The following is a 71,620-nucleotide window of genomic DNA, read 5'->3' as shown; positions in this document are numbered from 1 at the left end:
TGGACGTGAACGATGAATGATCCGTGTTTGTGTTTTAATTAAGAAGACAAATATTGTAAGTGTAATTATAAAATCTTACTCTAGGGTCGACAACAGACGAGCACTTAGAGAGCGCATACCTCTGCCAACACTTTCATGTTCGCACATTTTTTCCATTTACTTTTTTGTTGTTGTGGAGAAATCCTAGGGTTATTGTTACCATCATCTGTAAATAACAAAGGAGGCGAAGAAGAGAGTGCAGTCAGTGTAGAATAAGGAGCAATAGAGTAACTTTGGTTTGTCCATCCATCCATCCATCCATCCATCCATCCATCCATCCATCCATCCATCCATCCATCCATCCATCCATCCATCCATCCATCCATCCATCCATCACAGGAAGTAAGAGGTCAAAAATAAAACCAAAATAAAAGTTAAAACGTAACAAATTCAACTGTTTCCATGAAGACAAAGAACCATCTTTAGACTGGTGGAGGACCAGAGAGGAGCTGTGAGAACGAAGACATGTAAATCTCTGAATCGTGTCAGAGAGAAACGCCTCAGTGAAGAATGTAAATAATGCACGTCCTCTTTGTGCTTCACCTAGAGCTGAGGACCATCTCGACAATGTCTCAGTGCCGATAGAAAACATTTATCTCCAGAAGTCCTCGTGTCTGGTCTTGAACTTGAGAGTCTCGTGGTCTCTTGACCGTGCTGGATGTGAACGTGTCCCTGATTTAGGTGTGAAACACAAAGCTAGTCCGGTCCAGATGGATGTGTTCGGACACGCTGACCTCCTCTCACTCTCACTCTGCTCTCTTGTCCTTTACGGTCGTTTTTCATCCTCCTTTTTCTGTCCTGAGCCTGATTGTGTTGAGGTGTTGTTCACAAGTGCTATTTTTAGCGCGGTGTCTCCGGCCCGATCCTTACAGTGTGTGCACGGAGCCAGTATCTGCTGTCAGTGTGTGTTAGTCCAGCGAGCCCGTGTGTAATGACACACACACACACACACAAACAAAACACACACACAACACAATGTTGTTGTAAAGTCATGTGTAGACCGACACTGTGGACCAGACACAAACCTCCTCCATTAACATGCTCTTTATTGATCCTTCCTCTCCGAAGATGGAGGGACCGGCGGAGGAAGAGTGAATCATGCTTCCTATTGTGGTTTTGCAAACGTGTGTCTTGGACCGTTAGGCCTGGAGGGGGCGCTGGAGGAAAGGTCACGCTGCCATTTATGGAGATTCACGTCAAAATGTTAAACCTCAGATGTGGGTCGACGAAGCACTGAGAGCAACTAGACTTCTTCTCAAAAACAGTGTAATGCCGAGGAAGTAACTGATGCTCAGTCATCCATTCATTCATCTGTTCTGTGTGTCTATCCGCACATCCAGACCTTCATTCATCTGTTCATCTATTCCTCTTTTTTCTGCTGTTACAACCATAACTACATTCATCCGTCTATACAAGCATTACATCTCTTTATAATCCATCGAACCTCCTCTTGTTTGTCGGTTCACATCAATCTACATTGATATCCATCCATCCATCCCTCTGTCTGTCCGTCCGTCTGTCCAAGTGTTTGGCATCCATCCATCCACCACTACATCCTTCCATCTATCCAATTTTTGTCATCCATCCATCTAGCTTTCCATCCATCTATCTATCCATACATCCATCAATTGTTTTTCATCCATTCAATGATTGTTTATCATCCATCCATCCATCCATCCATCCATCCATCCATCCATCCATCCATCCATCCATCCATCCATCCATCCATCCATCCATCCATCCATCCATCCATCCATCCATCCATCCATCCATCCATCCATCCATCCATCCATCCATCCATCCATCCATCCATCCATCCATCCATCCATCCATCCATCCATCCATCCATCCATCCATCCATCCATCCAGTCATTCATTCAATCATCACTCCATCCATCAATCAAACCATTCATTGATTCTTTATTATCCATCATAAATTGTTTACCATCCATCCATCCATCCATCAATTGTTTTTCATCCATCTATCATCGATTGTTTATCATCCATCCATCCATCCATCCATCCATCCATCCATCCATCCATCCATCCATCCATCCATCCATCCATCCATCCATCCATCCATCCATCCATCCATCCATCCATCCATCCATCCATCCATCCATCCATCCATCCATCCATCCATCCATCCATCCATCCATTCATCCATCCATCCATCCATCCATCCATCCATCCATCCATCCATCCATCCATCCATCCATCCATCCATCCATCCATCCATCCATCCATCCATCCATCCATCCATCCATCCATCCAACCATCCAGTACATGCATGCATTAATTTATAAATTAATTTATAAATTAATTCATGAATCTATCTGAAAATGTGTTGTCTGTTAATAAATAAATCCACAAATCAATTAGTTTGTGAAGTAATCACTCTTTCAACCATTCTTTGTTAACTCTGACCATCTATACGTCTATCATTCAATCCATCTGTTTGGTCGTCACGTTATCTGAGAAACACACACCTGCAGTGTTCTCAGGTGACTAAGCAGTTGTCGGGTTTGTACTTTACACCTCGTAACTCAAGAGTCAGAGCTTCCCTTTCATCCATCATTTAACGGCTCGTTTTAGGAAGCTTTGTTGAGTATCAATCATTAAGCTGTTGTCTGGACGCCAGAGGCCAGCTGACCGTCCGGTCCGACACAGGAAGGAGCTTCGTTTTGGATTTCTGACCAGCAGAGGAAGAGTTCCAAGACGACACTCTGCAACACTTTACAGGCCTGGGTAAGGCTTTTAAACACTGGTTTAGAAAAGAAAAACATTTCCTTTTTAATAAACAGAAGCTCATATTTTGAACTGATTACATTTTTTTGGAAGGTCAAAGGTCATACTTTAAAGGTGTCTTGATTCTGGGCCTGAAATTAAAATGAGGGTCATACAGGCCGAAGAACATCAAAGTAAATGACTTGGGTTTTTTTTAATCTATTTTATTTTATTTTTTGGTTTGTTATCTTAGAAAATACATAAAAATGTTTGCTATTTAAAAATGTCGGACCTTCAAGTTGAATCAAAAATAATTAGGTCAATCTTCTAGGGAGGTAATGGAATTTCAAAATGGTGGATCAGAGATGCAGAATAGAAGCTCTTTATCTTAAATGGAAGTATAAATGATGTGGTCACCTCTGTCTCTGAGTCCATCAGAACCTTCAGAGTTCTCAGCTCATGAACAACATACTTTTGGCATCTGTTAAATCCGATAAACAATCTCGATGAAGGAGAGACTCAAACATCTTCTGACCATCTTCCTCTGTCCGTCCACGGCTGCACACTTAAGACAGGACAGATGTTAATATTTCATAGCCAAATATGAGACATGGTGGTAACTGGACACCGTTCCGAAGAGCTCTTTCCAGCACGTTGCCCACTGAGCAGGACTCAACGTTGATCTTCTTCAAAGGTCCGATCGTTACGTGCATAATTGCACAGCACTTCAAAACAAAGGAGGGCGTCTTTGCAATTACTTTAGCTTTTCTCTGAGGTCATAATCTAGATCACAACCGGAACCGAAGGCCCCAGTGGTCCCTGAAGGTCACGCCTGTGATGCAGAGAAACTGGAGCCGCTACATATCATATGTAAGATACGTCGACAGTAGAGAACCCTGTCTTAGAGGTTGTTCTTGTGTTCACGTCCAAATCGTTAGTGTTGTGAAGAATTAGGAATAATAATTATGGTTTAAAGCTGCACTAGGTAACATTTTGAAGTTATCATTGTCACATAACAGTCGTGACTCATGTACTAGAACTTAGTACTTAGTCTGGATGAGTCTGTGTGTGTCACGTGTCAACCAAACTGATTAACAGCAGTGGGTCAGAGACAGTGTTTTTATATAAAGTACTGAGAGACTTTTTCAAATGACCAGGGAGATGAGACAAGAAATTGAACTTCTTTTGTAAACAAATGTACACGCAGAAAACTTGCTACAGAGATACAGTGATGAGGAGATTTTGCAATACCGCATATACACACTTCTCACACTTGGGGGTGCCAGAAACAATATTTTCAATCTTAAGTATTGGAGCTTTAACAACAACAACGTCACATAGAAAAGCACTCAAAGAGTGGAGACCTCTGCCAAGACCTCACCCAGCAGATTGACCTACTTAAAAAAAAATTAAACTTGAATTTCGACAGGAAGACCTGAATCCAGCAGCCAATTAAGTGCCAGTCATGTGACTCACGTATCACAGAGCACGATTTGTCGTGAACAAATATTATAGGAAGAGTCCAGACACCTTCATTTCCACCTTCAAGTTTGAGACCAGAATGAATAAAAAGGGCTTTTAATACCATGATAAGGACATTTTAAAATTCATCCTCCTCCTCCATGGTTTTGTTCTACCTGTCACCTTCAGCCGCTCTCCTTCTGTCCCCCCCCCCCCCACCCCCGGTACCTCCTCCCTCCCTTTGACCCTTTTGTCCTCTGTATCACCGCTCCATGAAAATGAAATCATCTTCTTTAATCTGCGTTCTATTTTGGAGTTTGCGTCGCATTCGCGTCGGACCGAGTCATCACTTGTGACGGGAAGCTTTCAATAAGAAGCAGACGGGAGGTGCTGCTCTGCTCTCCTGCTCACGCTGCGCCTCCATATGGCGGCGAGGGCTCTGCGTCAGCTCACGGGAGTGGAACACAAAGACGGGATACTCTGTCACTTGCGTGGCCGGACGCTCGCCCCGGCTCGTAGGGGAGAATAAATGGTTCAGGTACGGAGCCGGGCGCCTCAGTGGAAAATGAAACCTGAGCAGACAGGCCGGCGATTAGCCATGTCTGTGTTTCTGCATCAGAGAGATGGAGCGTGTGGGTGGGTGAGTGGGTGGGTGAGTGGGTGTAAGCAGCTCGCGCCAGCAGTGCACCAACACTCTTTCCTCTTTTCCAAGGTCACCCATTTTTTTTTAGGGTTTTTTTCTTTTCTTTTTTTCTCTGGATTCCTCTTTATTTCAGCCGAAGTATGAGCAAGGAACAGACAAGAACGTGACACATACACAGAAAGACTGGGTTATGTTTTGATGTGGATCATAGGTCTGACACAGAATATACATATATTTTATATATATATATATATATATATATATATACAGACTTGAACAACAGACAGACTCAGCGCCTCTTACTCTAAATTATTAACCTGCTAGGATAAAGATGGTGACGATACATCCGTCTGTCCGTCCATACATACGACAGTTTGTTATTTCATCCATCTTTAGACATAGAGAACAGCCTTTAAGCCCAGATTAGTTACTGTTTTTTTTTTTACTAGTAATTGATTTTACTAATGTACTCTTTTCATTAGTGTAAATCAGTTTCTATTAACCCTTGTGTTATCTCAGGTTTCCTTGACCCTGAACTAACACAAGGGTTACCTCCCAGTATTTATTTTATTTGTTTATTTATTTATTTTTATTTGAACTTTATTTGATCAGGCTTTTCCTTGATTTTCTGGAACTCCTGTTGTGTTATCAGTTTTATCTTGCCCTTTAAAGTATATACTTGATTGAATATTGTTTTGATTGTTTAAGCGCTTTGTGACCCTGGTCTGGAAAAGCGCTATACAAATAAAAATGACTTACTTACTTACTTACTTTCTAGTATGTGTGAAAGAATAATCGACCTAATATAATTATTGTTACTAATTATGTTTTTTATACGTACAACAACAATAATTTGATGACAATAGATTTTATTATTAATAATAAACATTATTATCAGCGTCACAGCAACAGGCGCCTTGCTGAGAGTGTATTCTCTTCCAGTGTTTGCGTGGGTTTACTCCAGTCACTCCGGTTTCCTCCCACAAAGCCATTCTTCTCTCTGTAAGTCAACGTCAACGCAGAACCTTCTCTATCACTCCATCGTGACATGGCCTTCTGAAAAACCTTCTCACTCCTCGGATGGTTGGCTCGTCTCTCCAGCTCTTGTGTTTGCTGTGTTGTGCCCCCTGGTTGCGCTCCTGCCTCCACCCACACTAACCTGACTCGCTCTCTGCCCCCAGCTGCTCCTCAGTCTCTGCACAAACACTCCACTTACTGTAGGCTGCAGAGCTCTCCAGCGTCGCTCCGATACACTCTATAAAAAGATCTCTATAAAAATATTACAGAGGAAAATTGTGTCAGAAACATCAACGTTCAGAGCCGGAGGAGAAGAAAAAACAATCAAACGCGGATCCTTCACTGATGTCCGTGCGGAGAAAGTGTGGCTGCGAGGTGTGAGAACCACCTTCGTGAGGTTCAGGGGGTTTGAAATACGTTCCAGACATTCCTTATACAAACATATCATGATTTAAACTTTAAATATAATGGTTTCCTTAAACTTTGAGTTTGAGTCACAATATTTCTTCAAAAATACTGCAATAATTGTATTATTATTAACATTTTTGCGTGTGGTTCTTGTCTTGTGTTGATAAAGTTTAAATAAAGTTTTTTTTAAATGACCAAAATGTCTGCGAAAATTTTTTCTGATGTACATTTTATTTCTTCTTTAGGATTAATTCAACGTGTTCAGTTTTGTTCAGTTTTTTATTCATTCACTTAGGTTTTCATTTACCTTTTATAAAACCCAAAACCTCGAATAACAACATTCTAAAGAGTTTATTTCAAAACCAGTTAGTAAGTCAAACGAGAGAGATTGAGGAAAATTTGTATTCTTTGACAGAAGACTTAGATATTCTGAAGGCTTGAATTGGGCTCTAAAATTTTAAGTAAGTACTTAATTACTCAAGTGTGAAGGGCTGCTGTTGACTGTAGACTGTTTAATAAATGTCCATTCTGTTGGTTTTAGGTTTGCTGGTTTAAAAAAGTTTACTCTTTCACAAAAACATAAATCATGTGATTAAAAATAGACTAAATATTTCAGGATTGATTTATTAAGCTCTGTATTACTTCTATGAATCCTCGTACTTTTTATCTCCGTTTCATATTCCATTTTATTTTGCGTGATGTTTGTTGTTCCACAATAAGTCCTGGTGAGTGCGGCCGTGTCGCTGTCGTCCGGCTCCATCAATACAGCTTTGTGCTCCTGATCTACGACCGCCCAGAGTGTCCTGATCGATCAGCTCATTGACTAGTCGTCCCATTCAGCTCAACGTTATCATGATGAAAGTGCAGTTTGGCCTTTGATGCAGTCAGCTGATGCTTCCTTATTTACTCCGGACCTTGAGACTGATGGCCGAGCGACGCCCCGCTGACAGGTAATGCATTATTGTCGCGGCCCGACTCAGCTGTGAGCTCCCCTCGGGCTTTCCAAGTGACCGCATCCTGGCACGGCCTGTCCATAACATTTGACCTCACATTTGAACTCGCTGAGCCCCACATTATTTTTATCTCTGGTCTTTGGACGGACTCTTAAAATTTCACAACGCCTGTCATCGTACGTCAGGAAGGAAGGTTGAAGAGAGGAACTCATGGTCATGATATATTGGGGTAGGAACTGTGGTGGGACATTTCATTTAATTGGGGGCCACAGGCTGCTGTGAGGGGCCTTCAAGCACAAATACAGAAGTGATACAATCAAGCCAAAATTATGATTTAATTGTTTTTGATATCACTTCAATATATACAAATAAAATAAAAGCAACTTTTTTCAAGACATTTATTATGTTCAATTTTATTTTTGTGGTTTTTGAAAAATAACAAAAATGACAAAAGTCCGTAAAACAAAAAACCCATATAGACCCATATATTTAGAGACTAGTATGAACAATAGAAATGAACAAGTTTCTACATGATCTTTGACATCATGAGGGCCACATAAATAAAGTCACTTTGTCCGGTCTGGTTAAAAAGATGATGTAACAGTGAACAGATGAAATAGATTGAAACAAATACCAGCAGAGAAAAAGGAATTATGTTCAAGTTTCATGTGTATATACTACTGGTTTCTATCTCCTTAAATGAATACAAACCTATTTGTTTCAAAAGGAGAAGTTATTTTTGTCAGCGCAAACACCCTTATGTCCGTAAATTAAAGCTCAATTTAGACAAATAAGTAAGTTACCAGGCCAATTTCGATTCTTAAAAAAGCAGTTTTTTTCATACCAGCTGTTCTTAGTAGTTCTGAGAAACATTTAGTTTATCCAGAGGCAACTGTTCCAGCAAAATAATCTTTATGGTTTCAATGATCATTAATTGGAGATCATTGATTTAGCGTTGGAATGCTAATGTTGCAGTGGTTATAGATTTTGAAGGGGTTTTAAATAAAAGTGCAGACACTGCAATTTGTTAAACCTGATCCCCGATAGATGATGACCGATGACATCATCGCCTGTCACTCCAAAACTCTTCACTTCTGACAACATCAGGCCTCAGAGCAGTGCAACAGACGTTTGAGCTTCTATATTATCAATATTTTATGTGTTCGCCATTGAGGGAGAATTTCTTATTATTACATCTGTATGCAGCGACATGCCTTTAATTTTTTTGTTGTTTTGCAAAACCATAACAGTGCCACTCACTGGCCTGGCATATGTACTGCATCACTTTCCCTCATTTTATCTCTATCTTATGGATTTGTTTTTAATTTAACTGCAGGGTAAGGGTTGGAAAATAAATGTTTTTTTCTGTGTGTGTTTCTATGTATAGCTAATGACACCTGTTTACCAGTGTTTGAATTATAATATTATATAAACCATTTATATTTGAAATGCTAAAGAGTATCAAATTTCTTTTAATGAGATTATTGTAGGGCCATTATTTGGGATAGAAATTATTGGTTTAGCAGATCCTTTCGCTGTCAGTGCTTATCTAGTTAATTCTGTATGGACTGTTCAATAGGTATTTTTAATTTAAGGGGGGTAACAATTAATGAATGAATGGATATATTATATTTTATATTCAACATGATCCAGATTAAAAAAAAGTGAAACAATTGGTACCCCACTGAGTTGAGTATTATTACCAGAATAAGGAGGTTCAAAGGTACAGAATGTGGTACCGGAAGCATCGCATTGATCTGCTCTTCATTGATGATGAAACACCAAGACGCTTCCGTCGCTGCGGTGAACCTGGTGACGCTAGTATTTTCCCAGCATTTACATGTTCTGCACGTCAGCTATGTTCCAGCCCTGAACCCCCCTCCCATGTGCGAGCGAGCCTTCCCCCCACTTCTCGCCGGCTCTCCCATGACGTGACTCTATTATTAGCTCACTGAAGTCGGGCCCCGGCAGCCCCCAGGGGCCGAGCGTTAGTCTTGAAGGGCACTGCATGAATCGTCCGCTCCCTTTTCCGTGAGTGTGCTGCGGGGCTTTAAAATAGCTGTGCAGGAGATCTGGGCTGTTATATAAGTAAGCTGTGTGTTTATGAATGAGGAGCGTTCAATGATGCTACTGCAGGCACGTGTGAACTACATGCACGTTTGCTCCGCACAGGCACCTGTGCTGCAGGGTCGGACGGCAACATGAGATAATGTCATGAATGCTTCTCTACCGTTCCTGGCTTTCATTATTATAACCATGTTGAAAGAACTCTCATTCATAAAGGACTAGTCATGCTTATCATTATTTTCTTCAATGAGTTTCATTAGATCGACAAAACCTGTTTCCACCTACATTCCTTCACTCTCTCTCTCAGTGTGTCTCTGTATTAAAGTATTTATTTGATCATTAACCTGTCACGTATCTATGTTTGAAGAATGATCTCAAGAGCAGGATCCAAGTAGGGTTCGAGAGCCACATATTTATTAGGCCCCCATGCGATTGAAACTTACAAAATTGATGAAAGTACACATGTTTCTAATGACTAGTTTGAGTCTAGATATAATGAGTGAGAGGAGATTGTTCTTCTTTTCATTTATCTTGTTAGGTATTATTCATAAATCTAGGATACACATTTTTTTTAATGTTATACTGCATATAATGTTTAATTAAATACATACTAAGCTTTTCCAGAAAATATTATAGTGTAATTACACTTTTTTATCTCCTTAATTACCATAAATGATTTTGAATGAAATTTAATTTCAACTCTTCGCTCACTAGACTATGACGTCTGTGTTCTCTATGTGTCCATGACGTTTCTCATTTTTCTTTTGAGATTATTTCCATTAGAAAAGAAAGAGAAAGACCATCATCATCGCATCCAATTTCAGCTTTGCTTTACCAGATGTCCAGATGGGTTCTGGGACAGAATCTCGATGTGTGTGTCGAGATGATTGGGACACACTCCAATAATGAGGATCTTCTCTTTTAATGTTATTTTTATTGATTTATTTTATTAAAGAAAAGAAGTCAAACAAAATGGATATTTAATAAAGGAAAAAGCAAGTGCACAGTACAGAGTAAACCTTTGCTGAAATACTTTATGGTGGTAAAGAATATGACATAATAAGGCCTGCTTGAACAAAATAATAAGCTGAGTTTAACTTGGAGATCACATTTAAGCTTATTATTTACTATTGTTGTTGGTTGGTCAAAAAGAAGTAAGAGAAAGATAAATATTTATTTTCCAAACCTTGTATGGTTCATTAAATTAACATCGATAACCAAACATCCTTACAGACAAAAAATAAATTAGATTCTACTATGTTGCCGATTAAAATGGTTATAGTATTTAAGAGGTTAATAACGAAGCATGTCTTCATATATTATACATTACAATAGTGTATCTTACTGTTATCGCTAATGGTCTAAACTTAACTCTGGTCAAGATTATTCTAGGAGTTTGTTATATCTAGATAGAAACACAACTAATTGGATGAGAATGATTGTTAAACTCAGTTTTTGATGCTTGAAGCTGAAGAGAAAGAAAGCTGCTATGAACAATAAAAAAAGAGAATTAAAGACATGAAACTGGTGATACAAGGACCATCTGCAGCTCAACACAGCGTCCATGTGAGGCTCTTGTAACTTCAGCTCTGCTGGTTTCCATGCAAAGGTACATGGAGGCTGGACGGAGGCGACGAGAGCGACATAGGAGAGCCGGAGTGGGGGAGGCTGGAGAGGAGGATGAAGTGCCCCATGGAAAAGAGGAAGGCTTAATGAGTGTTGCCCCCGATGCGGGCACGAGGCTGGAGCTGACAGAGCTGTGTGTTGCCACGGGGAGAAGCATCAGCGGCCTGTGTGAATCAGAGGCATCCCTCCTCCTCCTGTTCCTCCTCCACTCTGCTGCTGCTGCTGCTGCTGCTGCTGGCATGACCAACAGGACGGACATCACCACACACACCAACAGCTTTACAGACTCTTAACGGCTATAAAGGCCAAAATTACTGCTCAACCTGTTCATCTGAGAGGCTGGAACACGACGTCGTCTGTTGCTTTGAGAGTCGTGAGCGAGTCATTCCCGGGTGTTGTCTGACGGACCGAGGTAAACAACTGCTGTACGGTGTATATTTTACACCGTACTGCTGGACCACATCGATGTCTTCTAGTTACATCTCGTCCTGTTGATATTATTTATTACATAATTAGTATGTGTTCATAACATTAACAAGAATTTAACTGCTGTTGTCGATTTGTTTTTTTTAGATCAATTTAATCATTAAAATAAATAATTTTAGAAAACAAACTAATCAAATGTTAAAAAAACATACTTTTTTTTCTGCCCAATCAGAAATGTGGTAGCGAGAGGGTGGAGCTTATTCCAGCTACCCAGGGACACCTTGAGTAAAGTAAAGACATGTTCACTGACACTTGATGTATCCTGGTCATAATTATCTGGTTATTTATTGAATTAAATAAGAAAACAGGAGCGTCCTTACAGTATGAAACACCAAAACACTAGAGATACCAACAATTACATTAAATACAAAACCTTAGATGACATAAGAGAGAAAAAAGCGAACCGTTGTCCAGAGACATTACAGAACAGAGAAACAGAGCAGAGTCCATTAAGACGTAATAATGGCTTCACTCCTACTCCAGCCAGCTGTAATCACGCCCTGCTTTGTTTATACAAAGAGTCCTTTGGAGGTGGAGACTTCCTGGATTGATGACGCGCGGTGACAAACCTCGCTGTTTGACCAATCACAACCGAGTGGTCATGGTAATTGTAAACAAGATATAATCTCCACAAAAACAAAGTGTTGTCAGTGGGCGGGGCTTCATTTTCTAATGTCAATATTTCAATGAAAATAGAGTTTTGTTCAAACAGACACATGCAGTACAATAGAGTCCAACATCTATTTAACACACACTCAAATAACATCTGAAATTTCTAAACTTGGACATCAAATGATAAGAGGCCTAAGATTATTAAGATGATGGGTTAAAGGGGCCTGCGAGCCACAAGTTTTAGGGCCCTGGTTTACCTTTTGTTAATGAATTTGCAAATAGGTCTGGTCAACTATTAACTAAAATCCACACCATATTGAAGGAACTGAGGTAAGTCAAATGGTTGTTTACATACATACATATCTAAGATGTTGACCCAAAGGCCTGAAAACAAATGTGTTTGTGGTATCCCTTATGTTGTTTCCAGAAATACGTATATTGTGATGGTGGTAAAATTTATCTCATTTTTAAAACACAATTTTTAATCTATAGGCAACACAAGGGATATGAAAAACACCTTTGTGTTGGGCCTTCGGGTCATCTTGACCCAGAGACAACCTAAAGGGTCAAAGTCAATATTAAAGGGCATCAACAGAGCAAATGCTACACAAACGTTCCTCCTGCAGGATTAAAACTTTCTCACATTGACCTTTTGAACTCTCTGAGTTCAGACTGGCTTTACTTTGGTCACATCTGTCAGTGTGATAACTCAACAAATAAAGCTGATTGTATCGTCACTTTCCTCTCAATCACTTCCTCCTGAATGTGTGGAGTTTACGATCAACCAGGTTACTGGTTACTGTCGGTGACTAACAAGTTTCCACTCTAATACTCCGGCGTCCACAGCACATGAAGAATGTAATCCACGTCACACCACTCACTGCTCCTCAGCCAAGAAACCCAGCCAGGGCTCAACAGCCACACACACCGGGAGCAGCCGATTGGTCGACGGCAGATGGACCTCCACGCTCCCCGAAAGTTCAAGTGCGCATTAAACTTGGCGACGGCAGGAGGACGTGAGACGCGGCTCTGTCTTCCGTCTTCAGTTTCAGCGTCGCCACCGCAGCTGAAACCGGACCCCCGGCCGGGTCACAGCGACGGAGGTCCGCTTTTGTGCGGGCGCGAGGATCATCTGACACGTTATAAAATGCACCGCGATGAAGTCATCTGAGGTGCGTCCGTGTGAATATGTGTTCCGCTCGGCGGCGCCTCGGGCCCAGTGACAAGTTTGTTGCAACCAATTGGTTAAACAAAGTGCGTCCGAGCTGCTTTTGATAGTTAGTGTTCGTGACTTTTCTCTCATGAATCCGACCTCTCACTTCCTGGAAGAATTTACCCTTTAAAGATCCAACGACGCCAACATTATCACCTCTCGCTCTGAGATTTCAAATCACAGCTTCAGACCACCTGAGGAGAAGAACTCAGAGTCACTAGTCGATCTAGTTACCGACACTCCGGTTCCAGAGTGTATTGTCTAGAGAACCAGGATCTTAAATGTCCATAATTCATGTGAATACATTCAAAAATTGATGCAGATAGAATTGAAATGAAAAATTTACAAAGCAAATTAAGAAAACAACAAACAGTGTCTTTTGTGTAATGAGGTTGAGTTTGTGTTGAAGACAATTTTGCAACACAAACCAAAGACATGCTATATGCTAAAATTAGCATTTCTATTACTTCCAATCAATAGTATTGTTTGTGTTGTCACTTTGATGTGACTTTAACCCTTGTTTTGTCTGAAGGTGACCCGAAGGCCCGGAAACAAATGTATTTGTGGGATCCCTTGTGTTGCCAAAGGTTGACCTCTTCCACCACCTGTTTTCAGGCCTTCAGGTCACCTTGACCCTGAGACGACAAAAGGGTTAATTGTATTGATTTATTGATTCTATATATTTACTACTGTCCCCTGGTAAACATTTTTATTATCTTCATAGGACATAAAAGGTAACATAGAGTGTTTTTAAAGCATCGCTTTTTTATTTTGTTTCTTGAGACAAGCAATTAAAACCAACAAATAATAAACAATCAAAACTAAATAATATTAAAGATGATGACAGTATTTTTTATGATCCGTAATGTATGTAATGTTTCATCCAAGAGTAAAATATCCTGATTAATTAAATAAATATAAAAATAAGTAAAATTAAATTTACATCACATTAGTTTCAGTGAAATTGTTTATTTTGTTATATGTTATCTTCTATCATTTTCACAGTCATAAGGATGAACTCAGACAAAAGCAAACAAATCCTCATCAAATAATTAAAGGGCAATGTAGACAAAATCGTATGAAAAAAAAAGTAAATCTTTAATTCCTCCTATTCGGCCTATACTTGATCCTACAAATTTATACAAATACATCAAGACAAGAAAGGTGATTGTGATGAAACAAATTAGAGATGTACTGAAGTGTTAATCCTGATCCAGGACCAGGTCAGTCAAGGCATGCAAGGTTACACTGGAGCATCCAGCAGCAGTAAAGCTACACATGACCCCTGAGTGACTCCTGTAGAAACGTATACTTGTTCTGATTGGTTCTGTGACCCCCCTGACCCCCTCCCGACCTCCCACTTTATTGTCTTCTACCCTTCTTACACCTATCCCAGCTGCTCGGGGTGAGAGGTGTGGAACTCCCTGAACAACGACCCTTCAGTCTGCAGCTAATTTTAGATCAGCCGTTAACGTCTTTGGGCTATGGGTCCATGGGAGGAAACCAGAGTTTCAAAATAATTCAAGATGGATTAGAACAGATGACCTTCTTCCAGCACCACTTTTTCACTGTGAAGCCAGATGTTTGTTTTGTTTATTTAATTTTTAGTTTTTAGTCTCATGTTAGTTGAAGAGAACCTTCAATTTAACAATGTTGATGTAATAAAAACTGGAGCAATAACACTAACCCGCAAATGATGACACTCTCTAAAGAACTACAAGGTTACTCATTTAATTTCTTACACCCTTTCATCCACTTATGTGGTCACCCTGCAGAAGGACCTCCACATAAATCCACGTGGATTATAATCTGGCCACACATGGACATTTGTCATGTGGGCCGAGGAAGACGCAGATTGCCCGGACATGCACGGCTGAACACAAGGCCCTTTTTTTTAACATGTTCTAATTTCCACCTCGGGGCTGAACGTGTGGAAGCTTACACGCCGCACAGGACGCGGATATGTGCATATGCTCGACTGTGTCTCCGTGAGCGCCGGCAGGATTATGAATGAAGAGCCTCGTCCTCGCCCGGGACGTGTTGTTTTTGTTACTGGTGGCATGTTCTTTTCAACTAAATTTAGTTTTGAGGAATTCATGGCGGAGGGACATTTGTTCGCACTGGTCTGGACCAGCTGTCAGAGAGTTAGTTACAGTTGGTCACTGTAACTACAAATATAGTTCAGTCGTGACCTTCACTTGACACTGGGGGACAAATACACTCTTTCTCGCTCTCTCGCTCTCTCTCTCTCTCTTTTTCCTGGAGCCACAGAGTCCACTCCGAGAGCACCTTTGCACAGGTGACACTTCAGGAACGTCTTCACTAAACCGTCGGGAATGAGACACAAGAGACAATATAATGTCGATCATATTTGAAACAATTAAACACAAACTAAAAGCCACACGACACATCTGACAGTTATTAACGCAATATTATATAATAATTATTATGTTTGTTGACTTTATCTTAACAATTCTTACCACAATAGTTTTAACTTTAAATAACAAAAAAAATAATGTTACATTCCATAAATAAACATATAAAATAATTTAAAAAGATTTAATTAAAATAGTAGAGGAAGAAGAAATGTAATTTATAATAAAACAACTCTTACATTATTATTAAATGGGAAAAATGTCAATTAAAAAAATGTATTTTAATTTTAAATCAAATACATCTTCTTGAATGGTTGTCAATATAGATTAAATTAAATAAAGTATGTGGGCGAACACATAAAATCAACACTTTAAATAAACAACAAGAAAATAAGTTAACACAGTACAGATGAAGTAATTTGAGGAATACAAACTTGTGTTTATAATAATAATAACATGGTAATCAACAGTGGAAAACATGTTTTAACAGGAAAACAAGAATAAAACGATGTTAAAAAATCAAGCATTAATATTGATGAGTATGTTTGACTTGGATTCAACTAATTCAAATGTAACAGCAAATAAATCAATCTATTTTTCAATTAATAACACTAATGCAAAACATAGGTTTCTCTCCCTGAAGCGAAAATATACATTTCATTCTATTTGATTTTATCTTATATTCATAATTTGTATGTTTTTTTTCTCATTAAAAAAAGTTGAACAGCAAAGCTTAAACAGTGTTTGTATCATGACATGTATTAACTTGGAAACCTTTGTCTGAATCCCCTGATCCTTCAGCATGTTTTAATAATAGAGAGGTTTATTTGAGGTTTAAATATAATTCACCTGATGACTGATGAAGATGCATCCCAGCGAGTTGAACTGGGACTGAGTCCAGTTCGTTGCCTCTCTCCTGCTGTCTCCAATCTGTTCCACCGGACCTTCAGTTCCCATGCACTCCACAGAGGAACATGAATTATTCATATCGTTGCTACCCTGTTCTTTGAAACTTGTACAGCCGCTGCAATGTTCATCCTTTCGGAGCGTGTGCAGAAGCTGCTGCTTGATAAGGTTTTATATGAATTCCATCATGAATGTTAAGGTGCTGCTGCAGATCAAACCTCTCTTCACATCCCAGCGTTAAAAAAAACTGGTTGTTAAAAACCGTCACTGAGCATTAAAGCTGTACGTGCTGATCTAGTGCTGATATAAAAGCAGGATTTGCTTAAACCCTCTTCCTCTCAAGTTCACGTTGACTTTACCTGGGATTTTTAAGAGGCGATGGGAATTCTCAGCAGCTCAGCGGTTATCTCAGTGACGTCAAGAGTCGAAGGATGTCAACTTAAATTTAGACTTTTAAGAAGGTAAACCTCAAACAAAGACGCGCCTTGAGTTACACAACATCCAAACTGTGAATCGATTAATCCCAGGTGCTGTCCGTGGTGCTGAAATCTCAGAGAACATCCATTCATTCAAGTCTTCCTGTTCATCATGAATCAAATAATAATAGTGATAATGTAGAATATTGAGTCATTGTACGAGATCTTTAGCTTCAGTTCCATTTCATGAGCTCCTGAAAATGTCTAAATGTATTATAAGGGATCAAACATCTTATTTTAAGTGTTGTGATGAACGTCTCCACGTCTGAAAAGTAAACTAAACATAAATATTCATTCAAAAGCTGAATTATCACTAACATAATTATTTAAGTTTTATCCTCTACGCCAGTGTTGGTCAAATACATGTCCTGAGGGGCCACATTACTGTCACTGGCATTGGGGGCCGTCAAGTAAAGAGTCAATTCTATGTTGAGGGGCAAATGGAACCACTGGATTCGCAAACAAAAATGCACAAAATGTCAACAAAACCAAAAATATATATAATTGGAAATCGTTGTTTTAACAAAGTTGGTTTTATAACATCACTCTGACCTCTAGGGGTCTTAGCAGAAGCAGCATGTGGCCCCCAGGTCGCCCTGGTCCATTTGATGCTATAGTATTTGTTTTGAATAAAAATCAATTGTAAATGTACAAAAATCATGGTATATGTCCGTCCTAAAGTTGTATGTACAACCAAGACAATGCCTACTTGTTCTGGCTACTGTAAAGACTAGTAATGGTCGGAAGAAGCTTCATGAAGCAGTGTCATTATGGTCAGAGTCCACCAGATGGCGGTCTCTGCACTATTTACCTTTGTTTTGAAAAACTCTAATGAAACATCACATCATTTTTAATGGCGCCACCTACTGACCTCTAAACAACATGCCACTGTTTCATGAAGCTTCATCATCACATCACTACTAAAGACACTGTTTCTTTAATGAAAACTTTTCATTTATTTTCTTTGTAGTTTCATTTCAAAGTGAAAACAGCTCTGAAGACTGACCCATGACACACTTTTGTGACATGTTAGCATTGTTTGTCCAGTTTGTTTTTGCTTTTCATTACATTATTTTGTAACATTATGATAGTAATAATAATGAATGTAAAATTTGAGCAATCAATGTTTTTGTTAACGTTTGTTAACTTTTTTCAAAAGTGAGGAGGAAGAATCGTGGTTCACGAGGTTCTGATCATGTCGAGGTCAGAGAAACTCCTGCTGAGATGAAACAGATTTTATTGTCCGAGTATCAAACTGATGACTTTGTTTGTTGACAAACAGAGAGCTGGAGGAGGTCACATGAGGGAAGGGAGTCTTGACCTCTTGGCTCACGCTGCTGCCCCTGCGATCCCACAGATGCTGAAGACAGATGGATGGATCTATAGTTATTGCTTCACGTGTGACAGTGGACATGACACAGAGCCTCATCTCCTAATGACTTTTTTCTCCGGGCGAACAGAGGTCATAAGAAATATTCAGCCAATCAACTAAAGCACTTTGAGCAGGTGATGAATGTCCGGTCAATACTTTTCATTTAATATCATTCACTTGGAGAAAAAAAAACAAAAACGCGACGACACTCGTCAAAAAATGGTAACGCCGAGAGTTTCGCTGCGTTCTTCCTGTTACCATGGCAACACTGGGATATTGACACCAACAGCCGGGAGGTTGCAGGAGCAGCTTCTGGTGAAATAACTGTGGATCCACAATTAAAAAGCAGCAGCAGGTCAAACTGTTGAAGGGCTGCGGAGAGGTCACTCTCAGCCGAGGTGCGTTCAAACGCTGCTTGTTGTGTTTGCAGGTCCGTGTTTTACAGTCTGTCTGCATTGCGTCGAATCCCCCCCTCCTCACCCGCTCTCTCCCTCCCTCGCTCGCTCGCTCACTCCCTCTCTCCGCTAACCCCTCCCTCCTTCACTCACTTCTTTTTTCCCCTCTCCATGAAATCCTGCAATATGTTTTCCAATTAGACATATCTGCGCGTGTGACGTCTTGACTTTCTTTTTCTTTTTTTTTATATTCGTCATGATCGTTCCGCAGCGCAGCGCTACGACTCTTTTTTGCTGATGCTGCAGACTTCCTCCAGCTCCTCTGCACCAGACACAGATTGATCCTGGATTTTTCTTCTTCTTCTTCTTCTTCTTCTTCTTCTTCTTCTTCTTCTCCTCCACTGCTTCACTTGGGCTCCCAGTATGTTCTCAGCCAAGTGTCCGGCAGGTCGGGTCCTCGGGGCTGGTGCGTCCTCCCGCCGCCTCCTGATCGGATCCGCACTGCAAACCAACACCAAAAGGATACGGATGTTGAGCAAGACAACATTAGTCTATTAATATTTCAGAGCTTTTTTCTGCAAAGCGAGATCAGTATTAAAGCTGAGTTGTGGAAAAAAACTGAGGACATTCCTTCCATCCGCCCAGCACAGGTAACCATTTTAACTTTCAGATGATTCTGGGATGTGTGAGAGTGCGCAGAAGCTGCAAACTTGATGTATGCGGTAAAAAAAAAAAAAAAAAGAAAAAAAAAAACAGCAGCAGAGAGTCCACTGCATGATGATTCTTTTCTTCCTCCTGACAGAATCTCTGGTGGTTTTATAGGTGGCGGATGGAGCTGAGCTGAGAGGAAGATGTTCGGCTCGAAGATGATGATGGAGCAGGAGGTTCGGCCTCAGTAGGAGACTCATCTGCTGCACCTCGTCCTGCACCAATTTCCTCTTCCTGTCCGTCCACCCGCCAGGAAGGATGACGGTGGTGTCCACCGACAACATGGATGAGACCTCCACCCTGCCGGGTCACCTGCAGGACCTGTACCCGCCGGACGACGACCACGACGACCACGACTGCTGCGAGCGGGTGGTCATCAACATCTCCGGGCTGCGCTTCGAGACGCAGCTGAAGACCCTCGCCCAGTTCCCTGAGACCCTTCTCGGGAACCCCAAGAAGAGGATGCGTTACTTTGACCCTTTACGCAACGAGTATTTCTTTGACCGCAACCGACCCAGTTTCGACGCCATTTTGTACTACTATCAGTCGGGGGGCCGGCTGAGGAGGCCGGTCAACGTGCCACTGGATATGTTCTCGGAGGAGATCAAGTTCTATGAGCTGGGAGCGGAGGCCATGGAGAAATTCAGGGAGGACGAGGGGTTCATCCGGGAGGAGGAGCGGCCTCTGCCGGAGAAGGAGTTCCAGAGACAGATCTGGCTCCTCTTTGAACACCCCGAGAGCTCCGGTCCGGCTCGGGGGATCGCTATCGTCTCCGTGATGGTCATTCTTATTTCAATAGTCATCTTCTGTTTGGAGACTCTACCGGAGCTGAAGGAGGACCCCAGCGACCGCATAAGAGTGGTGGGCAACACCACGGTGTATTATAAATCCAACTTTCTTACGGACCCTTTCTTCGTGGTGGAGACACTCTGCATCATCTGGTTTTCCTTTGAGTTGATTGTTCGGTTCTTCGCCTGCCCCAGCAAGGCTGCGTTCTTCAAAAACATGATGAACACCATCGACATCGTCGCCATCATCCCCTACTTCATCACGCTGGGGACTGAACTGGCCGACGACCAGGAGAACAAGGAGGGCAAGGGCGGCGGGGAACAGGCCACGTCGCTGGCTATTCTCAGGGTCATCCGTCTGGTCAGAGTGTTCAGGATCTTTAAGTTGTCTCGACACTCCAAGGGGCTCCAGATTTTGGGACAAACTCTCAAGGCCAGCATGCGGGAGCTGGGCTTGCTTATCTTCTTCCTCTTCATCGGCGTGATATTGTTCTCCAGCGCCGTGTACTTTGCCGAGGCCGAGGAGAAGGAGTCTTTCTTCACGAGCATCCCAGATGCCTTCTGGTGGGCGGTCGTCTCGATGACGACGGTCGGCTACGGGGATATGTATCCCGTGACCATCGGCGGGAAGATCGTAGGGTCTCTGTGCGCCATCGCCGGCGTGCTGACCATCGCCTTGCCTGTTCCCGTCATCGTCTCCAACTTCAACTACTTCTACCACCGGGAGACGGAGGGCGAGGAGCAGGCCCAGCTGCTCAACGTCAGCAACCAGAACCTGGCGTCGGACACCAACTCCAGCCGCCGCAGCTCCTCCGTGGTCAGCAAGTCGGAGTACATGGAGATCGACGAGGACATGAAAAACAGCATCGACAACTTCAGGGAGGCCAACCTGAGGACTGCCAACTGCACGGCGCCGAGCCAGAACTGTGTGAACAAGACCAAGTTGCTCACCGACGTGTGAGCGCCACCAACAGTGTACATATTGTAGAATTCACAGGATGCTTTATCTTCATTGGTGCAATTCTTTCCCCCCATTTTTACTTCTTTTTTTTGCATTAGAACATTTCTGCAGACTTTTTTCATTGGCTTTACTAGAAAACAAGAGCTGACGCCACTCGCTTTAGGAGTTTGTAACTTCAAAACACTTCTGTTTGAAGACTTAAAATCCTAAACTCAACAGCTTCTTGAAGATAATGTCTCCTTAAAATACTCAAAGTCCTGGTGATGATAATCAACACACTTTAAATGACTCACTGCCCATAAATATGCTACATGCTAATGCTAGACATCAAACATGGCAGTTAGATCTGTGAACGTGTGTGTCCGTCTCTGTGTGTGCGCATGTGTGTGTGTTTGTACCCTGCTAGAGCCAACATCAGCGCAGATTACTTCCAAAAAATGTTCTACAGCCACTTAACTTTACACAATAATACAGCTTGTGATTTGTTAAGTTGGACTTCTGTTTACTAACGGTTGCTGATTCACTGTCTGTAGAAATAAATCGATGAATTCAAGTGTATCAGAAAGAAATACAAAAAAAAAGAGGGTTAACAAGTGACTTTATCTCTTTAGGACCAATCAGAGATTATAAATGTGACTTTTAACTCAACTAACATATAGTTGTTTTTAAAAAACAATAATAATTGTGTGATTTTGTAGGGATTTTTAATTTGATCTTTCACCATTAGGTCTAAAGTACAGAATTACCAAAACAATTCAAGATGTACTTTTTAAGCAGCATATTTGTGGTACGTTTAGGACTTTTTCCATCTTAAAAACTTGAATCAAGAAAGGAACAATGGAACCTGCCGGACTTTGCACAACATTCGGGATTTTTTTGGAGATTTTTTTTCAAAAGCCTGAATGAGATTGAACGAGGATGACACAAAACACATCTTTTTTCTGTGGATTACTATCATTTTCTTTCTTTTATAAATATATATAAAACACATCCAAGGAAGTAAAAGTCATGGACGGACGGACGTTCTTCCCACCAGAGACAAACAAGAGGTGTGATGCTGCAGGATGTTGTGCAGCGCAGTTGGGCCGCAGGTTCCCTGTGTGATGCCATGCAACGCTCCTTTATATAAAAGCATGTGGAGACTCGTCTTATATCAGCATGCAACAAGATGTTACCTCATTTTACTTTCTTCATCTTCCTCTCCACTCTTTGTTTTTCACCAAAAGTGCACTGGCTATTTATTTAAGTTATTTTTTCAAGCATTTTACGTGTTGAATGTTACAAAAAGGGGAAACCGGATCACTGCTTCTTTGGGGAGATCATGGCATGTACTAAAACGCATTATGGCCCAATCAGCTGAGGTGACATATACTCAATGCATGACGTCAGTATTAAATTGCTTGCGGTTGTGGAGGGACCTCAGAAGCTGGAGGAGGAAGATGATGATTCTCCTCGTTGTTGTCAACCTAAAGACGGATGTGGTGCATGACGGAGAGGAAATGCCAGAGGGTGAAACGCTGCTAGGAAAAAAAAAAAAAAAAAAAAACATCAGAGGAGAAACCTACGTTCTCTTAAAAAAAAAAGACATTTCAGAAGTTCTTCTTCATGTATTTAAAGCTTTGATCTTTGAGGACCGAGTGCATGGGATCATTCGACGTGACTTGTGACCCCTCACCCTCTATTTTTCTGAATTATTTAGCTGGCATTTGACATTTACAAGAGAGAGAAGAAAAATAAAACGCAGTCCTATTTAGAGAAATAGCGTAGATGAGATCTAAAATGAGTTTCTAGTGCCTTGAAGCCCGTCTCATTTCAGAATTGACTAAAGTGCCTCCCGATACTTCAGCTTCTTGTCTCCTGCCGTACAGATGCAACATCTGGAGCACCAGAGGGTTCATGTGTTGTTGATGTATTCACATTCCGGGGTCGACGATGAGAGGAGGTGACACACGGTCGAGTGGGGGCGGGGGGGCAGTGGTGGAGGTGACCCTTATTGTTTAAGTCCACATATCAATGTAGTCGACGGGTAGATTGTTGGTGGGATGAACCTGGTTTTTATTCAAACGCTGACTCGCCTGCTGTGTGGAGAGATTTTGGTCACTAGTGGAGCCACAAATGTTTGTGTGTAAACAAAGTGATTCATTATCGAGCTGGGAAACAATCTTGTGAAATGAATCAGTCCAGCTCATGGAGCCTAGAGATTACAAACATTATTCATAATTAACATCTGCAGTTGATACTTTTCGTGAAGCTAATTATAATTAAAACAGAAAAAAGTCCAAAAAATAAATTAAACTGTAAATTTAAACCAAAACATTATCAAAGCATCGTTTAAGATGAGTCGGACTTAAATCTCCTCGTTCTTAATTGACAAACTATATTTGTTACTAAAGAAATACAATGTTTATTTTTTTAACTTAATGGAACCTAAAAATACAACGAATTAAGGAAAATAAACACAAAATGTGCTAACAGCAATTGAATCGTTGCATTGCTTCAATTTTTATTGCAATGATGAAAAACTACCAAATGAGAAAACACTTTCTGGACTTAACTGACTTAAGTAACTTAACTTAAAGTGTTCACAATCTTCTCAGCTTGGATCTTGCGAAGAGTTAAAAAGTAATATCAATACATCACAAAAACCTCAAAATAAAACTTCAGTCTAAAATGTACTATTAAAAAATAACTTTTGACAGAAAAGCATTGTCTTTTATTATTCACTCCTTCCTGATCATGTTTTTTTTAAACTAATTTCAATTTACATTAATTTAGATTTTTCCAATGCAATTGTTGGATAAAAAATACATTGAGATTGAGTGCTGCTAAACGTGCCATATTGAACTTTTGATTTGAATTAATTAGGGAAAGACAAATAAAGTAAAAAAAAACTCATCAAATGGACAACTATGGTTTCAGAAATGCTGTACTTGTATATAAAAAATTAAATATTTAAGTACATATGTTTATGTTGGAATAATGACTCAAAATAAATTGTCATTTAATTTGAAACAATATTTTGCAGATATAAAACTTTCCTGTTGGCAACACTTACAGATGATAAACCACTGCCACACTGCCAAACAGATCTTTTCAAACACACCAGCAGATTCTATTTCTGCTGAAATCACTGCCATTTTCTGCCGCAACGGACCAAAATGTATTTTTAAACCACTGAAGAACAACCTCACTGCCCAAATGTTGAATTGTCTGTACGTCTTACAACTCATGCTGATTGTATAATAGAATGTTTGGAACGAAATAATCTATAATTTTCAAACATGTTTATTATTTGTTTTTACATGTGTCTATCAAAATGTGAAGAATATGTAGACTTTTCCAACTAGTCAATCAGTTTAATAAAGTGCATAAATAGTCAACATATTATTTGGTTGTTTTAAAATAATGTTTTAAACATAATTTTAAATAAATTTGAAGATAAATATTAGCTAATATTTTTATTTTTCAACCAAAGAAAAAGTAAAGTGAATATTTTTTAAATATCTGAGTCAGCAGTCATTCATTCATTGAGATGAATGCAACAAAACTTCAGACGTTGAACTCGCTCCACTGCCGTCGAACCTCTCCGTCCGTGTGTCATCGTCCGGGTTCGGTTCATGGTCATGCACGTGAAGAAGAAGAAGGAATCCCTTTAACTAACCTTTCCCGCCAGGTGAACAAACCTCGCCACAAATGGTGCTTTGTGTTGTGGCGAGTGAGAGGACACACGTTCTGTTGTGTCGAAACCTGTTTCAATTTGGATTAGAGAACGCGCGTGGGTTTGAAATACGATCCAGTCTGAAGGACCAAATACGTTTTCGTCAGAGCAGCTCAAGAGGTCAAAGATACACAAAGTGTTCGTCGCGTCGATGTTTAAGGATCATTAATGTGTCGCTTCCAACTGCCGTCCTCCAAACAACTGCTTTTATTAAACTATAACTGAACAAAACCTTCGATTTTCGACACGATGAACAATATTTCCGAGCCTGTAATGAATCATGACTTTCAAAATATATTTAATTCTTTAAAAAAAACGCTGTCGTCAGTTAAGCAGGTATGAAGCACTTAAAAAAGATCATTAGATAGTATTGCAGAGTTTCCCCACCATTTTTATCGTGTACAAATATAAAGAATGTCTTCAGAGGAGAAACTCAACTGCATTACTGCCGATTTATCTTTAAGAAATAATATATTTTAACATTTAATTATGGCAGCGATCATACAAATGGACTGAAACTCAAATAGATTAAGTTATGTGTTGTCTGTCCAGTTCGGTGTCTACTTAGTGTGTATCACATTTGTTCGAGATGTTTATGAGGGGGTTCTCGGAGGGAGATCAAGTATTTGACCTCCTCCTGAATGAGAGAAGGTTTTTGAGGCCTTCTAAGTCTGTTTTTTTTAATCTACCAGTCACTCTGTATTGTGTATTCCAGCCTTTATGCATATAAAGGAGGATTTGATTAGCAGCTTTGTCATCCAGGAGAGACTCAGAGTAGACCGTGGGCACCTGTCGGGGGGGTAGCTGAGTCACCTCTTGGGTGTTGTGTTCATGGCAATCATTGAGGAATTATAATACAAAGTATTTATTTAACGCAGGTGGAGAAACTCTGCAAACATTTCACTGCTGCTTTTAAGACTCTTTGACGGTGATGAAACCATTCAACCATAACATTAGTTCTACTTAATAATGTCACTTATATTCTGCTTTCAGAATCACTCCCATGTTCTGCTTATTTTTCACGACATGTCTCTTCCCTCTCGTCCAAAACTTGCAGTCCAAAGAGAAAAAGTCTTGACTGACAGAGTGGATCACACACTATAAAACTGAACCCGTGGTTGTTTGAACCCTCCAGTTGGCTGCTGAGATCCTCCCCAGACCAGAGTCATTTACACCGCAAGTCAAAAATAATGACGCCTCAGTGTTCTTCATCTCTTGGTGAGGCATAGTCTGTCACCTATGCAACGTTGGTCGAGCGTTTTTTGTCCATTCTGATTTCATCATTTGACAAGAAATTCAATAAACTTTGAAAGATTCCGTCGCCTCCTTTGTTTTGATCCATCACTGTCAGTGTGTTTATTCAGAATGTGTTTTTATTCTGGTTAAATAGTTGATAAACCAAAGCATCTTAAAATGACAATATTAAGTACATACTTATGTTTAAAGGATGAAAATACAATTTTAAAAATGATCAACGTTTACTTACATATTTTCAGTAGCATTGTCGTAAATTGTTATTTGCTTTTATTATATGTGAGCCTCATGTTTTTTCAAAAATAGAATTTCAGCTTCTGAAATGTGTTTTGTTGTTTATTATATTTGCACAAATACTCATCCCATGTACCTTTCTCATTTGTATAAACCCTCACCTGGTCACTCCATATTAGCTCAACTACTAACTCAGCACTTTAGCTGCCTCTCAGCTATTAGCTTAGCTCATTAGCTTCCCTTCAGGTGTTGGTTCAGCCATATGGCATAACAACAACAAAAATACAATATTGACGGATGTTTGTGTGTCTAACTGTCACTAAATGAGAGTTAAATTGTCAATTAAATTAGTTGTGATAAATTAGAAGCTTATGGAACATAAATATATTCAGTGTTAGCATTAGCCTAGCGTTGGCAGTTGGTTTGTTGTTTTTTTTACAGTTGATTTCCAACTTTTCTCTTTTTTAAAAAAATATCATCTGTAAATGATACACTTGAGATGAAACAAAGTTACCTGATAGTAGTTGCTGTGCGTTTCCTGCGGCGCAACAAAAGATCAACACAAAGTCAAACACAAATAGTCCAGTATGTGACGTGACGTGTCAACAACCTGAAGTGACCTGCTGAACAACAACAGCAGTCATGGAAATACAGACCAAACACAGCAATATCTTAACCAGCAAACTTGTCAAATAAATAATATTATGTATATTTTCATTGCATTTAATTGAATAAATTAATAATATTTATAAATGTGTGAATAGTGTACCTGAAACAAAAGCTTTTTAAATAAATAGGTCAACTAAAAGTTATGCAACAAATACACACTTATTTGTCTGACAAAAACATTTAACAAGCACAGAACAACATATTTAATTGTTTTCACTCCCTGACACAGTTGCACAATAGTTGCATCCAAGATGTTCCGTAAAGTGCAGGAAGTCGACAGGCAGCATCCAGAGAAGATTCTGTTGATCTACGGCGAGTAAAAAGCATCAGCACATGAATAAATGATGGACGAGATACTCAGCAGATGGACGGAGTGAAGGAGATGAATAAGAGTAAAGATTGTGGGACGTCGAGAGGAGACTCGTGTAAACATCCGTGTTTTGGAAGAGGAAACCATGAATAAAACAAAAGACATGGGAGTTAGATGAAGCCCACGTTGGGGTCGATCAAGTCAACAAGTTTGACAGTTGGAAGATTGACCTGAATAACTGAGAACTTTGATAAGAGAAGTTTTGAAGGTCAACAGTTGTGAGGTTTTGATGCAAACACAGGAATTTATCATAAGTCATGAAAAAAAATCTTCTGCCAGAAATTGATGTAGGATTTGAGGGCGACACGGGTCATTTACTCCTGAAGATCCCAGACGGGTTGGCCGAGCTCCTTATTTTATAACTTCTTGATTGCAGCAACATTTGATCAGCGGCCATCTGAGCGCCTGAATGGGCGGCTGAGAGATGAGATCACTTCGCCTTTGTGTCTGTGAAACAGTGCTCCTCTGCACATCAATATTTGATCAGGTGGTTTCACTTCTCCACAGCCATCGGCCGAGCAATCAGAGGAGGCCGCGATGCCGGGGGGTCTGAGTGGAGGAATCTGCTGCGCCTGAACTCCCGCTGACCTGCGGAATCACAGCCTGTGGCTGCTCCGTGAACTGTGAGGCAGCAGGTGATACCTGTGCAGGTGTGACCAGGGTGCCGGACTCTGACCTCGACTACTGTTTCACGTCAGTCGTCGAATTTTTAAAAGTTGTTTGTCGACTCAATCTTCAAAGGATCCTCAAGTAAATGATTAAAATGCTCTGAAGTTGTAAACTCTGAAATGTAGGGTAAAAGAAAAATTAATGAATCAATTAAATGAATGACAAAAAATGTTTAACTATTAAATTCAAACCTTGACCAGTGACTTCCATATGTAATGACATTCGTCATTGATGACTCTTCTAAAAAAACAACAAAACAAATTGGATTCAGAACTACTTTTTTAAATTGGAAAATATATTTTTCAACATAAAATTTATATTTGAATTATTAGAATTAGAAATCTAACTATTTATTTTCAAAATATATCATTTCAATTCTAAAATAAATCCAACCTCACAACAATACAGAAATTGTTCAATTTATTATTTAAAAAATAACTAAATGGTTTAAAATAGTGAATAGTTTAAACAGGCAAATGGTAACTCATTCAATATTCTGATGACACTGAAAAACATTAATGAAGCTGTAAAACATACTTTGAATTTTCAAGGTGAAACCGACTTTGGGGTGTGACGAAATATTAACACACCAAAATATCATGATTTTATTTTATTTTTCCCGATTCTTTTATGATATTAAACAGCACTTTATCAATATTTTTGTTTGCTTTTTGGTGTTTTTTGGCTTCCAATCATATTTGATTTTTTATCATAACTCCTTTATGCTTTATAATTCAATAAAGTGTATTCAATCAAATAATTTGATATTTTAATGTACAATTATAATGCATATATTTACGGAGTCTGAGCATTACCATGTTGCAATTAAACCTCCGGCCACTAGATGGCAGTCATTACTTCCACCACAGCTAGAGGAAAAAAACAATGCAGTAAGAGCCCAGTGATGACTGGGCTGACTTTTAAGGCTAAAACACCAGTCAGTTGTCCATTATAACAGGCCTTCAAAGTTTTTTCAGGGAAGTGATATCTTTTTTTTTTTTATTTCATTGAAGATGGAGTGATGGTTATTCTACAAATGTAGTGTCATTTCAACTTGTTTTTATTTTTAATTCACTGGTGTTAAACTCAATCACACAAGAGGCCAAATATCTCAAGAAGTCTGAGTCGTGACCGAGCAAATTTTATAACTTACAAATGCTTTGTAGCAAGAATTATGAATGAGTTTGTGATCATTCATGCAGGTTCAATTGACTTATCTTTGATTTTGTCGTCCTTCACCAAACACTGCCAGAAAACTAGTGATTGTCTGATGAAGCTTCATGAAGCAGTGGCATTATTTTTAGAGTCCACTAGATGGCAGTCTCTGCACTATTTTCCTTTGTTTTTAACAACTGTTCTAATGAAACATCACATCATTTTTAAGCTAATGGCGCCCCCTACTGACCTCTAAACAACATGACACTGCTTCATGAAGCTTCATCAGCCCATCACTACAAAAAACGACTTCAACAGCAGTTTGAGACAATACATTGAGACATAAATGTATTTTGTAAGTGTATTAATATTCTAATCTTAAAAATATACAAAGATAAAAACTGTCGGTGGTAAAGTTCACCTCAGAAGAATAGTACTTTGATGGATTAGCTAAGCAATCAAGTAAAATATTCATTTTAAAACGTCCTTTACTTTACATTACAGTTTTTTTTGTTTATATCTATTATTTGTAGTTTTAAAATAATAAAAAGTAAATTACTGCGTTCGAGTGATGTAATTGGCTGTGTATGGTGTCACTCAAAGAAACAGTGTCTTTGTACAAGTCAGAAAAAGTCTAAATTCTAAATTTAAAAGTGTGGGACGAGCATAAATCAGGGTCGTTGTTTGTTTTTTTTTACATAAGAAATGATTACCAGTATATCCTAAAACATTTGTGTATCTATATAATAGTAGAGAAATGTATTAATTATAATCTTTCGTTCATTGAGCAAAAGGTTTCTTCAGGAGGTCATTTATTGTTTTAAACAGACTTCAGCAGATGCAGTTCCTTTACATTCCTTTGTATTTGAGACTCAAACCAGCAGCTGAATATTGCTGTTCTGTTGACTAAATTATTATAATAAAAATCAAGCATTAGTTCTGTTTACAGTGCTGTAAGTAAAAACATGGAAATACAAGATTTTTGTGCTTCAATAGACCAACCAAAGTTCACATCTGGCTGCGACTTATCCTTGTTTTTACCCGAACAAAGCAAGAAAACCAACCCACACACAATTTACATTAGATTTAAATAAATATGCTTTAAGTTATTGAATAATAAAGCTATAATTTTGACTTCAAGTAATCACTTCTTTCACTCCCAATTACACCAATGACACATGGGTCTGCACAGATGTAAAAATGGTTCATGTTCTTGGTAACAGAGACTGAAAAGTGTAGATTTATATTTGCACTGACACATGGTTTATGTTCCACCAGAAAATCTGACTGACACTTTCTTTTTTTCTGCTCTGTTTTTCAAGCTGAGAGCAGCAGCGCTGGAACGCCAGGCTCATATCTGTTTTGGATTTCAGCCTCGGCGAGAGCAGGCCGAGGACGTTGCAGGATGTCAGCTCGCTCATGCACTCGTCCAGGAACAGCAGCTAATATTCAACACGGCTTAATTGCATAAGCTGTCACATGGTGCCGGCTAAACTGCTGCATTTTCTCATTTAGAGGTTGTTAAACGCTGCTGACGAGCAGCTCTCAGCAAAAAATAGAGTCCAGAGCCACGAGAGAGAGGAAGTGAGAGAGAAGGCACTGCTATAAATAGCTCCGTGACACACGCATGCACACACACACACACATGTGAACACACACATGCAGGGATTCCCTGAAGGATGCTTTTGGTCAGCGATCATCTCGCAGAGGAGGGAGGAGGTGGACTCGTGCAACAGCCTGTGACGTCCATCGGCTCTTCTGTTATTCCGTCTGCAGACACAACACGTTTCTCATTCCTGGAGTCAAAGTCAGACGACCTGCCAGGATCTCTCCACTCAAGACTCACTTCCAATCATCTCCGTTCGATGTGCGTTAGCTTAGAAGCTAACGTGAGGATTGAAACTATTTATCATATGATGAAGCTTCATGAAGCCGTGTCATTATTATCAGAGTCCACTAGATGGCGGTCTCTGCACTATTTTCCTTTGTTTTTAACAAAGGTTCTAATGAAATATCACATCATTTTTAAGCTAATTGCGCCACCTACTGACCTCTAAACAACATGACACTGCTTCATGAAGCTTCATCAGTACATCACTACAAAAAACAACTTCAACAGCAGTTTTAGACAATACATTGAGCCATAAATGTATTTTTTAAGTGTATTAATATTCTAATCTTAAAAATATACAAAGATAAAAACTGTTGGTGGTAAAGTTCACCTCAGAAGGATAGCACTTTGATGGATTAGCTAAGCAATCAAGTAAAATATTCATTTTAAAACTACCTTTACTTTACATTACATTTGAAAAATGTTGTTTTTGTTTATATCTATTATTTCTAGTTTTAAAATAATAAAAAGTAAATTACTGCGTTCGAGTGATGTAATTGGCTGCGTATCGTGTCACTCAAAGAAACAGTGTCTTTGTACAATTCAGAAAAAGTCTAAATTCTAATTTAAAAACTGTGGGAGCATAAATCAATCACACGATAGTGTCGACACGAGTTTAAAGAAAAGAGACGAGACATCGGAGCACAGTTCATTTATTTATTAAACAGAGGTGGTAGAAACATAAAGTACAGTGTGTTGTACAAATCATTGCTTTGAAGAGAAACAAAAGGCCACATGAGACGTCGACACAACCATATTTTTCACAATGTTGTGCGTTTACAGTTCACGCACGTTGGTCGGTGTTGCACGAGTAACACAACCTATGTAAGAAACTTTAACCACCAGTTGTGAAGACAATTTATTCATTGTTTTTGTATTTACACAGTGTCTTGCATTCTCTGTCAGCGTGAACACAGCGGACAAACGGGATGGAGTCACGACACGTCGCCGACACGGAGATGAGATGCTTTTGTTTCAGTCTTTCTTGTTTTCCTCAGTCTTGTCCTCGTTTCAGGAAATAATGTAGATTAGCTTAAAAGCAGATGAGTGTCTTTCTGATTCACTCATGAGCCGACATTGCATAAGAGTGAGGTAAAAAAACATTAAATTATTCAAGTTTTATTTATTTACTGTCTGGTGTTTAGTAGAGACTAGTTAATGTTGCTTTTAGGACAGTGTTGCTGTTTGGAGAAGATTTTGCAATAATTATATCACTAGATATATTAAAAAAAAATACAAATAAAAATAAAAGCCATGATATACAATCATGTACAAGTTATATCTGTCAATGAATCATCAATACTATTTATTTATTTTACTTTTGACCAATATTACATCATTGCCATAGTCTTTCTTAATATAGTTTGTTAAAAAATGTAAACTCTATATACAATATACATTTATGTTTATGTTGGTGAGAAAATATAAATGTGTAGAATAAGCTATACTAGCTATTTAATGTTATTTTTAAACATACACATTGTCAAAAAAAAACAACAGCAAATAGGAAGATGTAAAACTGTACATTCAACAACATGTATATTGTTTCTTTAACCATCACAGACAGACTCTTCTCTCTTTTCTCCTGCAGTAATTCAGGGATGGATTTGAAATAAACCTGGTCATAATTAAGGCACTACTAACTCATTATTACCAACCAGAATTAAAACATTTGCTGATGATACTGTATTCTTCATGGATTATTGCTCACTGGCGCTGACTGAACATTTCTTAGTCTGTCGAGGACGTTTACACTCGACAACATGTGACGGTTACTTTTTTTACGTTAGAGTTTTGTTGAAGTCTGAAAGATACTGTTATTAGTATTGATGGTAGTGATGAAACAAAATGAGTTCCATCATTATGTTGAACAAAAGTACTATTTACACATTATACAATGAAACAGCAATATCCTCTCATTAAAGCGTTGTTTTCTATGTGAATTGCTTTGTCTTTAATCATTTCTATTTCTTGATCAACAGAATATTATTAGTAACATTAAGGAATTTCCAGACTTATAATTGTGCCAATCGAGGCCAAGTTGTCGCTGTGTCTTAAGTGAAATTGGAAATAAACGTTTTTATTTTATGGCTAAAATAAATGAATGTATTGTCAAACACAGCTGTGTGACCCTGCATGATGTTACGTTAGCAAAACAAAGCTAAAGTTGCATTAGCATTGTTTACTACCATTTCAATGAGATACATTTTTATTTTGCAGCTTATATCGAAAGTCTTTGGTCAAGACCATGATACTTCCTGTTTGCTAGTGGATCAGTTCACTTCAGAAAAGTGACTTTTGGTTGGTTTGTTGTGTTGCAGATAGTTTCAGTACATTAACTTCACATTTATTTGTTGAATATTTTAAATGCTAGATTGAGTTCAAAACATTACAATGACAGTGTTGAAATGATCCTATTATTTCAGTGTCTTTTAATGTTATAAACAATCGGTGACATTTGAACTTGTTTATTGGCTCATTCAATGTGTTGTTTATGTCAATGTTGAGCTCCAACGTTAGAGACAACGTCAACATCTTTTGGTGAAATGAATCATGAAATGTGTTCCGATGAAGATGAGTCGCACAAACAAACACAAATAAAAACAACGTCATGTGTGCTCGTCTGAAACACATGAAGATTGAATACAATCTCGATCATATATTTATTTTATCAAAAATAGATTACAATCACATGGCGACGGAAACATCTGGAAATAAAAAAAAACAAACAACTCACTCACACTATTGCTTTTTGTCTCGTTTGTTGCACACGGAACCTGAACGCAGCATAAAGAAGAACAACTCTGGTCAGTTTGGAGTTGAAGCGGTGACGAACGTGAGCGCCGCCTTTAGTCATCGGCACGTCGCGGCGCTGGCGGGGAAACACTATTTATTATTGCACGTACAGTAGCAGGACACATGAGTGGCCAGCGGGGGTCACAGCTGGAGCACACATCAGACACATGGAGTTCTCCAAGAACAAACTGACAACAGAGACACTTTTCATTTGACTGATTATAAAAAAACAAGATTATAGATGAGTCTAAGATGGACTTCATGGAACGTGGTGTTGGTCTGTCACTTCTACACTGAATCATTCATGGAGGAATTTTTAAAGTTATTAAGGTTGTTTTTTTTTAAATCGATTACTGCAGTCTTTGAGTTGTACTTTCAAGCTGCGGTCCCCAACTTTCTTCTGCATCACGGACCGGTTTAATGTCGGCATTATTTTCACGGACCGGCCTACAGATGAAAATAAACAAGTATGACCTGCAAAAACCTTTTAGTGCAAAAAAACACATCTCATCATAACGCTGAGTCAGCAAGAGCCCCGGGCTTTTTTTCTCTACACGATGATCCACTACATACTTTTTCTTTTTTACTGCTTATTTTCTTAGTAAACTTGACCAAAAAAGTATCTTGACATGTCATGAATCACATGCTAATATGACTTTCGAAAAAATTCCATTTCTTTCTTTTCAAAAGTAAAATATCTTTAAGACAATATTTTATCGATACAATGGAAATTATTTCTTCTCTAATAATCTCTCTCTCTACGGCCCGGTATCAAATGCCTCACGGGCCGGTACTGGTTGGGGACCACTGTGTTCAAGTGCATCTCAAAGATACGACTAAAGATCATTCACGTACAGTATCAATATAAAAGTGGACAGCGGCCATCTTACACACCCTTGAGTCAAATTTTAAATCCATCTTTCTGCCTGATTTTAATAAAAGATGATTTTGGTTCTTTAAGACAAGCGGAGCCACATCTATACCATCACACATTCACACACTCCTTCACATGTTCACAAATAAATTAAAAGTGCAAAAAGATGTCTTGAAATTGAATCGAAGGCCAATATTGGCTTGAACTTGAAGATGTCGGTTTGTTTTGTTTTTTTTTAATCTAAACACAATCTTCAACACAGACAAGCGAAGGATTTAAAGCTTCTGTCGATGGCGGGAAGACACAGAGGTAGATGTTATCAACAGATATACAGCATTCCGATCCAAAACCACAATCAAAAAAACATTCAAAATGATCGATAAAAAATAAAAGCAAATGCTTTTTCAAATGTGTTTTTTTTAGTCGCACACCAGACTTTGTCTTTCTGGAAATGTGATTCGTAATTTTTGGTGGTGTTTTTTTTTTTTTTTTTTTGGCATTCGTCTCGCCAGAGCTGCCTGCGTTGATTTAATCAAGGCAAAGAAAGTAAAAATAAAAAAAAGCACAAATGGTAAAACAGTTACTCATATAAAAGAACAACACAGTACAATATTTTAGAAAATATAAATTCTGACAGAACAGATTTATTTCTCTAAACCTGATGACGTTGTTCCCATCTCTTCCATCGAGTCGTCTCACCTTCCCAGCATGCAAAGTTTTGGTTCGGATATGATATGCAGACAGGAATTACAAGTTCGTATTTCTTTACAGCACGAAAACAACGTTCCACGAGGGGCGATGCGGGAGTCGGCGAGCCGGCAGACGAGTTGTAAATATTAGTCACTGGTGATTCAAGTAAACGTTTGTCGTACCTACGCCAGCTCCGCTCTGTGCAGCTGTCAGTCAGGACGTCCTCTCGTGATGAAACAATTCCGCGGTTAATCCTCCTTCATTGGAGGAAGAAAAGACAAAAGCAGGAGAAGAAGCTGTTTCGTCTGATGAGGCAGGTGGAGACGTGACGGTTCTGGAAGAATGAAAACATGAAGTCATTTATAGGGTTAGAATTCTTATAAACAATTTACGACATGACAGCAACGTGGTCCACATGAGAACAGGCAGCTATAACTTTGAACTATTGTAAGTATATACTAAATATATATATACTTATATAAATATATACTGTAATATACTAAGTCTTATTTTACTTAATTTTACTTTAAACTTGTCAGGGTACCGAAGGCCAGAAAACAAATGTGTTTGTGGTATCCCTTGTGTTGTGTCTGGTTCAAGGTGAACGACATCCCTGGCTTCCATAAAAACAAATGCAGCAGTGGAGGTCGTTCATCCTCTTTCAAAAGCAACACAAGGGATAAAGCAATTACATTTGTTTTCGGGCCTTCGGGTCACCTTGACCCTGAGATAACACAGGGGTTAATTAAAATAAAATAAAAAACAGTTTCATCACGTTCTTTTGTTTGGCTTAATGGGCCTTTGAAAAAAGTTTATATTATTATTATTATTACATATTTGTCGGAGGTAAACTCAGTTGGCCTCCAGAATGACTGCAGATTTTCCACTGAGGAGCTCCTAAATATAGACGCTCTACGGGAAGGGAATGAAAGAAGATATCTAATCATAGCAGTAATAACAACTAAGTCCATGTTATTTGTCGAACCAGCAGGTGGCGTATCGCATTATGAATTTATTGTTTACATCCGAGAATAGCACTGGACATCAGATGTGAGCGGATGATAGGTGCCGCATCTGTTCTTCTCGGTAAAAATAAACCTGGCAGCTTTAGAACAAATCTGGGTGATGTCAATGGAATCCTGGATGCCACCTCCACACGTTGTTATTGTGATCCGGTCGCCATGACGACCGCGTCCTGACAGCTGCTAGTTTAGGGTTACGCAGGTCCCGTGACCGCATTCCGTCAAGTGAAGGTGACATAAGTGTGCGCATTCACTCTTTAAATACCCCTGACCCCTGACCCCGGGAGAGAAAGGTCCAGATTTTGGTATTACACTTTTTAAACCATATGTATTAGATTATATTACATTAGGGTTATAAAATTTGACTTTTGTTATTTCCTGAAACAGAACTTATGTTCGCTCAAGAACATCTTGACTTTTGATGGGAATTGGTTTATTATTTGTACACTTACATCATTTAAAGATCTGTAACCTTGTGGTGTAGAAGAAGCTGAAAGTTCACGCCCCTGTTCTTTGGTTTGGTTTGTACGTGTTGTGCAAGTGAATTATTTATGGCCACTTGTATATATATATATATATATATATATATATATATATATATATATATATATATATATACAAGTGGCCTTAAATAATTAATATATATATATATATATATATATATATATATATATACAAGTGGCCTTAAATAATTCACTATATATATATATATATATATATATATATTTAACAATGTCTCTTTACAGATTATATAAAATACTATGGTAATTATTTTGAGTTGAAAAGACAGATTTACTTATGTCAACTTAAAGTCTTTATATATCAACAGATGGATAAATGGACTAATGGAAGGATGAATGGATGGTTGGATGGATAAATAGTTATATGGAAAAATGGATGGATATATAGTTATATGGATAGATGAATGGATGGGTGGATGGATATATAGTTATATGGAAGAATGGATGGATATATAGTTATATGGATAGATGAATGGATGGATATATAGTTATATGGATAGTTAAATGGATGGGTGGATGGTTATATAATTATATGGAAGGATGGATAGATGTATAGTTATATGGTTGGATGGATGGATATATAGTATATGGAAGGATGGATGGATATATAGTTATATGGATAGATGAATGGATGGATATATAGTTATATGGATAGTTAAATGGATGGGTGGATGGTTATATAATTATATGGAAGGATGGATAGATGTATAGTTATATGGTTGGATGGATGGATATATAGTTATATGGAAGGATGGATGGATATATAGTTATATGGGTAGATGAATTGATGGGTGGATGGATATATAAGTATTTGGATGGATGAATAAATGGTTGGATAGATACATAGTTATATGGAAGAATGGATGGATATATAGTTATATGGACAGATGAATGGATCGGTGGATGGATATATAGTTATATATGGATAGATGAATGAATGGGTGGATGGATATATAGTTATATGCTGCTGCTGATCCGGGATCTTCGCCACGTCATTGGGTCCCGAGTTCTCTCCGGCACCCCCATGGACCCTCCTACGCTCTCCTCTTTTCTCTCACTGTATCCTCCCTCACTCCTCTCCTTATCCATCTGTCTACCCCCCCATCCTTCCTCCCAGCCGGTCAAAGCGGCAGGCCGTCAACAATGAGTCTGGTTCCGCTCCAGGTTTCTGCCTTCTAAAAGGAAGTTTTTCCTCGCCATTGCTCACTGTAAAGTGTTTTGTTTCTTGCTCTTTGTTGAATTGCTGGGATCTATTTTTCCTTAATCAACTATAGTCTTATTTCAACTGTATAGTGTCTTGAGATAACTTTGTTATGATAAGACACTTTAAATAAAATTGAATTGAATTGAATAAATTGAATTGAATATGGAAAGATGGATGGATGGATATATAGTTATATGGATGGATGAATGGATGTGTGGAATATATATAGTTATATAGAAGGATGGATTGATGGATATATAGTTATATGGAAAGATGGATGGATGGATATATAGTTATATGGATGGATGAATGGATGGGTGGAATATATATAGTTATATAGAAGGATGGATTGATGGATATATAGTTATATGGATAGATGAATGGATGGGTGGATGATATATAGTTATATGGAAAGATGAATGGGTGGATAGATATAAAGTTATATGGACGGATGGATAGATGTATAGTTATATGGATGGGTGGATGGATTGGTTTAGTAATATTTATATAGATGGATTGATTTATAAATACTTATATGGATGGATGGATATTTATTTAGATAGTAGGATGGATGCATGGATGTATAAATAGATGGATTGATAAATACTTATATGAATGGATGGATGTATACATATTTATTCAGATGGATTGATGATGGACGGGGTTTATTAATAGTTATGGTATATGGATTAATAGATGGATTAATAAATACTTATATGGATGGATGGATGAATGTATACATATTTATTTAGATTGATGGATTGATGGATTAATAGTTACATGGATTATCCATGGATTGATTAATCAATTGTAATACTGAGAATGATTCTTTTCACTCTGCACTTTCACAAGAAATAAATACACTTCAGGTATTTTAACCTTGATGAGCAACAAGACTTGTTTTTCACAACTGAACCGTATCACAGTTTTTATTTATAAACAAACCTTAATAATCCACTATCAGTCAAAAGATCATTGATTTAGACACATGTGAACTACAAACAAATTACTACCATACCAAGTTCACTTTGACCTTCATACCAAGTCTGGGTGACCTTGACCATCTACTAATGTTGTCTTGGACCTGAATGTGGATTTAAGACTCGAGTCATTTTTGCAGCAATACTGCCGTCTGCAGGACAGATAACAGTACTGCATGAGCAAATCTATTTTCAGCCGTGAAAGACTTTACTTTACTGAATGATAATGAATAGAATAGCAAATATAATAAGTTAAAAAAAAACTCTTTATGAGGTCCTCTTGACTATAATAGAAAATAAATCGAATTCTAAAACATTTTAAAGACACACAAGATTCAAAGTGAAGCAGGTACTCACCTCTGATCGAACCTCCATCTCATGGTCACGTGGATCTTGTTGAAACCTCATGCAGGCTTCCAAACTTCAGTCCCGCTCACATTAATCCAGCAGATGTTTAGACTTTTACGGTGAAGAAATGAACACTTGTATTCCATCAGTCCTTCGGTTTCAGTCCAGGGTGATGGTCCGAACGGTAACGTTGAACTGGAGTGTGCAGGAAGTTTCAGATCATCTAGTCTGAGGGATCTACGGTGGCCAGGGTGGACATTAAACCTCTCAACTGTTCTTGCCTGCAACTATCTGATGCATGAAAACATTATTTGATTTGTTATGTCAATTAATTACACTTATTTCATACATGGATGCAGCAACAACATGTACTATAATGTCTTTAAGACGCAATTTTAAAGTTATTTATAATTATGTTTTATTGTTTTAAGCAAAAAATATTCAAATAGCCAAATAAAAGATGAATTTTGTCGTCCTTTTGTTTCAGGTGTGTTTTGTCAAAGTGCATTTTCAAAAAACTGCTTTACCTTGACACACCTTATATACATTTTCACGATGTTAGATGAATATTTTTGAGTTTTTTGACCAGAGCATCAAAGCCAAAATGCTTTCAATGAAGTTAATTATTGACATTTTTTCAGTGTCATGCTTGGTTTATTTATTACATTCTCTTTTTTCACGAGTAGAGATTGAGAAAATATACATTGGCATTCTTTAAAAGAAACACATTTTGGATCTTCTCATCATATTTAGGGTTTTACGTCTAATTTTATCTATCATTAAGGTACATATCTACTACTTTGTGTCGCTTTAAGTTGATATTTCCCCCAATGTTCACGATCTATTAATAAAAGTGAGGCGTTCGGGTTCATCCGGTTCAGATCGACAACATGGAGGCTTCTACAACATGGTGGTTGTCAGGCGTATCTGTGCCTCATTTCTACTCTCACTCCTCAGGCAGACGATACAGGAAAGTCTGGAAGGTTGCTATGGCAACTGCATCCACTCGAGTGTTGTAGTGCAGTCTGACTGCCGCAAGGGTGCGCTCCAGGCTTTAAAAAAAACATGTGCATTTTAGCAGCCTTTGACTCCGCTGTGAACTCGATCAGAATATTATTGACGCGCACGAATCCTGTCAGTTTGCTTGGAATCAATCCAATTGATCGATCAATGATTGACATTAAAGTGACGTAGATGGTGATCTGACAGGAACGTGTTTTGTTATTTTTTGTGTAGATCCAAATCCACGTTTTCCAGTGATCGAAAATGACTTCAATCACTTTTGCTCGTCATGAAAATAACATTATTGTTAACAATTATGACGTCATAAAGTGCTAATGGCGCGCGTAATGGAAGACACCTTCGCTTGATGTGGTCAATTATGGGATGGCAGAAAGAAGCAGCTCGCCTTAAACTGAAGCCAGAGTTGCGCTGAAAGAAGCGGATTCGAATCTGAAGAATATCGATCACACGTCCGTGAGCTTCCCGGTGTAGGCTTTGTGCGGACTGCAGTTGGTGTACTTGATGCTGTGCGCGTCCTCGCTGTCCAGGTACTCGGACTTGGTCAAGGACGGCTTGCTGTCGCTGCCCCTGAACTCTCCGAACGGCGGGTTCTGCTGACCGCAGGTCACGTGGGTGTACTGGAACTGCTCCTCGTGCTCGGTCTCCCGGTGGTAGAAGTAGTTGAAGTTGGACACGATGACGGGCACGGGCAGAGCGATGGTCAGCACGCCGGCGATGGCGCACAGGGACCCCACGATCTTACCCCCGATGGTCACCGGACACATGTCCCCGTAGCCCACCGTGGTCATGGACACCACCGCCCACCAGAAGGCGTCGGGGATGCTGCTGAAGCCCGACTCCGGGTCGTCCGTCTCGGCGAAGTAGACCGCGCTGGAGAAGAGGATGACCCCGATGAAGAGGAAGAAGATGAGGAGCCCCAGCTCCCTCATGCTGGCCTGGAGGGTCTTCCCCAAAATCTGGAGCCCCTTGGAGTGTCTGGAGAGCTTGAAGATCCTGAACACCCTCACCAAACGGATGACCCTCAGGATGGCCAGGGACATGGCCTGCTGACCGTTGCCCTGGTGCTCGGCCAGCTCCAGACCCAGGGTGATGAAGTACGGCATGATGGCCACGATGTCAATGGTGTTCATGATGTTCTTGAAGAAAGCGGGCTTGCTGGGGCAGGCGAGGAACCGCACCAGCAACTCGAAGGAGAACCAGATGATACAGAGGGTCTCTACGATGAAGAAGGGGTCGGTGAAGGGGTTCGGCTTCTTGACGCGCGCGGTTCCGTTCACCACCAGGTGCTCCTCGAACGTCCTGGAGTCCTCTCGAAAGTCGGGTAAAGTCTCCAGGCAGAAGATGACGATGGAGATGAGGATGACGAGCACGGAGACGATGGCGATCCCCCTGGCGGGTCCCGAACTCTCCGGGTACTCGAACAGGAGCCAGACCTGGCGCTGGAACTCGCTCTCGGGCAGCGGGCGCTCTTCCTCCTTGATGAAGCCCTCGTCCTCCTTGAAGTTCTCGATCACCTCCTCGCCCAGCTCGTAGAACTTGATCTCCTCCATGAAGATGTCCACCGGCACGTTGACGGGTCTCCGGAGCCGCCCGCCGGACTGGTAGTAGTAGAGGATGGCGTCGAAGCTGGGTCGGTTCCGGTCGAAGAAGTACTCGTTCCTGAGCGGGTCGAAGAAGCGCATCCTCTTGCGCGGGTCCCCCAGCAGGGTGGCGGGGAACTGGGCGAGGGTCTTCAGCTGCGTCTCGAAGCGCAGCCCGGAGATGTTGATGACCACCCGCTCGCAGCACTCCTGGTTCTCGGCGCGCTCCGGGTCGTAGACCTCCTGGGCGGACAGGGCGGCCAGTGCCACGGTCTCATCCAGGTTCTCTCCGGGCACCACTGTCATCTTTCCCCGCCAGACAAGGGGCGCCGCTTCTCCTCCTATTCTTTTTTTTTTTTTTTCTTTTTTTTTTGGAACCAGCTGAGTGTCCTCGTCTTGTTTTGGTTCTATTTTAAAGGATCGGCGTCACGTCTGCGCCACTGCCATGGTGTCGAGCCCCCCCTCCCTCCCGCCTCTCCGACCTGCCCGTCCACTCGCCGCTGGTGTCTGGACTCTCCACGGTCACATTCGGTGCATTTTCAAGCAGCTTCGACCCTCCCCGGGCTGACGTGCGTGAGCGCGCGCTCTCACACATATGCTCGGCGTGAACCTGATCCAGACATTGAGGCGCAAAAACACACACGCGCACGAAGCCAAATGAAGAAGAAGGCGAGCGTTTTCTTCTGCGCACTCTGGACACTTGTTGCAGCTGGAGACGCGTTTGGAGAAACAACAGGCAGAATATTTTGTTAAAGGAGTGAAAAGATTGATGGAAAATTTCTCACTGCTTCACCTTTTCCAGTCATGGCCGCAACCAAGGCTTTGGCGGCTCTGGGGCTGTGGCCACCTGTCATTTAAAATCACCCCAAAGAATGACTGACTTCATCTCTTAATGAATTAAAAATTAGTATTTATCGTCTACCACTCTTAACATAGTGGTATATTAAGGTACACACATTTTGTTGAAATACACCTGCACCTTTTGTCAAGAGTCACACAAGCACCTGAGTACAACCAACAAAAGAGCTCCAGAAACGGTGATGAGTTCACTGAGAGGAAGTGAGATGAATCATTGTTGAGTCTTCATTGAGTTCGTATGGAGCGTCTTACCGGCCACTTTTTATACAGCAACAGTTGTTAGGGGCCATCGAGCAAAAAATAAAGGAGAAAAAGCCAAAGGAAAAAAAAAGGCTATTCATTGATAAAAGCTAAATACACACAATATTAAAATAAAAATGTTATTCAACAGAAAGTGCTCCAGAAACGGTGATGAGTTCACTGAGAGGAAGTGAGATGAATCATTGTTGATTCTGTATTGAGTTTTTTGTATGGAGCGTCTAAACCCCCAAATAAAGTATTTTAAGGGGCCACTTTTTATACAGCAACAGTTGTTAGGGGTCATCGAGCAAAAAATAAAGGAGGAAAAAGCCAAAGAAAAAAAAAAGGGATAGCTTAAAAAAAGGGTCTTCATTGATAAAAGCTAAATACACACAATATTAAAATAAAAATGTTATTCATACAATGTTTGTTTAAAGAATGACTGACTTCATCTTTAAACAAATTAAAAATGAGTATTTATCGTCTACCACTCTTAATATAGTGGTGTAGCAAGAATTTAAAAAATCATATATTAAGGTACCACATTTTGTTGAAAGGTAAAATATCAGAATTCATCAACTGTCAACACAATACACCTCAACTTTTGTCAAGAGTCACACAAGCACCCGAGTAGAACCAACAGAAAGTGCGCCAGAAACGGTGATGAGTTCACTGAGAGGAAGTGAGATGAATCATTGTTAAGTCTTTATTGAGTTTGTATGGAGCGTCTAAACCCCCAAATAAAGTATTTCAGGGGGCACTTTTTATACAGCAACAGTTGTTAGGGGTCATCAAGCAAAAAATAAAGGAGAAAAAAGCCAAAGAAAAAAAAAAGGGATAGTTAAAAAAAAAAGGCTCTTTATTGATAAAAGCTAAATACACGTAATATTAAAATTAAAATGTTATTCATACAATCTTTGTTTAAAAAATGACTGACTTCATCTTGTAATGAATAAAAATATCATATATTAAGGTACCACATTTTGTTGAAAGGTAAAATATCAGAATTCATCAACTGTCAACACAATTCACCTGCAACTTTGTCAAGAGTCACACAAGCACCCGAGTAGAACCAACAAAAAGAGCTCTCAAGAAATAATTTATATTTACAAATATTATTCTGGATTCACTCAAATTTTTTGGAAAGAAAATAAATAATAACCTGACTTACAAAAAATGGAGGATATGAGGAACTCATAAGTAAGTAGGTAAGTATATTTATAGAGCACTTTTCCAGAACAGGGTCACAAAGCGTTTAAACAATCAAAACAAAACTCATTCAAATATATGCTTAAAAGGTCAAGACAACACTGAGAAAAACACAGGAGTCAAAGAGAATTAAGGAAAAGCCTGCAGAAATGAAAATGTCTTAAGATGTTTCTTGATGGAGTCAGGGCCGCATAAATACAGTCAACTGGTTTCATGTGGCCCCCGGGCCGTACTTTTTCCGGGGCAGCCATAAAGGGATGAAAAAAGTAGATAGTGTAACTCGTCCTGATCTTAGAAATGTACATATTCTTTTTCACGTCCATTTAGGGGCTCCATAAGTGACTTGAAATATATTTTCATCACAGTTAAGGCTATTAGTGCAAAAGTATTGTTTCCAATATTTCATAGTGAGACAAAGCAATGATAGTTCCAGTTCAACACACCAGTCGTAAAGCTGCTCCGGTGAGCCTTGAAACTGTAAATATTTGTTAGAGCCGTTTTGTTTTTTAAAATGAATGAGTGATAGTCTAAATAATAAATTGTCCATGGATTTTTCATACAACAAGACGTAAGTAGTGAAGTAAGTATTTGCAGTGACAGTTAAGTTCTGTCAATATTTGTCTTGGACACACAATCACTCATGCGTACGATAAAAGGAAGAGCATTTGTAAACATGTGGAACTCCATCAAGTGTCTTTATTATCATAAACCAATAAGAAGTTTGTCTTGTTCTTAAAGTTCTGGTCACTTCAGTGAAAGAAAAGACATTTATAATTATTAGTCGTAAGTTATGACTCTTAACGTGGGTTGATTGTTCTGAGGGAGGAAAGTGGAGTTCCTAGAAGTAGAAATGAAGACAAACTTGGTCAAAGATATGAATTATGCACAGTGACCACAAAGCCCGGGCCTGACATCAGAGCGAGACAAAGTCACGTTATGGGTTTGTGTGTTTCCACTCTGACCAGCGTCCAGCATGTTGAGTGAGAGTGAAAAACTCTGCTGTGCAACAAGTCAAGACTTAGGAAAAAGCTGCACGATGGAAAGAAAGAGTTTCTGGGCTGCAGCTCAGGGCAGTGACGTGCTCTCCTTAAAATAGCTGGATTTCTCCCAGAGCAGCAGGAAAAGTTTCTTTTCCCATGGAATTGCCGGAGGGAGCAGCAGGGGGACGACGACACGACAACCGAGTGATTTACGTCCTCGGACCGAGACTCATTCAGAGTTTATGCAGCAGACCAGAGTCAGTGAAGGTGTTTTGTTTCACTGACGACAGAAGAGACACAAACTCGACTTGCCTGACTTGTGGAGATCAAACCAAATAGTTTTCTATTTCTCTCTCACACACACACACACACACACTCCCCCACACACACACACTCACAGCATACACACAATCGCTCACTCTCACAGACACACACACGCTTCTCTGAGGCAGTTTAAATGTCACTCTGGTCAGGTGATTTAACTTCCTTGATAGCTTCTGCGTGACCTCCATGATTGTCTGGACTATTAGCTGCACTCACACATCCCAAAACGTTTTTTAATTAGCTAAAATATTTCATTGTTTTTGCTTTAACTTAAAATGTAGTATAATATTAATAACCATTTTATTAGAAGATAATTTATATTTAATGTTTCTTTTTGTTTGGGTATTTAAAAAGATAATGATAATAATTTATGACTTGTGGTCAGGCCGAGGTTTTTGTTATGTGTACACAGTTTTTATTAGTTATAGCATTGTTGCTACATGAAACTGTTGCTATTTCCTGCTTTATTTTAAGACACACATGACCTACGAATAGTATTTTCTAATTTCAGGCCTTAGCTATTATTGTGTTATTACAGTAACATTGTATTTTTATCTTGACCCTAGTTTCTGCAAATAGTTTATTAATAGTTAATTTCATCAGTGTCTTTGTGTTTTCAATAACATGTATTGTGTTTATATTTTTCTTAATTCTCTTTAAAATATATCAAGGCAAGGTTTTAATAATGAATTCTTTGTACATTTAACTTAAAAAAAACATTTTAATAAATGAATTGGGAGCATTTTCTATTTGTGACTGATGGAAAAAAAAACCTGTCCATGTTCTTGTTAAAAATAGACTCAAATACATAGATTTATATTTACGATAACATTAAAAGATTATCTTTCTAATGAAATACCTTTCAATAAAAAAGTTTATTTTTCTTTAACCCTTGTGTTTTCTCTGGGTCAAGATAAGTAAGTAAGTAAGTAATTTTTATTTAAAGGACTGAAAACAAATGTGTTTGAGGTATCCCTTGTGTTCTGGGTCAGGGTGATGGTCAGTATTTCTGGAAGGGATACCTCAAACACATTTTTTTTCAGGTCTTTGGCTGCCCTCAACTATTTTCAAAGAGGAGTTGTGGCAGATGTTCTTGCATTGTTTATGTATTTATTGTTATTATTATTATTGCAGCTGTAACTAGTATCAAGAACATAACCAACACTCAGTTGAGTAGAGATGAGTTTTCATGAGAAACGAGACCTTCTCTACACTAACATATTTACTGACATAGTTCACATCTTCACTCTGCTGAACCTCATCGTTGATCCTTGTCGACTTGGCTGCCTTTGGTAATTGCTGCTGCATTTAGGGTCGCTGGGAGTTTAAACGCTCTCTGGGACGGACCCTCCTTCCCAGTAAGAGCATCACTCCATCACTGGAGGAAGTGCTGGCCGATGTTTCCCATCCTTTCGATGTTTTAATTTATGTCAGCGAGGTGAGCGTTAAACTGTGCAGCTGGAAGTCCAGCATGAAGAATGGCTCTGGAGAGCGTCGGTTCTGACCCGGCAGCCTCTGGAAAACATGTTCACATGTATGTTGACAGACTGCAGAGGCTTGTTGGCGTTTACATCACTTATCTTTCCCAGAGTCGTTTCATCTACTGATCTACACACATTCTATCAAGACAAAAACAACTTGGAGAAGCATTGTGTCAACAGTCCAAATACTTTTCCAAGTGTTTATTAATGAAGACACCTACAGTGTATATATATAATACTGTTTAACTTTTTAACAACACCTGACAAAAGTAAGTTCAGCCAAAAAACTTTAATTTGTTTACTTTAATTTGGGGTAGTATTTAATTTTATTTCATAATTTATGACTTTATTTTCTACCACATATTCCCTTATCCGTCTGGAGGCAGAAAGCAAACCAGAAAAATATTATAAGTGAGGAGATCACGCCAGCCACGACACTAATGTGCACATTATTTAATAATTGTCGACATAAAAACAAAAGAAAAGAAACCTGAAGTCTGTATCTTAATCAATAAAAGCAGATACAAAAGTGGTAACAAACAATATACGAGAATGTTTTTAATTATCGGTAGAGAAAGATCTATTTATTCAGGCATGTATTTTCTCAAGCAATATTAAAAAGTGAATACATAGCAATTACCTATTGCAATTCCTACCTGCACAAAACACGCAACCTTTTCAAAAGACTGTTTCTGTGGGTTCATGCATATTCTTCTCGCACCTTCTAAAAATTATTATCTATTTATATCGGAATTCTGAAGAATAATGCGACAGAAAAACGCAGTAAATGTTCACTAAACCTTCATAGTTGATAAGTCCAGGTGTGAGAAGTGACTGGTTTCGTAAGTGGGTCAATCTAAGGCAGCCAGGCTGAGCAAAAAAACCTGAGCGAAGGGTTAGACATCTAGTTAAGTTTCCTCTAGTAACACCTCCAAGTCGATATCAAATGCAAGCCGTCCCGGTGACATATTCTCAGGAGAGACGACGTCTCAGTGGATGTTGTGAGTCGTCTATTAGTTTGGGGGGTGATGGATCGATGATGCAACGGTGAGGCGCATTTTCAACAGTGGCTTCTATCTTTATCCAAGGAAGTATTCCTGCTCAATATTCAAACCCGGGGAATGATAAGAGGAACTTCCCTCTCCCCGATGTTGCTGACGCGCCGGATTCTAAGGAGGTGAGCGAAGTCTGAACGTGTCGCTGGCTTTAATTAAAGATTAATGGCAGAAACAATCCGCAGAGATAGCAACTGCTCAAACTAATTAATCCCAAATCCTCCCCGTGACTCATTGTTCCATCAAAATGATGTTTGGACTCAAAATAATCGATGAACTTTGAGTTTGACTGAGAGAAGTAATTTTGTGGAATCTACAGAAACTCCCAATGGCCCCCTTCCTGCCTCACATTAACCCACTTTCCTCTGCTGATCTTTTTCCTTTCTGAGCGAGACAGAAATGAAGGTGTAGCTTTTATTACACCATCACTCTTGTTCAAACTGTATCCAAAAGTAAACTCCGGCTTCTAAACTCCTGTTTGTCCCAGCAAATAGCTAAATGACGGAAATATTCCGGAAGGATTCCTCACTTTCTTTCAAAAACAAGTTCCAGAACCTTTTCTGGCAATTTCCCCATTGAGCTTGTGGCTTTTGATGATATTTTAAATGCTTAAAGAATTTGCTTGTAGAGAAACACTAATCTCCCGATACGATTCAATACGATATATTCATCTCACGATACAATATATTCCGCTCATGAGACGTTATGTTCAGCTCACGTTATGACACATTCACCTTATGATACGATATATTCAGCTCATAATATGTTATGTTCTGCTCATTATACGATATATTCAGCTAAAAATACGATCTATTCCGTTCATGGTAGGATATATTCGGCTCACGTTATGATATATTCAGCTCATGATATGATACAATCCACTCACTATTCAGCTGACTATACGATAAATTCAGCTCACAATACGATAAATTCAACTTATGATACGATATACAGTATACAGCTCATAATACGTTATATTCCGCTCACTTTTCAGCTCACGATACGATATAATGAACTCATGATACAATATTTTCAGCTCACAATAAGATATATTCAACTCACAATCCGATATATATTCAGCTCACAATAAGATATATTCCGCTCACTATTTAGCTCCTGATACTATATATTTGGCTCACGATACAATCCAAATACAAATCCATTTTACGATACAATATATTCCACTCACGATACATTATATTTAGCTTACGATATATTCTGCTCACTATTCAGCTAACGATACGATATATTCAGCTCACAATACGATTTATTCCACTCACGATACGATATATTCAGCTCACGATACAATATATTCAGCTCACGATACGATATATTCAGCTCACGATACAATATATTCAGCTCACGATATGATATATTCAGCTCACAATACAATTTATTCCACTCACGATACAATATATTCAGCTCACGATACAATATATTCAGCTCACGATATGATATATTCAGCTCACAATACGATTTATTCCACTCACGGTACAATATATTCAGCTCACGGTACAATATATTCAGCTCACGATACAATATATTCAGCTCACGATACGATATATTCAGCTCACGATCCGAAATATTTAGCTCACGATACAATACATTCAGCTCACGATACAATATATTCAGCTCACGATACAATATATTCAGCTCACGATACGATATATTCAGCTCACAATACAATATATTCAGCTCACGATACAATATATTCAGCTCACAATACAATATATTCAGCTCACAATACAATACATTCAGCTCACGATACGATATATTCAGCTCAATACAATATATTCAGCTCACGATACAATATATTCAGCTCACAATACAATATATTCAGCTCACAATACAATACATTCAGCTCACGATACGATATATTCAGCTCACAATACAATATATTCAGCTCACAATACAATACATTCAGCTCACAATACAATATATTCAGCTCACGATACAATATATTCAGCTCACGATACGATATATTCAGCTCACAATACAATATATTCAGCTCACGATACAATATATTCAGCTCACGATACAATATATTCAGCTCACGATACAATATATTCAGCTCACGATACGATATATTCAGCTCACGATACGATATACTCAGCTCACGATACGATATATTCTCCTCACAATTCATTAAAAAGGGGGAGAAGACCCAATGACAATTCAAATGGGTCAAATTTGTATTAAATGTATTTATTAAATATTTCACCAGGATTAATTCCATTGTTGTATATTGCAGATTTCTGATACTTCAGATATTTGGGTATTAAATTATATTGGGTGTAACCAATCGTTTTCTTTAATTTGATTTATTTTTCTATATTTTATTTTGAAAGACAGATCTCTTTTTTCTTTTTTTGTAAAATTTGTCGGTAAGAACAAGAGATCTTTATCTTTAAGAGAGTTTTATGTTTTTGGTTCTATAGAAGTTCAGATTTAAAGTGTACTGTGTAAGTTCTGTGTTTCGAATATCCTTCGTCATCTTCTACATTCCTTTGTAGCCAACCCTGGGATATCAAACCATCTCATCTGAACTTCCCGTGTAAGAGTATTGCTGGTGAATAACCATATCTGTCAGCTGTCCTACTTCCTTATTATCACTTTCAAAGCTGATGTGTTGTGAAGCCAGTGCTGATCAGAACCATCTCTGCTTTTGTCGGAACATCTGGTGACATTTAGGCTCCTGGCTGTCAAATCCATCTGTCATCCCAGCATCTCCTCACGACCTATATTATCCATGTTAATGGGATGTTGAATACCCAAGATGATCACGCTAATGTCCCATTTCTCCTTCAGGATCTAATTCTGTGCACGTCAAACTGCCTTACTCCTTCTAGGAGTGTCATCTCACTACAATTTGGAATAATGGGCTTTATAAATGTCATGCTTCTGCTTTTTATTTCTCAGGCTCGTGAACTTTTATCGTCGTGCAGCACTTTGAGGATGTGACCTGTGAACAGTCACATGATTTTTAAAGAGCAGGACAGAAACTAAGGGATCTTAATGGTGAATTGAACATAAAGATGATATTATTATTTCCATTCATCGTCCATTTTATTATTGTGGTCACGCTGGACGGGACACCCTGAACAAGTCGACTGTAGGTTGAGACAAACAAAATTTAAAGTGATAGTTCACCCAAAATAAACTTATATTCTACTCACTTAATTTTAGTTGGAATTATTTTCAGAGTAATCTGTTTCTTTTTAGAGTTATATTGTAGACAAAAATTTTCTTCATTTTTCTGTAGCGACTGGAGCTCAAGTTCATCTTCATCCAAAGAGACACATCCAGAAAAACATCCAAATACCTCCATGGTGCTCGTATGTAACGTCCATCTTGTATTGAAGCCTCATCGTTCTTGAAGAGAATTAAACAAAAGCTTGTTATAAGGAGACGCTGCTAGGCTAGCAGACCTAAATATTGTCCACCGACACATGTTTTTCAATGAGGAAAGACGTCTGGCAGCAAATGAAAGACTGATAACTTCCGCTAAAGACGAAAATGTACAAACTTGGTTTCCCAGACCGATTTCATTTTTCGAGGCTTCAATAAAAGATGGGCGTTACAGACGAGCAGTATGGATGTATTTGGATGTTTTTAAGTAACTTTTTGGACGAAGATGATAGATAGATAGATAAACTTTATTGATTTCCTGAGGTCTCCTTCTGGAAATTGGTTTCAAGTTCACAACAACACAGACGATAGATTCATAAACAAAGTACAAAGAACAAAGTGCAATAAAAGAACAAAAAGACAAACGACAGAAATGTAAGTATAAAGAATATAGATCAAAGAAAAATAACACAAAGAAAAAAATACAAAGATTAACATCGAATATCTTCTTTTCATTTCACTCCTGCCCCCAAACTCAGAATTAAACAATGTAATAGGCCGAGGAATGAATGAGTCCCTGAGTCTATTAGTGTTGCATCATGGGAGGAGCATTCATGCTCTCTATCTGTTTCTCTGCTCACTGATGACAGCCCTCCAAGACGAAGACAACTGAGCTCCAGTTGCTACATTAAAATGAACATCATTTTTTGTCTATAACTCTAAAAAGGAACAGATTACTCTGAAAATAATCCCAACCCTTAGTCGACATGAGGGTGAGTAGAAACTTGGTGAACTATCACTTCTCCGTCACGGAGGAAACAGGAGTGCCTGCAGGTGAAGTCAGAACACAAACTCCACACAAATAGAATGAAGGTCGCCTCAAGCTGGAAGCGAACCTTCAACCTTCTTCCGCACCGTTGTTAATATTTCTTGCATTCTCAACCCCTATTATTATTGTTACATCCTGCATCCCTATCTTCGTATCATCATTAATGTAATGATTCTAATATCAGGACCACGGAGAAGACACCAGCACAGCAAGACAACAAGAGCAATCCCTTTCCGGCACGTCCGTGTTGTTGATTCTCCTCCCGCCGCCGCCCGTCAAGGTGACTGCTCAGTTAATCTCCGCCACTTCCTGGATGTCTGTCTTTAGATTTCACCGATGTCAGAAGTTGCCCGGCGTCTCCCGCGGGGCGATGCATTAGGAGATTACATGATTCACTGCGAGCGTCCCAGCATGCAAAGTGGCAAATTCATTTCGCCCGCTGCGCCCGGAACAGCACGACCACCTGCAGAAGTGTGCAGGTCGACACCGGCGCTCCTCGTTCAGCGAGTGTGTCGCACTTCAGCGTGAGCGGGAAAAAAAACACTTGAGTGAATTATGACTGAATGTTAATTGAGCTAAGTAGAGATGTTGACTCTCGCTGGCCTCATCCTGTCGCCTTCCTGCTCGTGACGGCGTGTAGACGGTTCAGAGTTCTAACAGACGCTTAAACTGTCAGTGAGATCTCTGTCCCAAACATGACTGGATTTGTCCGTTCAGATATATATCCTAATGGGATGACGGCGTTTGACTGGTGCCATTTAGCATGTAGCATTTAGCATCGCGTCAGGCATAAAGTGTAGCAACCACTGAACGCATCGCAAGATTTCCAGCCTTGATTTCAGTTTTATTTTCCCCAAAGACAATCAAAATGAAATGTCGTATCAGAACCGGCAACTACTTCCATAATTAAGTCCTTAAATAACACTTACACAGAGTTTTTTTAACGATAAGTTTGATGAATTTGTTGTACAGGCTACGATGTTTTCAGCCATGTTGGCGCGGGACACCCTGGACAGGTTGCCAGACTATCTAAAAGACCAACTTATTAAAGGTAGACATTTGTATTTTAAATATTTTTCGTAGAGATAACGTGAAAACGTAAATGGTTGTGGGTGATGAAGGCAGAAAATTAAATACAAAATTAAATAAAATCTTTATTTATCTTTAGACTAAGTAAAAAAATGTTTTAATATTTATGGGATTTTCTCTTTTAAAGAGAGATATCAAACCAATCCATTAATTTACACCATACACAAGTAAGCTTTCTCTGTACCACAGATCTTCATGAACACATATGTTTTGTGGATCCAGATGGTAATCTTGAACAAAACAACATCTAAACTTCTCCTTAAATCATTTTCAGAAAATTTCATTTAAATCTGATCATCCCTTTTTTGAGTGTTTTTATTTATTCTGAAAAGAATTAACAGTTCATTCTCTATATTCTGAATACTAAGTTATGGTAAAGTGTGTCAAGTCAACTTTACGTTTAAATAATTCTCTAATAGCATGTTGTTGTTGTTGAACTGAATTAAGTGTGTTATTACTGGTTTGTTTACTATTTAAAGTGAAACGATTGACAGCCGATGAGTGGGGTTGTTTTTTAAATAATGTGAACTTAGTTGTGTTTATTTATTAATTCAAAATAAACTTTGGTTTCCACTTTGTAATCAGGGTGCTTTTGTTTTGATAGCCGTGATGACACATCCTGTCACCACACGGTCAGCGCCACGATGGTTCCGTCACAACAAGTCAATAAAGCCAACAGCACATGGCCGCCGTTGTTAACGTGGCTAATACGAGGGGACGGGGGGGGTGTGGGTGGTGGGTAGGGGGTTTCTGTGACTGATGGCTCCGGATTCCTGCTCCTGTACTTGAGCAAACAATGATGTCCTGAAAAGCCTGCTCTTTATTTTTGGGGTCTGACTGCAATTTACGTAATGGGTCATGCTTGTAAGAATAGCTCCATCCATCACTGGGGCGACAGCGTCCAAACGTTCTGGGAACACTGGGATCACGGCTCTCTTCATCCGGCCCGAGAGACAAAACATGCTTCTGAAAACCCACGTGAGGCGGGATGAGGAGAACGTGTTCATGTGGCGTTTTAACCGTCCGCTTTCATTTGGAGGCTTAAAAATAGTAAGTCAAAAAATGACTCACTAACTCTTTGTTACTATGGTGATACCTGAAGATTTGATGAGTCAAAGTTTTGTTTGTCTCACATCATTCATTCTCTTCTAGCGTCGACACGAACTCATTGAGCAGGTCGGCACCGATGCAAATGCCACAACACAATCCACTGATTAAAATGGAACTGATCTCCTGCAGCGGTTTACGATCAATGCTAACATTAGCATGTTTACTTGTGCAACACACCTGACATTTACACAACAGATTATTATTATTTAAGTAGGGCTTCAGAGCTTTTAATTCAATGAAGCAATGTTTTCACAGAGAATATCTTCAACATAGATCTGTATAACATTCCTCTGTAATATTGTATTTAATAGTATATCAAATCGTGTCATTTATAACAATTACTAAACTAGTTTAGAAGGCTTAGTCCAACATTCCTGCTTCAGAGTAAGATTCTCATCAGTAATAATAATAATTTTATTTATGTAGCAGTTTTTCAAAAGTAGTTACAAAGTGCTTTACATAAAAACAAACTACTTCAGTTAAAAAAAGGAACAATACATTAAAATAGCACAGTAGTAAAACAAGATAAAACAAAACTCGTTCCATTCAAGGAAAACAGTATTAAATAAAATGATAAAACACTGAAAATAAGGGAGATTAAAAGAATGATGAATCCAGTTAAGGGTTAACAGGCAACATCCCATAAAAGCCAGTCTGTAAAAGAGTGTGTTTTAACAGAAAGCACAGACTCAGCCAGTCTTATCAAGATTCTTATCTATATAGCGTTAGTTTCTGTTGAGCTGCAAATCTCTCTGATCATCACCACCATTTAATTCATCCACTCAACGCTTATCAAGTGAAAAATAGCTCAGACTCTCACTTATTTCTCCCTATTACCACAATTATTTTTACTTTGACGACATAACTGCGCCCATGTTTCTGTCGGACCAGAATGGGCGTCTGAAAAAATAAACAAAATCTTTTTATTGCGTCCTTCGTTCTATAACAACACACAAACGACAACAAACAATAAACCAATAAATGATCCCAACAGTAGGTTCAAATGCCTTCAACCACACAAAAGTGTAAGTCTACTGACTCCTTTAAGAAACATCTTAAGACATTTCTATTTTTTCAGGCTTTTCCTTGATTTTCTGGAACTCCTGTTGTGTTATCAGTTTTATCTTGATCTTTAAAATATATACTTTATTGAATATTGTTTTGATTGTTTAAGCGCTTTGTGACCCTGGTCTGGAAAAGCGCTATATAAATATACTTACTTACTTACTTACTTACAAAAGATAATTAGAAAATCAAGTTGATGAAGAAAAGTATTATTTAGAGACTTGGTTTTTATATTATTGTATAAATGTTCAGTCAAAAAGTAACACCCGAGTTAAAAAAAAGAGGGAAAAAATGGCCTGTTACAGATAGAAAAATCCCGAAAAAAAAGAAAAGAAAATAGCAAAAACTAAATGTAATATGAATTAAAAATAAAGTATTACCTGACATTTTATTTTGAAAATACCCCAAACAAATTGGATCACAATACCAATAATGGGTGTGTGTGTGTCTGGAAGAGTGGGTGTGTCGTATCACCCCACAAGGTCATAACTGACACTCAATGACTGCCTGGATCGCCGTGAAAAGATAATGTTGAGACAGTTTAATAGCTGTTTACGCCTGACAATGTGTTCATGTCCGGGTCACACCTAAAGTATGCATTTATAAAGTCATCTTAAGACGTGGAATGGGGTGCTGGTGTGCGCCATATTTTATAGTGTCCTGTGTGCAGCTGAGAGGTGAGTGTGTCTCATATTAGCAGTGATTGTCCTTGATGAACACAATAGCTATTATCTGGGACGCGTCAAGGTGAGCGTGAAAATAAGATGGCAGTCGCTGTCATAGACGATGCACACGTATCCCATCATCCTCCTCATCATCGTCATCATCATAATGGACACACAGAAAAAAAATCACGTGACCCTGATAGAGTTTAATACTCCAGCGGAGCGCTTCTTATCATCACCTTCATCTCCGGATGCCTGCGAGGAGGAGGAGGAGGAATTCATTCTGCAGCTCAGGGCACAGGAAGCTTACCTGCCAGACCGTCGGTAGCCGTGGCAACCCAGGACGGTCCTCCACGCGTAGAAAGACCCGTCACATCTTATTACTGGCGGCTCACGGATGTGCGGCAGTGGAGCGCGATGAAGCAAATCAACAGGCTGAAGCCCACAATAAAATAAAATAAAAAGATGGTGAAATTTTTGCGTCCCTTAAACGTCATTTTAAAATGCTATCCTTGATAATAAGCTTTGTTTTAAGAATAAATTCTTACGAATAAAAAATAGTTTTATGTTTGTTTTTCTGTGGTCTTGCATTACAACACTCTTAACACTTCTGTGTTCTGGCTTTTACAAAGGCATTGTTTCTTTAAATGACATCACTCAAACCCTGGCAGGAGAACGGATCTCAAGTAGGTTCATTGACACACCATTAAATATTGTCGTCTTTTTGTGAGTTTTGTAGAGTCAGTGACACAGCAAATTCAAAAGTGTTATTTGTAATAATTACACACTAGTTTTGTGTAATTTAACGATGTGAGAGTTAATCCTTTAATATAGCGTGTGTTAATCCAAAAGAATAACATAACACATGACATAAGTAAGTGTTAAATCAACACCATCAAGAGTCAATTCAACACTTTAAAAGTGTAAATGACTGAAATGATGATCTGGAATCATACAAAGAACCTCACTTCTGGACAGACACTTGACTGTATTATATTTTTCCTGACATTTAAAAACATCCCGTACATGTTAGTCCATGTGTTATGTAGATTGAAGTGAGTCACTTGTCATCATGATTTCTTGCTCTCGCCACTATATTTAACGCTGAAGACACAGTTGAGTAGAATTAACATCCATCAAGGGACGCTTTAATAGAGTTCATTCTGATTAACGCTGAAAACCTGTCAGTGGTAATTGTAAATCGTTCGAAGGAGAAGCACAATCAAAATGTTTCAGTCACACTGACAGTACTGTGCTTTCGTAACCAGTGGTCACTGTTGATTTCAACTCTCTGGGTGTAAAATGTTACTTTTCAAATTTGCAGTGAAATATCTTACCTTAACACGTCACACTGTAGACAGGAACCATTCAAATTAACAGATCTTTTTTAATTTAATTTGTAATATAAAGTCAAGAAAATGTCAAAGTATAGGCTATACTTGATAGCTTAGCTAGTTGCTAACAGTGCTAGCTGTAGTTGTGAGATGTAAGTTAGTAAGTAAGTAATATTTATTTATATAGCGCTTTTCCAGACATCACCCCGTAACATGCAGATTAAAATCTTCATCCTGTCAATCTCCAATAAAAAAATGTTTAACCATAATTTATAATATCATATTTGAGACATTACATAGAGAGGAAAACATGAATTGGCAAATGTATATATTTTGCTATTACTATTTGGTCTCAAAGGGAATGGAAACAAATTCATCTGCTCTATGAAGAAACTTACATGAATACAAAAATACCAAAAGTTATGTCTTACACTCTTAATCTGACAATCTTTAAATGGGAATGGTTACATACATTTGTTTATTTTTGATAATTATATAAAAGGTCTTAACCATTAAAAAAACATATATATTAATCATGATCAAAGGTTTTAGTCATCGTATTAATAACATGTTAAAATATGACACGTATTAATTAAAAGTACACGTTATTATATTCCTTATTAATATATAACTATATCTGTCTTCTAAAGTTCTCTTTTTCAAACTTGTTATCTTAGCGACGACGCTCTGCAAACGTCCCACAAACGTCCTCATCCACCGTCCGCGAGTGTCTGGAGTTAAGTCTTTTAATTGGAAAAACAAAGACAGCGGCGCTAATAACTGGACAAGACCCTAAAGGCCTAAGTCGCTAATTGGGTTTTGTTGGCTTTATTCTTCTATTAGCTGCACATTAGCAGAATATTACGATAATAATTGGATGTGCCTGAATGCACCACGGGGTTTGTGGTCCTACACTAGATTAACGGTGAAAACCAAGAGACAAAATAATATATTGTTACCTTTATTACTAGTGAAAACTGTTTTTCTTATCTTTAAATACCATTTTCTATCCGTTAGCATTGATTGTTTATCATCTGTTCTGACCAACTGGTGTTCCCATTAGTTTGGCTCCACTGGTTTGACTTCTTCAGCATCCATCTGCTCAAGGTGACCTCCTGTGCTGGTGTTTACATCCATGTAGCATGTTTACCTCAGAGTGGCTTCATCTTTCATTTTCTCCGCGGTGTCATCTTTAAAGGTTAATCTTTGAGTTTAATGATAATAGGAGTGCATCACCGGTTCAAACTGTTGACCCAACTGCATTTTCTAGAATCGCATTTGCTCTGTTTTCACCTTCATTTACCCTTCGTTGTTTCCATTTCTTCGCCCTTTTACAGGATCACCTCATTTTCTTGCTGGCTTGTTCTGTGTGATCATCTTTTTGCTGTCTTCTACATGGCTCGGTTCGTTGAAGGTAGGAACCGTTTTCCAGAATCTGGTGTGAATGTGAATGACCAAATAAACCATGATTTTAAAGTGATGTCGTCCAGGGAACCATCTCATTCATTTATCATGTTCCATCATGAAATCAACGCTCAGCAGCGAACAGTTCAGTCTGTATTTTACTGGGTAAATACTGACTATGCCACCAGGCAGCTACAGTATATTTAGGGAGGTGGAAGTTTACAGTTGGCCTACGTTTATTTTAAATGCATGCCTCTTAAACTACTAATGAATGTGGTACAATATAACTTTTATTTTTCAATATACTTTATTCTCCGCTCCTCCCCACCCTCGTGCTTTCAAGGTAAGAAAGCTGAATTTTTACATTACCTAACTGTAACTAACTGTATCTAATGATAACATATTAAACCCAATCCTCTTATAATGAAGTCATGCTGTGAGCAAATTTGCTTTTTAATCGTGTCGTACCGTGAAAAGGAGCGATTTGTATCACATTGTGTCGTCAGGGGATTTCAGTGTTTCGCATCATATCACTGGAAGTGTATCGAGATGAATATCGAATCAACCGTAGTGGTGAAGATATTCATCTCCACTGCTCACTACACACTGGCGTGAAAGTAAAGTAAGACTTTTTACATTTAAGGTCTCTTAATGCAGGGGTCCCCGACATATTCTCTTTCTGTGCGGCCCAGTATCAAATGCCTCACGGACCGGTAATGGTCCCTGGAATGGTAGTTTGGGACCACTGTCTTAATGGAAAGATTAAAAGACCTTTAAGGTAAAATATGGATTTTTTTTTTACATATAAATGATATAAATATGAATAAAAATTATGATTCTGAACTAAAAAAAAACCTTTCACTCCTGGACTGTTTCTTATCATTCAGTGTTTATAGTTGTTTTTAGTATGTTATAGTATGTTTTTAGTTGCTGTGGTAGGACTGAGCCTTCTGGTCTCACAGTCATAAACAACAGAGCAGCATTAAGCAGCATTTGTCTCCCTGCTCCTCAGTGAACTCATCTTTACATCTGTGTACATCGTTACATCACTGGAAAGCTCTTGTTTTTGGAAGCAGTTGGTATATTTTGAATCGTGCAGATGGTTCAGTAGTCATTGTAGTGAGAGGTGTGTGTAAGTCTTGACACATGTTCAGGTGAATCCTCCTTTTATTTTTCCACCTTTTAATAGTGACGATCATTCAAAATGGTGAATCCTTTTAGCATCAGCAGCACGCTAGTCATTTAAGCGTTAAATATTTGAGGAATATTTTTAAAAAGTTGAACACACGAGGGGTTCACTCGACGTGAAGATAAACGAGTGAATTAAAAGCACTTTTCCTCTGAGGGTCTCCAGCAGTGAAGGTCCAGCTGATGGTGCTTGTGAATAATGAGCAGGAGAAAACATAATTATTGCAATTACCTGCAGTGTGTTGACCCCAATCACGCTGTGCAGGAGAAGCCATTACGACGAGGAGGCAGAACGCTACTGGTTAACACCAGGATTCTCCAACATTCCTGGCGGCGCTCACGAGCCACACGATCTCATCCAACATTGTGATGGTGGATCATTGACTTCATCGAGAGAAGGAGCAGGTGGATACGCGAGCAGACTTAATAAGACAAAACCGTGACATCGCTGCGATCGTGTGAATGATTGCATCTCTGAGTGTTTTAAAAAATGGATCAATAATTACCTACAATGACCCACAGATCAATAAATCATCAGTTAAATACATTTGTGAGACAAGAGGAGCAGCAGGGGTGCCGGTCTCAAGAAAAATGTGTATTTATTGAACATTTAATGTTGAGTTTAAATATGAGCCTCTGTTGGAATTATCAGATGCTAATGTAGAAAAATGTGTGTGTGTGTGTGTGTGTGTGAGGATCCAATATTTAGTCAAAGGTTTCTGGGATAAAATGCTTTTTAAATTAATTTTTGATTCTCGATGATTAAAAATACAATCACAAAATGGGCATATTTCTATCTAAATGCGAGATAATCATGGAAGCAGCTGAGGAACACCTACACATTTTACATTTATTACCCGACTTTCATGATCGAGTAACAAATTCAAGGCTGACTCTCCTCGTGGAAGTATTGGAAAGTGTTCTTGCTCTGCTGCTAAATATAACTGGACACATGACTAGATTTACGACTCTTCATCTCTCATGTGCCGCAGACTCTCAGTAAGAAAGTGAAGGTGATCCATGAGGAACAGCTTGATGGAGGCTCAGCTGGAGCACATTTGGTGACATTCAATTGATGACATCATCAAGACAGACTCGATCAGGTGACACAACATTTTAATCAACAATTAGAAGGTAAATGTGTTTGTCATCGGCATAGATAACATACTGTATATTAGTGCTGTTAACGAGAGGTTGCAATAGGGATGGACGGATGGATAAAAGGAAGGAAGGATAGATCATTGGACGGGCGGGTGGACAGACGTTGGAATGGATGGGTGAATTGATGTATGGCTTGATGGACGAAAGGTTGGATAGATACTAAACGCAACTCAATTTTTTTTTTAAAGAAAAGGATAAAAGTAATGAGAGATTTGTTGAAAGGATGGATGGATGGTTTGATGGAGGGTTGGATGGATGGATTGATGGATGGATGGATGGATGGATAAATGGAGGGTTGGATGGATGGATTGATGGATGGATGGATGGATGGATGGATGGATGGATGGATGGTTGGTTGGTTGGTTGGTTGGTTGGTTGGTTGGTTGGTTGGTTGGTTGGTTGGTTGGTTGGTTGGTTGGTTGGTTGGTTGGGTGGATGTATGGATGGATGGTGGATGGGTGGTCTTGAAGTAAAGACTTGATTTATTGTAATACTATAGATCTAGAACAGGTGTTGGCAATATGTCGATCGAAGCTGTTGCGAGTCGACCGCGTGATTTAATAAAATAGGATATAAGAAGGAGAAATTTAAGTCTTGTGCTTCATTTAAACATGATGGACATATTGAAATGGAGGCATGGAAAGGGATGAACCCGTCTGAATTCTTTGTTGATTTTGATAAACAAAGGAAAAGGACTTGAATTCGTGTCAAACACAGATTCTTACACATGAATATTTTTTGTGCACCATTTGGGTTTGAATGAATGACCATTTTTAGTAGGAAATCAATGCAGTTCTTAGTACATATGAGTCCATTAAGACCAGGTCTCATGGACATCTTTAGAAGTTACTCTCAGAGGAAAAGTATCTTATGAGGAAATATGCTCCTCACGGACTGAACTATTTGAATCTAGTTATTTATGTAAGTCAGCATTTATATGAAGATGATTAAATCCACACATCATTCCATCATGACTGATCTGAGTGAAGTATGTTCTTACTTACAGTACGTTGAGCAAATTTGATGAAGGTAGATCTTTTGAACTTGACAATTACAAAAGTAGCTCGCGAACCGAAAAAGTGGGAGCACCCCTGATCTAGAACTACGAGGATCCTGCTCAAGTTATTGACAGAGACAAAAGATAATCATTCTAAGCACCATTTTGTGTGGACAGCAACAAGGTTGAAGCCGGACCCTAAAAGCTGTAAATCTGAGGTGGGTACCCTGCTATCATGTGAAACATTTGCCTCTCAGGTTAAGAACCTGTGACCCCACTCTTCAAACAGTGACCCCGGTGTCATCGCCACAGTCCTGGGATCTGCCCTCCGCCGCCCCATCCATCTCCCCGGGTCCCTCCTGACAGGTTACAGCTTCTATTAGCTCCTGCAGTGAGGCGGGCTCATCAGCGCCATCATTATATCTCTAAAAGATGAGAGGCTGCCACTGGCCGACCTCGCCCGCCAGACACCCGCACGCTCACAGTCATGTGGAGGTGAGAGGATACATCAGGCAGGAGAGGGAGCAGAGGAGCACTAGGTACATAAAACACATAACACATAAAACTATACACGACCTGAAACACCCCTCACAACAAGACTTCCTTTAGATTGTGTGATAGTTGCAGCCATGGAAACTGTTTTAGTTTGTTAAAAAAAAAAAACACACTTTAATTGGATTCAAAATAATGGTCGGATGAAAAGTCTGGATGTCCTCGGTGAGAAAGGACACCCCAAACAACAGAAGCAAAAAGTGGACGTTCTCATGGTAACTACAGGAGGGACTGAAGAATGGATGGATGGATGGAAGGAAAGTTGTATGCAACCTGAAATTGGAATTCTTTTTTTTAGATGGATGGATGGATGGATGGACGGATGGATGGATGGATGGATGGACGGCTGGATGGATGGATGGATGGATGGATGGATGGATGGATGGATGGATGGATGGATGGATGGATGGATGGATGGATGGATGGATGGATGGATGGATGGATGGATGGATGGCTGGATGGATGGACGGACGGACGGATGGATGGATGGATGGATGGATGGATGGATGGATGGATGGATGGATGGACGGACGGACGGACGGACGGACGGATGGATGGATGGATGGATGGACGGACGGACGGACGGACGGACGGATGGATGGATGGATGGATGGATTGAAAGATGGAAAGATGGATGGATGGATGATGGATGGATGATGGATGGATGGATGGATGGATGGATGGACGGACGGACGGACGGACGGACGGACGGACGGATGGATGGATGGATGGATGGATGGATGGATGGATGGATGGATGGATGGATGGATGGATGGCTGGATGGATGGATGGATGGACGGATGGATGGATGGATGGATGGATGGATGGATGGATGGATGGATGGATGGACGGACGGACGGACGGACGGACGGACGGACGGATGGATGGATGGATGGATGGATGGATGGATGGATGGATGGATGGCTGGATGGATGGATGGATGGACGGATGGATGGATGGATGGATGGATGGATGGATGGATGGATGGATGGATGGACGGACGGACGGACGGACGGACGGACGGACGGACGGACGGATGGATGGATGGACGGACGGACGGACGGACGGACGGACGGACGGATGGATGGATGGATGGATGGATGGATGGATTGAAAGATGGAAAGATGGATGGATGGATGATGGATGGATGATGGATGGATGGATGGATGGATGGATGGACGGACGGACGGACGGACGGACGGACGGACGGACGGATGGATGGATGGATGGATGGATGGATGGATGGATGGATGGATGGATGGATGGATGGATGGATGGATGGATGGATGGATGGATGGATGGATGGATGGATGGATGGATGGATTGATGGATTGAAAGATGGAAAGATGGATGGATGGATGATGGATGGATGGATGGATGGATGGATGGATGGATGGATGGATGGATGGATGGATGGATGGATGGATGGATGGATGGATGGATGGATGGATGGATGGATGGATGGATGGATGGATGGATGGATGGATGGATGGATGGATGGATGGATGGATGGATGAATGGACAAACCAAAGTTACTCTATTGCTCCTTATTCTACACTGACTGCACTCTCTTCTTCGCCTCCTTTGTTATTTACAGATGATGGGTAACAATAACCCTAGGATTTCTCCACAACAACAAAAAAGTAAATGGAAAAAATGTGCGAACATGAAAGTGTTGGCAGAGGTATGCGCTCTCTAAGTGCTCGTCTGTTGTCGACCCTAGAGTAAGATTTTATAATTACACTTACAATATTTGTCTTCTTAATTAAAACACAAACACGGATCATTCATCGTTCACGTCCACAGGCACAACTCCTTTAATCGCGTCAACATAATGTATTTACAACAAACACAACTGTTGCACCACAAGAGTCTGGGCGAGTCACCTTCGGGGTCACATTAAATCATACACAAACCTTCTCTCTGAGCCCACCATAGCAACCAGGTTAAACTAGCCTAGCAACGACTCGAAGCTGGAGTCAGTTTAACAGCGGGAGGGGGATACTAGGGCCGAAGACCACGTCAGCAGGTTCAGAACCCCAGGTAGTGCGTGGGGTTGTGCGGGTGTGTGTTGTGTGTGCGCGAGAAGACGTGTGTTGCACGAGCAGCAGCTGCACGCGCCGATAACAGCCACTGTTTTGTGTTGAGCTTCCAACTGAATCAATGAAGCGCTCGCAGGCTGAGACGGATCCTTTCTCCGCGTAAGTGAATGTTGATGAGACCACCAATCACGTCGCTCCACGCTCGAGGGAAGGTTCGTCTGCTGCGGGAGGCCTCGAGGAGGATGTTTTTTGGAGAACATCTGGAGATGTGCGCAGATGGAGGGAAGCGGCGGCCCGAGCAGTAAATATGTCTCAAGGTTCGTCTTTCACCTCCACGTCCTCCGCCACCCCTGGGACTCCAGTCACGTGACCTTGAAACCACAGATAACGGTCGTCGATGATTGCTGAAGTTTCTGCGTCATGTACGTCTCGATCTCTCTTTACGATTATGTGCAGCTCTGCTGGCCGACCTCCAACCAACACAGCTTTTCATGAGAAGAGAAAAAGAAAGAAAAGTAAAGCTGAGCTAGAGTTACAATGTTGTTTTTCTTTCAGACCAAAACTGCAATAATAATATAGGACATTGCAAATATAATAATAAAAAATATTTTTTATACTTTTTTATACTTTTTATATTTTTAGTGATCAGTTGGTGAGAATAAAGACAGCCTGGAGCCTAGTTCTTAAGAGGTTTCTGCCTTATCTGATCCAGCCTTACACCCCAGCTCGGGCTCTGAGGTCTGTGGATCAGAATCTACTGATGGTTCCTGAACACGGTTCAGGACCAGAGGAGAGAAATCCTTCCAGACTGTTGCTCCTAAGCTTTGGAACGATCTTACTCTCCCTCTGTGTTTGATGATCTACTGACTCCTTCAAGAAACATCTTAAGACATTTCTATTTGTTCAGGCTTTTCCTTGATTTTCTGGAACTCCTGTTGTGTAATCAGTTTTATCTTGATCTTTAAAGTATATACTTTATTGAATATTGTTTTGATTGTTAAAGCGCTTTGTGACCCTGGTCTGGAAAAGCGCTATAAAAATAAAAATGACTTACTTACTTCTTACTAGAGCTACATTCATTGAATTGTTGTGTGGAAGTGGAATCATAACTCCTCCCACACAAATATTAGTATCCTAACGCAAATTATGTATAATAATAACAAGAATAATTCACTATTATTCACAAGTCAGTAGTAGAATATGGTGGAGAAGAACACGTGTCAGTGAGCAGGATGTGACCAGGATCGAAAGGGTAAAGATTGGTTACGACGGGAGACACACCTGTGTACACAGGTACTATAAACTGTAAACAAGACTATAACAAGTATAAAGTTTAAGGTTTAAATAAAAGTGAAAGTGAAATGAAAGGTGCAGAACCATAAATACTTTATGTTTACCTGTAGATCATTCTGTATTTATTGATATTTATGAGTCTTTCCCTGACAACACTATAGGATTCATGACCTAACAGATGATTCCGTGTAGGTTTTATGAACTCTTAAGCAATTGTATCTATTCTGTACTTTGCAAAAAAGACTAATTCTTTATCTTAGTCAAATGTGAATCTAAGTTAGAATATAAGTCATTTCTATATCTGACTTATAGATCAACATTTCTTTAAGTAAGTAAGTAAGTAATTTTTATTTGTATAGCTCTTTTCCAGACCAGGGTCACAAAGCGCTTAAACAATCAAAACAATATTCAATAAAGTATATACTTTAAAGATCAAGATAAAACTGATAACACAACAGGACGTTTATAGTACCTTGTGTACACAGGTGTGTCTCCCGTCATTACCAATCTTTACACTTTCGATCCTGGTCACATCCGATATAGAAGGAGGTTGAATTGGTTTCATTATTTCATCTTCATTACAATTATTACGTAAAAATGTTTTGTGTTATGAAGTTTTCTTGAGCGTTGAATTTGAGCTGCTGTCACAAATGTCTTGTTTTCTTCTGATGCAACAAACCTATTAATGCTGACTCGACATGACCTACATTGTTGCTGTAACAATGATTTCATTTAATGAGTTATAGTTGTGTCTGAACCAGAATATACTTCATTATACCAACTAGGTTAAAGGTATCTATTTTATTAAAATATATATATATATATATTATGTCAATATTGTTAATAGTTAATAATATCATTTGTAATTCTACAAAAACGTATTTCCACCTAGCATTTTAAATAAAAATTGATATTTTCAAGCATCAAAACCTAAATGATCTTGACATTTTTTTTAATTGTGACACAGATGATGATCCAAAACCTGCCCGTAACAAACTAGATCAGCTCCATTATACATACATTTAATTCAAAACATTTCTTGTTTTCCTCTCATTAAATGTTCTGAAATTGACACTTGAAATTAAAGGTTTTTTATTTAACATAAGATTCAAAGAATTACAGTTTGTAAATGTTAAAAGTAAATAAAGGTTAAATGAAGTTCACTTCATGATGACTTGCCAGCCTGTGATTATAATACAAAAACTCCATTAGCAAGTATAGTATCCACTTAAGATTACAGTTTAAACCTGTGTTGGTTGTGGTTAAGTTAAGACAATCAGAAAATACCTAAAAGATATGCGTGAAAACTTGCCTGCTTAAGGAAACAGTGTCTTTGTAATAGCCAGAGCGTGTGAGGGTTATCATGATGGTATTTAAAATCGCTCCCTATGTGAAGGGCATCATTTAAATAATGGAACCATGTTTTTTAAATAAATAATTTAGAATATTTTTCAATAATCATTTATTCTAATGAAAATCCTGATTCATACCCAATGCATTTTATAAATATAATAATGTAGGGTCATCATTTAAATAATAATAAAAAAAAAGAAAATGGTAATTTGTGTCAATGCTTGGCAGAGGTCTGCTCTCTCTGAGTGCTCTTCTAGTTTTTGTGGTGAAGAACATGTCAGATATTTGACATATTTGACCTCATAGAAGCATCAACCCGGAGAGGAAGTGAACGAGAGTTCACCTGCGGTTCATTAATAATGCAGGCGTATCTTAAAGTATTGTTTCCGCAGCCGTTCCCGGGTGTAAGACGAGGCTAGAGGTAATTATGTGAAAGCAAACCTGTGGGGCAGCGAGGAAGGAAAGACAAGCGTGCGGAGCCGAAAGACACGAGGCGGAGCCGCCGACAGCTCATATCTTTAAGTGAGCTGTCGGTCATTAGACCGGCTCGTTTGCAGGGCTGTCAGCGAGCTCGTCGGGCGAGGTGAAGCCTCCTGCACCCAGCAGACGCCACCCGACCTGTGAGCGCTCTTACTCAACACCCTGCTCCGGGGTTAGGGTTTCCCTCCGTCTAAACATAGCTGAGGTCATCCGCAGAAGATCCCCAACAACAGACGTCAGAGTCTGACTGAGGAATTAACTGTTAACTGGGTATTAGTTTGTATTGGTTTCCACATTAGTGACTCATTTAGAAGAGTCTGTGTCCTCAGGAGACATTAACATGAAACTTTCTGCTTTTAAATGTGATGTTGGCAAATAAATATTCATCTGGAGTCATTCTGTGTTTGTTTAAATAGCATGACTCATTAACTTTTGACGCTCAACAACACTCAGAATGTCTGGCTTGGTGTTGATTTTCTATTGTTTATTTTCTCCTTTCTCTTATTTTGTTCTGCAGTGACGTTACAGCGCTGGCAATAAAAAGTCTCAGATTCTCAATTAAATGTTATTACACAAGTTGTTGGATGGATGGATGGATGGATGGATGGATGGATGGATGGATGGATGGATGGATGGATGGATGGATGGATGGATGGATGGATGGATGGATGGATGGATGGATGGATGGATGGATGGATGGAGGGATGGATGAATGGATGGATGGATGGATGGATGGATGGATGGATGGATGGATGGATGGATGGATGGATGGATGGATGGATGGATGGATGGATGGATGGATGGATGGATGGATGGATGGATGGATGGATGGATGGATGGATGGATGGATGATGGATGGATGGATGAATGGATGGATGGATGGATGGATGGATGGATGGATGGATGGCGGTTTTCATTAGTTTTGTGATAAAAAATGGGGCAAATTTTAATACATACAATCTCTGGAGATACATAAATGAAAAAGAGTCATTCTAGTAAACCTTTTCAAGCCACATCATATATATATTTATTAAAAAGTCAAATTTTCTTTTAACTAAATGTTCATGAGTTTCAATAATGTTGTCATTAATACTATGATTAAAAATAAATGTAAAACAATTCTGAAATCAATAATGATTAATAAGAATTTCACAGTTTCACAAACCACTCTATAACAATTACAAAAAATATATAAAGACAAGTTTTTTTAAATGACATCTAAGAGAGAGGATGTGTCATCATTTAACTCTTGCTTAAGGTCTAAAGCAGTGAAATTCCATCACAATATATATTTATTTTAGACTTTTGTTAGTAAGGCAGGGTTGTTAGCTTACACATCCACCCAGCCATGCAAAATGTAGGTAAGATGTTGAAACTATTGCTTTCTTATAAACAGAATGCTATCCTTGCTAGCCTAGCTAGTCGCTAACAGTAGCTGCAGTCACTACATTATGTACATTTCTAATTAAATTAAGAGAAATTATTAAATTGAGGTAAAATGATTAACTGAATTTTTGTTTTTCAACAAAACGTTTGTGTTTTACTTTAAATGAATGCATTTTGCCAATTCAAGACAATCACGATAAAAGGGACCTAATGTTTGAATACGTTAAAAACAATATGAAAAGAAATGAAGATTATGGTGATGAAAAAAACGTCTTTTTTTTTTTAAAGGGGGAAATGGAAATGAAATAAGATTCAAATATTCCCAAATTTTCATTATTTGAGAATTCTAAAAAAGTACATTTTAAATAAGATCTTTTCTACGTGAATTACAAATTATGAAAAAAATGCTGATATATCCCTTGGATCTTATTGTTTTAAAAGCTGATGCAGCATAAAGTTAGCTTAGCATCTTAGCCTCGGCTAGTCTCATATGTCTTTCAATTTCAATCATTTTTAAAATGTATTTTAGTTTTAAACAAAAATATGACATAGACTTAATATCGAATTCTAAATAAAAAAAATGAAACACATAAAACGTTAGCATCAAAATGCTAAAATTCTGCAAAGCTAATACATGATTTTTGAGTCCAGCGTTTATTTATAAAAGCAACAAATTTGGCTTCAGTTGACTGACAGCTGAGGACGCCTCCATCACTTCCTGAGTGGGAGGAGCTGACAGATGAAACACTCGAGTGTATTGTTGAAGAAGCAAACAGAGGAGGAGGATGTCTTTATAACCATGTGGGCAAACAAGAGTGGTGGAGGCAGGGGGGTGTGTGTGGTGGGGGGTGTGTGTGTGGTGGGGGGGCTCACGTCCTTGTCAAGGACCCACTTAATAGCAGCAGAGAAAAACACACACACCTCTCGTATTCTCACGCGTGGAATCGATCTGCTGTGACAGGTGGTGGTTTCAGTTTGTGATAGCAGTTCACGAGTACAGGAATAAGAGGTCATGCAGGTCAATGTTTCGCTTCTGCTCACCTGACCTGAGAGTCTCTGCCGCGGGTGTACGAGAGGATGCTTGTATTTATCAATGACCCTGAATGAAAGTGTATTCTGAGGGTCGCTTCCAACGCCTGGAGTGTTTTTATAAATACAATAAATATTGACATGAATATCACGATGATTATTCTTCAAAACCCTCTTCAGGTTGAAGAAGACCCAGGTGTTGATGATGCATTTATAATCCCCTCCACGCTGCGTTCATGGACCTGCTGCTTGTTTAGTCATTTCCAGTGACAGCTTTGATCGCCGGCAGGCATCAATGCACGGCAGAGGCAGCCGGCGCTGATAGAAAGTGTTTAACACGAGGGTTATTATCCAGCTCAGCAGGGGGTCTTCCTCCTGAACACTGATGGTTAAACAGTTTACAACATTTACAGCATTTCAACTGACAACATGTGAGTGTGTGTTGAGTGAACCTCCTTTAAACCAGTCAAGACGAGATGACGAGAAGGTGAAGTAGAAACTAAAACCTTGACTTAATACACAAAGTTGAATAAGGTATATTATTTATGTTGATATATGTTATAATATAAAGAGAGAATATCTAATATTTTTTGGACTTTATGCAGAATCTTTTCTTACTTGGTTTTTAATACTAGTTTAGTTGTTTTTTTTAATGTTTTTTTACTGTCTGAAATTGCTATATTATTGATTTCGAGGATTAACCATATTATTAAACACAGTTTGCTATATTGTTTTTATTTGAGGGTTTTTTCTATGTAAAAATGAAATAAATCTGGTGTTATATTCAATATTCAAACAGTGAAAAATATTTATGTTTTGATTTTCTTCTTAAATCAATCGGATACTATTTTTTCATGTATTAAAAGGTTCAATTAATTTAAAAAAAATGAAATGAAATTAATATTTGAGTTTTCAAA

At 39.1% G+C, this 71,620-nt stretch overlaps 2 protein-coding genes across 3 annotated transcripts; one reads left to right on the top strand and one right to left on the bottom strand.

The window, feature by feature from the left end:
- Nucleotides 1-18,896: 18,896 nt before the first annotated feature.
- kcna1b (potassium voltage-gated channel, shaker-related subfamily, member 1b) lies at nucleotides 18,897-26,268 on the top strand. Of its 2 annotated transcripts, none has more exons than XM_087786950.1 (2): nucleotides 18,897-19,426; nucleotides 19,599-26,268. In XM_087786950.1, the coding sequence occupies exon 2, from the start codon at nucleotides 19,743-19,745 to the stop codon at nucleotides 21,231-21,233; it is 1,491 nt and encodes a 496-aa protein (XP_087643076.1). In that variant the 5' UTR covers nucleotides 18,897-19,426; nucleotides 19,599-19,742; the 3' UTR covers nucleotides 21,234-26,268. The 2 variants fall into 2 exon arrangements, with proteins under 2 accessions (XP_087643076.1, XP_087643075.1); XM_087786949.1 differs by having other exon boundaries at nucleotides 19,579-26,268.
- Nucleotides 26,269-31,833: 5,565 nt separating this feature from the next.
- LOC148083786 (shaker-related potassium channel tsha2) lies at nucleotides 31,834-42,687 on the bottom strand. Its single transcript, XM_087786948.1, has 2 exons — nucleotides 39,638-42,687; nucleotides 31,834-35,887 (listed from the first exon to the last, which is right to left on the bottom strand). The coding sequence occupies exon 1, from the start codon at nucleotides 42,535-42,537 to the stop codon at nucleotides 41,095-41,097; it is 1,443 nt and encodes a 480-aa protein (XP_087643074.1). The 5' UTR covers nucleotides 42,538-42,687; the 3' UTR covers nucleotides 31,834-35,887; nucleotides 39,638-41,094.
- Between the last annotated feature and the right edge of the window lie 28,933 nt (nucleotides 42,688-71,620).

This window comes from Callionymus lyra, chromosome 3, assembly GCF_982586985.1.
Source record: "Callionymus lyra chromosome 3, fCalLyr1.hap1.1, whole genome shotgun sequence".
Lineage (NCBI taxonomy): Eukaryota > Metazoa > Chordata > Actinopteri > Syngnathiformes > Callionymidae > Callionymus > Callionymus lyra.
Note: the sequence above shows the minus strand (reverse complement) of the source record. Positions and strands in the feature narration are given on the sequence as shown.

Excerpts from the sequence above, each read along its gene's own strand:
- kcna1b (XM_087786950.1), top strand. The coding sequence starts at position 19,743 with ATGACGGTGGTGTCCACCGACAACATGGATGAGACCTCCACCCTGCCG.
- LOC148083786 (XM_087786948.1), bottom strand. The coding sequence starts at position 42,537 with ATGACAGTGGTGCCCGGAGAGAACCTGGATGAGACCGTGGCACTGGCC.